The sequence below is a fragment of the Strix uralensis genome, chromosome 32 (assembly GCF_047716275.1).
Source record: "Strix uralensis isolate ZFMK-TIS-50842 chromosome 32, bStrUra1, whole genome shotgun sequence".
NCBI classification, from domain to species: Eukaryota; Metazoa; Chordata; class Aves; order Strigiformes; family Strigidae; genus Strix; species Strix uralensis.
In genome coordinates, this window is record NC_134003.1 from 74,527 (window position 1) to 135,474 (window position 60,948).

Sequence of the window (60,948 nt, forward strand, 5' to 3'; positions counted from 1 at the left end):
TCTGCCAGTCCAAAGGAAATATGCTCCATTTTAGGATAAATAGAATCAGTCTCTAAAACAGAACAGAAAAGATAGAGGCCAAAACTATGACAACAAAAGGCTCTTGAGAACAACGTCTGGCAACAACAGTTGCTGAATTTTAATCTATTGTCAAAGGTTCTTCATAACTAATCTATCTTTTTAAAATAATAATGTATCCCTTCCAAAAAAATTTTTAAAAAGGAGCTGAACATTTAATAGTTTAGTAACAGTCCAATAATTGACCAATCGTAACTCAGCTGCATCAAATAAGAGAAGCTGGAGCTCAGAAGAAGCAGCAGCTCTCAAGAAACACACTGAGTCAAAAGGGGTGTTTATCAGCCATCCTAACGACGCACTTCGGAGTAATACAGTGAAAAAGTCAAGAAACATGAGAAACAATGTCTAAAACATCATTTGTACAGCTCTGCAAGTTCAGGAGTCTTCTAAAAAACACCTACAAGGATGACAAACGACTCCTTTTTTTTTTTTTTTCTGAGCAGAACTTGTCACATATGATCTTAGAAAGGCAGAAGGACAGAATCTCGCTCCTTCCCTCTGTAACTTCTCCATGACATCTGTCTCTAAACAGCAGGTGGTGAGGAGTACAGGGCACAGACATCAGTGATGGGCAAGAGTCCTCAGAGACGTGAGGATTCAAAAGAGCTCTCCCAGCTGCTGGTGTAACCAGCCCTGGGTCCTGCACCACAGTAACAAGAGTTACCTTCCAACCAGAAGGCCCTCGAGATCTGCAGCACCAGCCTCTGGCTCCACCCTAGATGGCAGTGTCCTACTCACAACGTCTGCATGGAACAGCCAAACTACTTGATAAGGACAGATCTATGTTCAAATGCATAGAACAAGAAACCAAAACCAGAGAGAAACTTCAGTTTCAGTTTCAGTAAACGTCTGCAGGGTTTAATTATTACTCAGCTCAGAGCCAAGCTGCCTTGCTTTGGACTTCACACAGGAATGTGCAAGGGGGCATAAACCTGAGCCCGAGGCCCAGGAGATGTTTGCTAGTTTTAGCTGTCAGGAAAACAACATTAAAATCATAGTATACTTTTTTTCATTTTGCTCAAGATTCCTTCATTTTCTGCCTGTGGAAGGTGAAAACATTTGAAAAGCACACAGGATGCCATAAATCCTCGTGGAATGATTACCACCTTTATAATTACAGACATTATATAACGTCCTGCCTAGGGCTTCCTCCCCGCCCTTACCTGGCCTCTGCCAGCTGCTCTGACAGGCCTTGTCTGTCCCGCTGCAGGGCTGCCAGTCGCACCTCTAGGGCAGCCTTCTCATGCTCCAGGAACTCCTTCTCTTTGGACACCGTGGCCAGTGCATGTCCCTGGCGAGAGGACTCCTGGCGCAGCTGCTCCAGACCGCTGCGAGCTGACTCTTGCTGGCGGTAAACCTGAAAGCAGGACAAAAGACAGTTAGAGCCCTTTCTCTGGAGTTCTGTGCAGAGCCAGCCAGTGCCACTTCTGCCTCGGCTGGAGGAGAAAGAGCTCCTGTACTGCGGGCTGGAAGTTTAAGAGCATCTGCTCCATACCACGCTAATACCCTGGGCTGCCAAAAGGCACTGGGACTGTTAACTTGAAAGGGATGAGTAAGGCCACGCTGGGCTGCCTGGGACCACACAGCCCCTTCACAGCAAACATAAATACACCAGACTACGTGTTTGCATGCAAAAATACGGCGTCTTCCAGAACTGCCACCTTGCAAACTGGAGTTCTATCAGAATCTATCCCAGTGCTGGAAATTTTCAGAAAAGTTTGAGCAAAAGCAACTTTGCTCGCTGAAGAAAGTGAAAATACACGTGGTTTCTCCTTCTGGAAAAAAAGAAAAAGATCAAAGTGCATTGGCTGCAATGAGGTGATGCTGGGCAGGGAAACAGCCCTTGGGGTGAGTTATCAAAGTCTGGCTGATGCGGCCAAAGAGATGGTAGACTCTATTCCTACAGCGGTTCATGTCAACACCACTGTTTGCTTGTTTCACACAAAGAAGTTGTCTAATATACCTTGCTGCTATTCAAACTTGAAGACTAACCATGATTTTTAGCTTTTTTCTTCAATATAACACCTCTGCTGGCTATTTGCCAAACATACCGTGGACTCCAAGACTGACTATCTAACAGAGAACAGACCCTCAGAAACAAACAATTCTCTCAAAGTTATCCCATAATATCCAAGACTGTACATTATGAAACTGACATTTAAATGATGACAAACTCCATGGTCTCCTTCAGTGACATGATTCTCTCAAGCTCTTTTTCCAGGGTATCAAAATCAGTTAGTCCAGAGTGAAGAGTCTTGTGTGATCACCTATTTCTCATCTTCCTCAAAGCCTCAAGAGGCTCTAACAGCTCACAGAATCATAGAACCATTTAGGTTGGAAAAGACCTCTAAGATCAGCAAGTCCAACTGTTAACCCAACACTGCCAAGCCACCACTAAGCCATGTCCCTAAGCACCACATCCACATGGCTTTTAAATACCTCCAGGGATGGTGACTCAACCGCTTCCCTGGGCAGCCTGTTCCAAGGCCTGACAACCCCTTCCGTGAAGAAATTTTTCCTAATATCCAACCTAAACCTCCCCTGGTGCAACTTGAGTCCTTTTCCTCTCGTCCTATCACTTGTTACTTGGGAAAAGAGACCGACACCCAACTCGCTACAACCTCTTGGGTAGTTGTAGAGGGCCAGGAGGTCTCCCCTCAGCCTCCTCTTCTCCAGACTAAACCCCCCCAGTTCCCTCAGCCGCTCCCCATCAGACCTGTGCTCCAGACCCTGCATCTGCTTCGTTGCCCTTCTCTGGACACGCTCCACCATCTCAAACTTTTTCTTGCAGTGAGGGGCTCAAACTGAACACAGTCAACTAGGTGCGGCCTCACCAGTGCCAAGTACAGGGGTAAGATCACTTCCCTAGTCCTGCTGGCCACACTAGTTCTGACACAAGCCAGGATGCCAGTGCCCTTCTTGGCCACCTGGGCACACTGCCAGCTCATAATCAGCCAGCTGCTGACCAGCACCCCCAGGTCCTTTTTCCCCAGGCAATTTTCCAGCCACAAAGTTGCATGTATGTCTTAAAATACCATTTCAACAATTTCAGGATCTCATTCCCGTTCTTAGCAGTACAAGACAGCAGACATTGACTTGCAGCTTTGTCCCGCTCTCCAGGCTCGAACAAATGAAAGTTGCAGATTCACAACAAAAAGCATAAATAGAACAGAAAACCGGGGGGGCAGCAGCTGTGGGAGCAAGGCGTGGGTTGGAAACCCACGTGAATTATAAATAAATAAATAAGTTATCCTGCTGGCTAGAACTCTCTCTGTAATAAACAAATCCATGAAAATAAATTAAAAACAAAAACTGGAAAAAAAGTAACAACTGCACATCAAACTTCGCTCCTTTATAAATAATATATATTTACAGCTCTGTTGGTTTGCATTGTTTGTGCATTCGTGAGGGCACCGGGAAGCAAAGAAACCCAGAAAATCCAGGCGAGGTGGAGGCACGGGAGGTGAGGGATCGCCTGCTTGGCTCCCAGGTGTCTTCTGACCTGTTTTCTTTTTGAAAGGGGAAAAGGAAGTCTATACCCAGGCGAGTCTTGGAAAAGCAGCAGTGTAGGAAAATTCAAGTATTTCCTCCAGCACAGCCCAGATCTCAGCTGAAGGCACTCGAGCACGGTGACAGCGGAGGCGGCAGCCATTCGGCCACTGTTTTTCCCCCGTTGAAGCGTCTCTTGCAATAAGGTCTCTGATCCTCTCGCCGTCCTGAATTCAGGTGGTCAGGAAGACGTTTGGGAGCCACCAAAACCAGATGGTTTGCAATAAGGTCTCCTCTCTCCACCAATAACAGAACCAAAACCAAAAAAAAAAAAATTACTGGCAAGACCAGCAAATGAGACAGGGTCATTCAGATGGAGCCCAGGACAGCTGGGTTGGATGGTGGCCACCAGCACTTGGAAGATCAGGTCTCCAGCCCAGCTTCGGGACAGGATGTGCGTGTTCCCGATGATCCCTGCTCAGTGCTACGGTGGTGAGGAAGCCTGGTCTTCTTTGCTTCTTATGGCCAGGAGATGCCTGGAGCTGTTATGTGCCAGGGTCCCGGGCCAATCCGTGCAGGTGGGGGGTCTCTGCCATCTCCTAGGGCAGGTGAGTGCCTTGCAGCCAGGGGTGGTTGAAAATGTCCTCCAGAGATGGTCTGTCTGAAGGCCACGAGGACAAACACCACTCGATGAGATCCTGGCACTCTGGGGAGAGAAACCAGACACCGCCGGTCAGAGGAGGCTCCTGTCCACCTTCCACCACCGTCCGCAGTGCCCAGGACATGATGGGTGTGCTCAGAACCACCCCCAAACCTCCCGGTCCAGGAGCTGTTTTGGAGGAGAGCAGGATGGCAGGACACGTGCCACCTCCCCCAGCTAACCCCGGGAGATCACCCTGCTCACGTGCCACCTCCCCCAGCTAACCACGGGAGATCACCCTCCTCCACAGCCGTAAGAGCGGGGATACTCGTGCACCCGGTGCCATCTCCCAAACCCATTGCCCGCCACGAAGCCGGGGACCCACCGAGGGAGATCGGCTGGTAGAAGAAGAGCTGGCCCCTGATGATGTCCTGATCCTGGTCGAAGGGGACATCCCCGCAGACCATGTCATAGAGCAGGATGCCCAGGGACCAGACTGTCGCTGAACGCCCATGGTAGCGGTGGTAGAGGACCCACTCCGGCGGGCTGTATGCTCGTGTTCCTACGGGAGACAGGCGGAGCTCGTCAGGCGGATGCTGCCCGCTCCCGGATCCTCACCCGAGCGTCCTTGGGGACACGGCGGCTGCACCGGTGGCGGGGGGGGGACGACACACAGTGTGACCCGCCACCCCCTCGCCAACACGGGACTCTTGTTTACAAACTTTGGGTTGTAAAAAAAAGCCGCCGGTGCCGGAAGAGGGCAGCATGGGCCTGGGGAAGGCCCGACCGATACGTGCAGGGGAAAAAAAAAAAAGGAGAAAAAAAGGAAAAAAAACCCACAGGTGGGAAAAAAACACGCCTTTCCCCCCCTGCCTTAGCCAAAAAAAAATATTTAAAAAAAGCCAAGGCAAACAAGGGGAGTGGAGCAGCCCAAGCCCTTCCACGCCTGCAATCCAAACCGGCCAGCATACGGGTTTTGCAAACCCTCCCCGCCCCGCTACCCCCACGGGTGTTTGTTTCTGTCAGGCTGGATCCCCCCACCCCAGCCCCGGGCAGGTGGGTGGCAGCGGCTGGGAGCCGGCTCCCGTTTCACAACATCCGCCCCGCGCCAAAAACAACTTGGCAGCCGGCTGAGTAATTAATTCCCCCCCCTCCAAAGGGGGAACCGGTGCCCGGTCAGCCTGGGCCGTGCAGTGCCGGGAGCAGCCCCCCGGCTGTGGGCTCACCGGCAAATGTCGTGTAGACCGTGTCCTGGAGGAAGGTGCCACAGCCGAAGTCGATGAGCTTGAGCTCACCGCTGGCGAGGTCGATGATGATGTTCTCCGCCTTGATGTCCCGGTGCAGGACACCGCAGGCGTTGCAGTGCCGCACGGCCTCCAGCACCTGCCGGAACAGCCCCCGCGCCACCTCCTCCGACAAGGATCCCCTCTCGGTGATGAAATCGAAGAGATCCTGCACGAGCTCCGGACGCTCCAGCACCAGCACGAAGCCGTCCGGCAGCTCGAACCAGTCGAGGAGGCGGATGACGCCGCGGAAGCCGGAGGAGCCCACCGCGTTCAGCAACACGATCTCCATCGGCGCTCGAGTGCCGCTGGGCTGCGGGGGGACCACCCGGGATGCTCCAGTGCCCCCCTGCCCGACCCCACCAGTGCCCGGGCATCCCCCCTGCCCAGGGGATGCCCCAGTGCCCCCCGTTGCTAGGGAACCGCTGCTCGGGTGCGCCCCTACTCAGCCCCAACGGTTCTGTGCACCCCCCCCACCCGGGATGCTCCGCTGCCCCTTCTCCGGCCCCACCGGTGCCCAGGGATCCCCCCTGCCAAGGGGATGCTCCTGTGCCCCCCCACCCGGCCCCCCCGGTACTGGACAGCCCCTCACCCGGGATGCTCCGCGTCCCCCAGTGACTCCACGCCCGCTCCCCCTGCGGTGTCCCGGTTTCCACCCTCTCAGGCCTCGTCTTATCCCCCACCCCGTGACGCCCCAGTTTCTCCCGGTAGCCCCGGTCACTCACCAGCTCACCCCACGCTGTGACATGCTCCCGGGCCACGTGTTTGATGGCCACCTGCAAGCCAAGGGGAGCGACAGGCTGAGCCTCCTCCTCCTCCTTCTCCTCCCCTCTGCCCCGCCACTGTCCCCACCACTTACCGGGGTGCCATCAGAGAGGCGGATGCCCGAGTACACCGAGCCGTAGCCGCCGCTCCCCAGTAGCTGGCCCACCTGGTACAGCTCCTCCAGCCGCCCCTTCTCCTTCCCTGCGGGCCAGACAGGGCCGTCACCGCCCCGCCCCGGCCGCCCCCCCGCCCCCTGCCGAACCGGGCCCAGCCAAACCGGCCCGTCCCGCTCTGACCTGGCGCTGGTTTGGCTGCGTGTAGCTCCGTGCCGCTCCCGGGATGTCGATGGGCCGGCGAGGGGATCTTCGGGAGCGGCACCCCGGCCCCCTCGCCCGATTCCGGGGACGGGCTCGGCACTTCCCGAACCGGACCGGGCACCGGTGGCTCAGCGCCGGCGCTCGGGCTGCCGAGCGGCTGCGGGCGGGCGGGGGAGCCTGGGGAGAAGGAGGAGGAGGAGACAGAGCCGGCGGCGGGGCGGAGCAGGGAGGGAGCGGCCTCGGCACAGCAGCCCCCCACCAGCCCTGGGGGCAGCGGGGGCCGGGGCCGGGCCGGGCAGAGCCGGGGGGCGGCGCTGCCACGCCAGGCCCAGCCGCGCCGGCCCATCCAGCGGCGCCACTGCCAATAGGGTGAGAACCGCTGGGCGGGGACGAGGCAGCGGGAAGGGGAAGGGGCCAGAGGCGTGCGGGGGGGGTCGGGGGCGAGAAACGCCGGGAGAGCCAAATCGCTGCTGCCGGCCATCGCTCGTCCACTGCCCGACTGCCCGGCTGTGGCCCCGTTGCCCGGGGAGCCCCGACACATTCCGCGGTTGCCACGGCTCGCACAATGCAAACCGGGCGGGGGGGAGAGGGGGAGCCCCGACACATTCCGCGGTTGCCACGGCTCGCACAATGCAAACCGGGCGGGGGGGGAGAGGGGGAGCCCCGACACATTCCGCGGTTGCCACGGCTCGCACAATGCAAACCGGGCGGGGGGGAGAGGGGGCGGGGGGTACGGGCAGGGGGCACTGGCAGGGGGTACAGGCGGGGGATACGGGCAGGGGGTACAGGCAGGGGGCACTGGCAGGGGGCACGGGCAGGCTCAGCCTGACCCGGCCCTGCCGCCAGGCCGGGATCGAGCCCACGATCAGCCCCGACCGGCTGCTCTCTCTGCTGGGCCAGCAGAACCGGCCGGCTGGCAGCCACGGAGCTCCTCTTCCTCCCACATCCGCGCCAAAATCCCCATGTTTTATTGGCTTCTTCTTCACTTTATTGTGTTTTTCCTGCGATCTCACAACTTCCACCCGTCCTGCCCTCCCGCCCCGCGCTGCCGTTACTTCACCACCGGCAAACCGCTGCCTGAACTTTTCCCTCTTCTAGTAAAAGTGGTGACTCCAGCTGGGCACTCTGGACTAACAATCCTTTTAAAATTTTTTCCCCCCCCTTTTTTTTTCCTCACAAGTCACTGTCTGAGATACTTCCCTGAGTTCCAGAGATAAGATAAATAATTTCCTGGGTGGGGGTCTCTGATTACTGAGAGGAGGGTGCTCAGAGCCCCCACGGCACGGAGAAGACCGGCACATCGGGGCCAGAAAGAGGACAGGAAAAGTCAATGTGACACGCAGAGAGCTTTGGGGCACGTGCACACACACACACTGCCCGGAGACACCCGTGGGTACAAAGAGAAGGTGCGATGCACACCCGCAGCGTGCGCACACCCGCACTGCGAGACACACGTTGGAACACAGAGCGCAACGCGCGGTGTTCACACACACCCCGAGTGTGCGCACGCACACACAACACACGCACACAGGCAGAAATAAGGATCTGGATTCTAAAAATGAGGCTTTGGACCTTCAAATTCAGACTTTGGGCTTTCAGAATGATGCTCCAGACCCCTGAAATCAGTCTTTGGCCTTTAAAAGGGGGGGTTTGGAACATATAAATGAGGGTTTGTACCCAAAAAATGAGGCTTTGGGTTCCATGAGAGGGGTTTGGAGCCTAAAAATTAGGGATTTGGACACTCAAGATGCATCTTGGATCCTCAGAATGGCTGGCTGGATCCTAAAAATGCTGCTTTGGAGCCTGACAAGGAGATATCGGAGAGTCAAAATGCAGCTTTGGACTCTAGAAGGAGACTTTGCAAACTATAGTTGAGCCTTTGGACTGTAAAAACGAGGCACTCGAGCCTAAAATGAGGCTTTGGAAGCCAAAACTAAGACTTAGGAAATGAAAATTGAGGCTTTGGACATTATCAGTGGGGCTTTGGACCCTCAACTGATGCTTTCTGCCCTAAAGGTGAGGGTTTGGATGCTGAAAGTGAACCCGTGGGCCTGAAAAATGGCTCTGCTCCCAATTTTCTGTCCCTCCTCCCCACCCGTGGCGCGGGGGGGCAGGGGATGGGGGTTGGGGTCAGTTCATGGCCCCTTGTCTCTGCGGCGCCTTCCTCCTCAGGGGGAGGACTCCTCACACTCTGCTCTGCTCCAGCCGTGGGTCCCCACGGGGTCACAGCCTCTTTTGGGCATCCCCCTGCTCCAGCGTGGGGACCCCCCCAGGCTGCAGGTGGGCACCTGCCCCACCGTTCCCCTCCCTGGGTGCGGGGCACGGCTGCCTCCCCATGGGCTGCCCCACGGGCTGCAGGGGAACCTCTGCTCCGGGCCCGGAGCACCCCCTGCCCCTCCTTCTGCCCCGAACGTGGGGTCTGCAGAGCTCTTGCTCCCACACATTCTCACTCCTCTCCCCGGCTGAACTTGCCATTGTGCAGCAGCTTTTTCCGCTTCTTCAACACGTTCTCCCAGAGGCGCCACCACCGTCGCTGATGGGCTCGGCCTTGGCCAGTGGCGGGTCCCTCTTGGAGCCGCTGGCCTTGGCCTTGGCTCTGTCGGACGCGGGGAAGCTTCCAGCAGCTTCTCGCAGAAGCCACCTCTGTAGCCCCCCGCTACCAAACCCCGTACAGCACGTCAGGAGACAGCAAACAGCAGAAGAAAATGAAGGTACTCTTCCAGAGGGTCTCTGGAGATCTACTCCAAAGGACACGCACTAACGCTTTACCTTCAAGTACTGCACCACTGACACTCCCCTGCGGTGGTCCCAGGGCTGAAGGAGAACGCTGCTGCTTTCTACAGAGCTCCCTGGTCTCATCTCTTCGTTCTGCTTTGAACAATAACCCGATGCCAGAGTGTGGAGAAAAACGGACTCAAAATTAAATGCTCAAAGGGAAGATACAGCTTCTTGACAACTCCGTGCCAAGTTAATTTCTGGTTTAAATCAATAGAATTCCCTCAAGAATAAATTAAATCCGAGTAACAAAGTTAGAATCATTAAAGCTACTGTGACTAGAAGACTTACCTAAGAAACAAACGCTTTTTTTATTACACATTTTTTTACCTTGAGGAGTGCTGGGAGTTCATAGTTACGGTGTGCTTGAAGAAGAAGCTGCAATACTTGTCTGGCTATTTACTAGACCATAGCAAGCATCTGAATCTACAGTGAAAATACATTTTTGGTATAACTCCATGGAACAGATGGTCAGCGACTCCAGACAAACATCTTCCAGATACAAGTCCACACTGAGATAGCAAAAATATCCCCTCGCTTTTCATTTTTATCAGTTTTCCATCAGAATTTGGTAAGAAGTTGTGGCATTTAAATAAAGCAATTTAAAAGACCCTTAAAATTAAAATAAATTTTCTGATTAAGAAAAAAGAAATGTTGGTGTCTGATGTATCTTTATTCCCCTAAATGTTCTTAACTCAGGAAAATTTAAATAGCTATTTCTCTAATACATTCATTAGCAGTGTGATTTATTACAATCTGCTAATCTTTCAGACACCCAAACATTTTATTTGGTGTGATTCTATTTTTAACTCTGACTTGAGGTAACTGAGGAAAAGCCAAGGAACCAATTAAATTTGCAGATCTATATTAAACCTGCAATTAACAAGGTTAGGGGGTTTATTATTTGAATTGCAGAGCTATCCAGAGAGACTCATCGTCCCAGGTACTGCACAGGCACTGCTGAAAGACATTATCTTGACTCTGAAGAGTTGTCAAGTATGTTAAAAAAATCAAACAGGCCTTGTGGAATGGATATGGCTATTATTAGTTATTTGGGTGGCCAGGGAGTGACTGCAGAAAGTGCTGTCACTGAAATCCCTGGGGTCGGGTATGACAGTGGGGATCACTGCAGGGAAGTGCAGCAGGGCCAGGCTCTGCGGACAGGAGCCCACGCAAGAGCCTTCTGTCTCAACTCAGAAAAGAGAAAGAGGATCCTAACGGCACATTTTATTATTGGCTTTTGCCCTACAATTCTTCCGCACCTTTGCACAAACTGCTCTTCCATAGGCTCCCCCTCTCTGGCCAGCCCCGCCGGGCGGTGTGGGAGGCTGAGGCACACAGGAACGGCTCTGAGGCTTCTCTGCCCACGGCAGGGAGGTCAGAGCTATCAGCAAACTAGTCACGGCCAGAGGTCACCGCTGACCCCAGCCCAGGTCTCTAAAGAGTCGCCAATCTTTTTGAGGGCTGACTGCTCCTTGATGGAAAGCTGCTCAAGAAGATCAGTATTTTTAAAAACTGCAGCGCTGCTGAGCTAACAATGAGCTTGCCCTGTAGTGATGTCACAGGCTGTTGAACCAAGGGCAGGAGGCCTCTGCAGGACAAACAGCCACCTGCCTTTTACAGTCATCCTCGGTGTCCTAGCCAAGCCTGCAGCAGTCAGGCTTTTTACTATTTAGAAACAACTAAAATGCAAGTTAAGTAATAAGGGGGTCTTGGGATTGCGTCTCTAAGCCTGGCTCAGTTGAAGGACATTATCTAAACCGGTATTTCTGCGAACGCTGACGATTCAGGCTGTAGAAGGGCACCACTGACCTCTTTTCAAAGCGCACAATGAAGTTTATATTGAGCGTACACGCAGGTATGGAAATAGGCACTAAGACCACAACATCTAAAAGCACAATAAACATTTGGCTAATTGGGTTTATCACCCCCACAGACACATGCTTTACTGGTCACAGGAATAAACACCATCTGCTCTTTGCTACCTGGAAGTGACCTACCGACCTTCTTCTAACCTGCAGAGTTTGGAATGTAAAAGGAAGATCTAAAGGAGTTGTAATACACTGGGATTTCCAATATCTCACTCTTACTGAGCTGAATATGATTTCAAAGTAGGTGAAAGATTTCTCCTTGCCAGATGCTATATTTGCAAAGTTAAGTTCTAAGTCAGCAAGAACCAGGATAAGTCAGGGCTGAATACCCAGCAATAAAATTAATGCGTCTTTCCCATGTACGTCAGTGATACTGGACTAGTAAAATTATAGCATAAAACTCAAATTTCTTTTCAGTCAAGGAAAGGATAAGAACAGCTAATTTGGACCCAGTATGTTATTGAACTGATTTCACACGCATGCATATAGTATCTAATGTTGTAGACAGCATTGTATTAAATGAAAAATGGGTTATATTAATCTAATTAAAAACTCTTAGTCAGCTTGATTTTGTCTTTTGCTATTAATTATACTTACAGCAGCATTTATATATCAATTTACATATACTGAGCCCTACACAACGTTAATTTTATTCTCAAGCCACGTTCATAATCAAAGCAAAGCATTACTTTCAATTGATTGGCATATGCAAACTCACACAGCTCTGTGGAAATTAAACCAGCAAGCAAAAGCACTCAAAAACACTTTACAACATTCTGGTTCTTCCCCCTCCCACCATACATTTTCTATACTTTTATTTGTTCTTTATTACTAAGGTCAAATGCAAGAAAATACAATCTTTCTTCCTTAGACCTCATTACCTCCTACTTTTTCTACACTTAGAGAGGAAAACCAAATACCTTTCAAGATTTTTTAATGCGGGCTTGGCTGATCTGAAGTGGTAATGCAACAAAATGTTTTAAGAGGAGCAAAGCGTTCCAGAACAACACTGTCACGGTGAAAACAGTTCGTACTGTGTTAACGCGAAGACCCGGGCTGGTGCTCATTCTGCTCCCAAGGTGTGCAGACAGGACATCTGTCTGATTCACACTGAAATTTCAACTGTGTTTCAAGGGAAAATTGTACAAATTTCAGACAACAGATATTGTCCTCCACTTGTCTGTTCAATCAAATGTGGCAGCACAGAACACAAGCTCAGACAATGCAAAATAAATACTGTTGGATATATCGCCACTGCTCACCAGCTTGTTCTCAAAGCCACACACCGCAGCACTCTGTTCCAAGCGCAGACTGCACACCAACTCAACAGACCCTTTTTCTTAGCTTTTTTGCTCACTGTGAGGCGCTTATGGAAGACAAACTGACCAGCATTAACTCGGTATCTGGCACAGACGGGTTTCCATCCCAAACCCATCGGCACATAAAGATCCTCTCCCTTCACAGAACTGAACTGCCCTGGCTCGCTCGGCAGCACGAAACCAGAGGGGCTGGGGAGCCTCCTCCTCCACAGGGCACGGGGGTGACTGCAGCAGCAGCAGCCAGCACAGCAGATTCCTGAATTTAGATTTAACACTGCTGATTGCACAAACAAGCTTAACGTGTATATATAATCACTCCGTAATTGGATATAAACGTAACAGCTTTGCTAACTGAAGAATCAATCACTGGGTTAAATACTCATACGAGGAATGTGATTTTTTCCCCATTATCAGTATGTGTCAGTGGTTAGAATTTGCCAAGCTGATAGCCCATAGTACTCACTAATTGAGATTTAGAATACCTACTGAGTCTCATCACAAAACTAGAAATTGGAGAGTTTTATAACATTTGAGTGTCAAAAGCATCTAAAAACCTGAGACTGCTTCGCTGATGGCCTCCCTCTACGAGAGACATAACTGGGCTTCAGACAGTTCATGCCAGACTGAAAAAAGTACTTTCAGGGCAACACCTCGACACACTGTATGTGACAAATGAGCTGGCAAGCACGAGCTGGAAGGGCTAAGTGGCTCTGAGTAACACAGGCTGCAAGATCTAACAGCATCTAGGAAGTGTTGACATTGCAGTACAGCAACTGTGAACAAACCGTGCTAGCATGCTCCCACCTGATAAAACACTAAATGATCTGCTTTTTTCACTTGCACCCTTTTTTCTTATCCCCGCACTCCAGGCTAAGATCTGATGCTCACTTAGAAGATTATTACAGAAGTAATATTGAATTCTGCTCTAGCACAAGATTAAGAAATGCCTCAGGTATATTTAACAACTATCTAGTTTTAATAACTATCTAGTTTATCTAATATTTATTCCATTGTAATTATCCTGCTCCAGCACATCTACCGCTTCAAGAAGGATGAATGTGTTTGCAAAACATGCATTAAAGATATCAACCAATGCAAAACCAGGGCACTGAATATTTTCCATTCACGCTGACGAGCCAGTACGTCCCAGCTCCAGCTGTTGGAGGAAGCCAGGAGTTCTCTCCTGGAAGGGTTGAAGTGACACAGCCAGCCATACCAAAGTAACTCCCTTGCTATCGAGGCAGATAGTTCAGCCTTTGGAACTCACTTTCATGTCGGCATCTGACCCAGCTGGGCAGCTGGCGTCTGTGGCTAAAGGATTTCAAGCACATCACTCCATGTGATGCTCCTGTCTGCCCTGAGCCTCGGTCGCTCAGGGGAGGCTGCTGGAAATCTCCAGCTTAGCTGCCTCATTCATTAACTGCATGAGCTTTGGTATTTCCCACAGGTTTGTGAAATTCATCAATTCCAGGTCTGGAGCTGGGTGTTCAACGCCCAGATCCTGCATGGACAGAAGAGCAACATCTAGTGCTCTTGGGAACCTGTGTCTCACAGCACTTTTATGTTCCTCGAGGAAATCACGGCCTTCAAGTTCCTTCACGGAGTTATAAACGGTGAAGTGTTTTGATTTCCAGCTCTCAAGCATTTATACCATGATGGGTCCCTTACATTTGTCTCTCTGCAAATGCTGTAACCACTGAAATGAACTGAAGAAAAGCCACAACTGCCATGCCAAAAAAAAAAAAAAAAGAAAGAGTGAAACAATAAGCAAAATTCGCTTTCAATAGACACCGGGGAGAAATGCAAGTGTAACTCTACGTGGAACATTATATTCTGTGGAAATCTCAAAAGTCCTTTGAAGTTCTGAATTTAATAAACACCGTATCTGTCTTAGATCATTTAGATCATAGCAAAGTAGAGCAAACAAATGGATGCGTTCTTAAAGGTAAACACTGTGCATTTGTTCCACACACCTAAGTTCCTGGGAATGGTTTCCCACTGCAAATTTATTTACAAAACAATCCTGTTCCCCTTAAAATTTAATATATCTGTAAATAACATTGCACCAAAATAAGCACAGAGCAGTGCACTTCAACCTGCAACAATGAAATCAGTGGGCAGCTACTGCCTGATGTCATCTTCTCCATTTCCAGCGCTGCACAGTGACACGCACAGCCTAGGAAATGTGCTCTCACACCAAAGCACCATCCACAAACTCATCATTAAAACTGTGTTTGCATCATTAGATTCAGATTAAAAACTGCCTTATGAAAAGCTTATTTAAAAGCCAGCACACAACTTTAAGTCTCATTTTAAACATCTAAATTTGTAGATACTGCCTCAGATGACAACTTTCATCTTTGCCAGGTTTTTCTTATGACATGTGACATCCTGTTTTATTTATAATCACATCAGCAAATGGGTATTTCTGAACGTGTTCAATAGTATAATTTCCAGACTAAGGTTTGTCAAGTGCTTGTAGATGTAGAGTGTGGGTATTACATGCTGTTTGGTTATTCTTGGGCTTGTCCATCCCACACTGAGAATAATAGAAAGCAGCTTTCTCATTAATCTTTAGCAAACGCAGAACAAATGAGCCCCAAGTGTGCCAGCAAACACAGGTGCCCAAATCCTAGAAGAGCTTTCAGCTGCTCAGTTCCAGTTTCCCAGCTGTCAAGCCTGCTGAGCCTCAAACTTTACTGTTCTCTAAGAAATACCAGAGAATATTTATCACATGGAAGTTTCTGATTTAGTACATTCACACAGAAAAAGTACTATGAGAAGAGAAATTAAATGACAGGAAAAATGACTGTGAAAAATAACAGTGATAAATTAGGAAAAGGATTGTTCTATGGAAATCCTATTTCCAAGTCATGGAAGTATGGGGGAAGAAAAAGAAAAAAAAAAAATAACTGAAATATGCTATCTTGGATGTCAGTTTGCAGACTACAGTGGGAAAGAGGACAATTCATTACTTATTTATTATTATTTATAACCACAGAATGGTTTGGGTTGGAAGGACCTTAAAGATCACCCAGTCCAACGCCCTGCCATGGGCACAGACATCTTTCACCAGACCAGGTTGCCCAAAGCCCCATCTGACCTGGCCTTGAACCCTGCCAGGGAGGGGGCAGCCACAGCTTCTCTGGGCAACCTGTGCCAGGGTCTCACCACCCTCACTGTAAAAAACCGTACGCTCCTTCTGTCCACTCTGACCGTACTCCTTCAGTTTTAAACCGCTGCCCTCTGTTCCGGCACTACAGGCCCTGGTAAAAAGTCTCTCTCCATCTTTCTTAAAACCTCCCTTTATATACAGAAAGGCCACTCTAAGGTCTCCCCGGAGCCTTCTCTTCTCCAGCTGAACCCCCCGACTCTGGACCCAGCACTGCAGGGGGGTCTCACCAGAGTGGGGCAGAGGGGGAGAATCCCCCCCTCGCCCTGCTGGCCACGCTGAAGTGCTAAGGCTTGGACAATAAGCCCAAACCAGAGTTGACCTATAAATGAATCCTGTATGTTTTATAACTGACAAGAATTGTATCAATAGGTATTGTACTAAAATTATAACAAACCACCTGCCCTGATGTAAAAGGTGGGAATATTGAAACCTGAACAATAGGTCTTGAACCGAAATTGCTAACTCCGTATGTAGTCATTAGTGAAATATGTATAGAAAATGTATCTTAAACATCATAAAACATGTATTCTTCTCTGTGTGTGTAAACAAGGTAACAAGGCCACAATAACAGGGCCACAGAGACAATTGTCTGGCCCTGTGACCTGGTGTGTGACCTTGCTCATAAATCACCTAGATAAGCTGGGAAAACTCCCTTAGTTTTTTCCCTGAGCCCCGGCCAGGCTCTGGGAAAATCTAACGTGAGACTGACTCCAGATATTTCCTCTTAAAACAAAAGGTGCCAGCTATTCTGGCTTACTGATCTCAGGTATATAAGGCTGGGCCCGCTCACAGTGACTTTGGAAGCCTCACCTACGGGTGGACGCACCGCGTAGGATTTCCCACTTGCAGGGAAAGGTTCTCCAAATCCTCGCTGTAACCGGGGCTGCCCAGCGACTGCGGATCTGGATGATGGTAAAGTATTCAAGTGGTGATGTATTTTTGTTAATCACTATTCTCTCTCTCAGGTAGTAATGATGTGATGCATTACCCTGTATTTTCCTATTTGTTTAAGTGCACTGTTCTGTCTTTTCTTACTGTGTGCTTTCTGTATTATTCTGTTATATTATTTAGTTATTTCTAGTAAAATGCGCCTGCTCTTTTCACTCTGGTGTCTGAGTTTAATTGATATTCCTGATCAGCAAAACACACGCTTCTTGTCACACAGCCCAGGAGATGATTGTTTTCCTGGGCTGCGAGTGCACGCTGCCAGCTCACGTCCAATTTTTTGCCCACCAATATCCCAAGTCCCTCTGCACAGGGCTGCTCTCAACCCATTCCTCCCCCAGTCTGTGTTGATATTGCCTCAACCCAGGCGCAGGACCTTGCACTTGGCATAATGCCTGATGCCCATGTGGAACTATATAATTGTTTGCTAAACTGAGACAGAATTTTTATGAACACCTTCAAAAAAACAAAATAGCAAAGTAGAGATTTTGTAAAGAAACACCTAATACGGGAAGTTTTGTATTTTTGAAGTTAGACTTTGGAAGGGGGGGAAATATTTAAGGTGGCTGTAATCAAAATTCATTCAAAATAAGAATTTGTCTCAGATGACATGAATACCACAATAATATCTGTAATATATTCACATTTACTCTTGAGCTCAGGAAAGTAACAAAATACCCTCAAAGCAGAAAACCCACAACATTCAAGTGTGGCTCAAAGTACTTCCCTTGATAAAGCGTACTGTGAGCTAGCAAAGTATTTGAAAGTACAGATTAAATCTACCTTTTGTTATTCTGACTTCAAAAAGAATGAAAACTTGTATGAAAAACTGCACCATGGAAACTGGTTCAAACATTTAAATTCAAACACAAAACTGGCTTTAGCAAAGCAGGGAGAATCACTCTCAACAGTGTGACTGAAGTTTAGCATTTTGCTCTACAGCTCAATTTTTCTTAAAAAAAAACCCAAACCACAGTAACGTTAAACTCTATTCGCAGTGTCTGTGCAGCCTGAACAGGATCCCACAAAGCTGTCAGCGATGGGCAGAGCTACTTGGCACAGCGATGTCCGTACAGCAGCCGCTGAACTCCGCAGCCCTGATGCAGGTTTAGCACAGTCTGTCTTCGTGCCCAAACCCCATCGATGCTGCTAAAACACCCAGTTGTGAGCTGCTTCCTTTCGGCACTGAAGTGACATCTGACACGTCTGACACAACAGACACTTGATAACCAGCTTTTCACTGACTTTCGTTCTCGGGAATTTTAGTGGCATCTTTTAGAAAAGGTTTTTCCCATTAGTTTTACCAGACAGCTTCAGGTTTTCTTATCTGTGCCTTCTGTTCCGAGCCAAGCGACATCTGAGCTCATTTTTACTTGACATTTATTATCCTCTTAAGTAGTGTCATCCTTAATTCCACCACTCTGATAGAGCTCAGTGCTTTCTATAGTGCAAGGAGAATATCAAACAATTTCGAAGTAGGTTTTTTCCCCATAAAATATCAGTGAGGTCACAGCCCCCAAAACCCACCTTCAGAAGCTTCTGACATTTTTCATAGTTTTCATTTAACGCAAGAAAAGGAAAGAAAACACAAAGCTGCTGGAAATGATGAAGAATACTACGCTCTGGTTATATTTTTCTACACTGTTTAAAAGAAGATCTACAATGTAGAACAATGTGAATATTACCTAAAGATGAAAGCCAGGTTTTTCAACAGTAGAAAGATTAACCATCATCAGGTAAGAGAGAAACTGAAATTCGCATCTGGGGAAAGATGCTCAGAAGACTGAAGACTTAGTATGAGGTTTCAGTGAAACAGCTTGAATTTGGCACATAAAAAAATCCATCCTCTTTGGACTGTAGCTACGAGCAGGTGCTCTATGGAGAAGCCAAAGCTCACGCTGGAGGAGACCAGAGGTTAAGTAAAAACACCATGGAACTGACACACTGCAGCAAACAACCCAAAGTACAACACATCCATCAGCGTCTGCCAGGAAGATCCATTTTTATGAGGCTGAGGGCAATAAAATTTAGATAAACTACACAAATCCCCAAAGATTCGGAACATCCCTGGAAAGAGTTGGAGAGCTGGGTTAAGACTCGAGAAGCAAACGTAGGATGTTCAGGAGAAAAATTAACACCGTAAATGGAACAGAGATCAGTAAGAAAGAGACAATTAACTAAGCGGTGTGCCCCACAAGACAAATGGAAAGGTACAAAGGTGCCTTGGGACAGTGAACTGTGCAACAAAATCAGACCTCATCCAACCCTCTGGAGCAACCAGTGCTGACCCCTCCTGCCCAAAGCACACAACAGGCAAATCGAAACACGGAGTAACGAGAAAAGAAAATGTGTAGTGAAACAATCTCCATTTTCCAAGTACTCTGGAATAAACATGACCAAAGTGGCCACGCAACACCCTGGAGAATACTGAAACAGCCCACCCACAACAGGGTAAGAGCCAACGGCTTCTGTATTCCGGGTGTGATAAAAACAAAGTGTTACTGTATGTAAACAGGATTCCATAGGAGACAGAAATATCAAACTAGAAGTTCTCATGGCAATCTGGGCTAAAAGTAACCATAAATCAGTCTGGAAAGTTCTGGCACTTACAATTCTTCAGAATTTGAGGAAAAGGAGTGGTGCAAAATCGATAAAGAATGTGGTTTCACATAAAACAGGGACTCCTACTGCCAGCGTTACTGGAGAGAAGAACGCTTATCACAAGAGGGCTGGCAGAATAAATTTTCACCTGCTGTATTAAGGTAAAGCATTAATTCCAAGCACTCTGAGGACTTCAGGTAAAGCCCTTTGTACAAAAGAAAATTTTTATTCATGTTTCCAAGCGCATATTTTTTTGAGAAATTGAGATAAAAGGCATACATGAACATCACCGTGATTACATACCATGAAATATCCGTTGAAATTTATCAAACTTGTATTTGTATTGAGGAAACCACTAAGGCTTGTAGCCCATGTCAAAAATAAAGTCAAACGGAAGGAAAACACCCTGATTGCTGTCATATGAAAAATCACCACCCAGAAATGCCATGGGCAAAATTCTGATTATGTTGATTGAGGAGGGGGTGGAAGGGGCAAGAAAAAAAATCAAACCATAAAGCTGTAAGACTTTGTCAGGTTTTTTCCTCAATGACTGTTCTCCCTTTCCTGAAATAACATAATGAGAAGATGCTACTATGCATCATATGACCCTGCCTATCAATTCTATTAGTTTATGAAAGTGCTGTATCTGATATAGGATGTTCTGCAGTAAGCCACAGTCAGTGGTAACGTATAGGGAAGTATGACTTAAGATAGATCTCAAATATTCAGTATCTCCAACTTAAAAAAGTGAAAAAATATGTTAAAATAAAAATATGCCTCTTAAAATGGTTCTGAAGTTCGATTCTGATCCACGGCCAATACTGTGAAAGAGTGGTACAAATCATGAGGAAAACGTCAGCAGGGAACAATTCAACAAAACCTGCGAGCAGTAGGGCTCACACGGCAGAAACCAATGCAGGAATCTCTCCCCAGGATGGAATTTATCTCAGAAAAGTGAACAAACCCCACCATCTGGTTTGGCAGGCTAGATGGGGTCCATGTCTCAGTTCAGTCAGACTGGTTAGGCCTGTCCTTAAGGCACAGCTCTGGGCTCCACCCAGCTCAGGGCTGGGACAAGAGCACAACACGCAGCAGCACTTCTCTCCAGGCCAAATTCTTGTTTTCTTGAGACACAAACAGCAGCGTGTGAGAGGGAAGAGCACAGCGCTGTGCTCCAGCAGGCAGGCTGCCCTACACAGCCCAGGGCAACCAACCTGCGGCGCTCACACCGGCACACACCTGGCTCACAAACAAGGTGCGAGCAGCACGTGTCTACACGTGTCAGTGCCAGCAACGGGACCACAAACTTCTCACCTGAAATTGCAGTTAGGGCACGTATTTCACGTCTCTGACAGCTAGAGTAGTCCGCTAAGCAATCCGGGGGGAGAAATAATCTTATTGCACTGTATCTTTTCCTAATTTTCACTCCACTTCTGGGTTTTAAACCAGCAAATGAACCTGAATTACCCTTTAACGAGTAATATTGCAAGTGCTAAAGACAGCCAGAAAAGCCCCACCATAAATACATTGTAATATAGCCTTCCAACGGGTTATAAAATGTGCATTTATATATTTTAATTACATTTATCACGTAAGATGAGAGAAATAACGTTAACTGAAACTTAAATGACCCAATTAGAGTCACACCAATTGTTTCTTTCACTGTGCAGACCCCCAAGATGCAGGAGCTGGCACAACCACCCCACCTCAGCACTGCCAGCCGAGTCCCCTTTTTAATCCACTGCTCTATGCCATCTTTTTACTATTTGCAGTTTGAAGCCGGTTTTATCATCTCCAAAATTTTTGTTTCAGTTTATGGATAGCGCAGAAGCAGCTTTAAAGACCCAGGGCAGTGTGCTGCTGGTGCCTTGGTGCTCACACCACGGTGAAGGTCGCTGCTCTCAGCAGCGGCAGACTGAGGAATTTCTGTTCACCCCTCAGCGGTGAGGGGTAAATAGCTCCTGATTCCAGTGTGCCCCTGACACAGGTCAACCTGCAGGACGCAGACCTGCATATTAAAAACACAAGGAATTTGTTTTTAGAATAGGTTAAGTACACCAAAACACACAAACAAACAAAAAATTCAAGCAAACAACAAAAACATTAATGGGGAAAGACATCGGGTTTTACCTTTACAATTAAATCCAGTGCCACCAACTGAAACCGTGTTCCTGGAACGCCCGTCACTGTGTGCCCTTCTGCAGCTTCACACCGCAGCAGGTCTCTTCTCAACCTCAGGTTCTACCAACGGACATGGAAAACCACAGCACTGCCAACTCAGAGCAGAGGCTCCAGGCTCTCACCTCTGAAGCAAAACCCTTCACACCTACACTGACGCATTTTATACAAAGTCTACCAGCGATCCAAAAAGCTCAGTACACCCTAAAAACAACACCTGGCTGCTATTGTTACCGATGTGGCTGGTCATGGATTATAAAGAACAGAAACCCGGGGTCTGGGAGCATCGCTTCACTGTGGGTACATCCCAGAAATACACGGTCACAGAGACCCTTGCACCACCGTCCTGTGTTCCTCCTGCACCAGAAATAATTCTGCCAGTTCTGTACATTTCCTTCCTCTTTATACCCGGCACCAACCAGGGCATTAACTCTTGCTTCCTCAAGCAGTTACACTCTTACCTTGACTGAAGTGTTCTAACAGCCATCCCATGTCAGACTCCAGCCCCCATCTCCAGACAGCCTGGCAGATGGTGTTCTGGAGGGTAATGCCAGGTGTCTGCTGTGAGTCTGACATCAGCATTCCCTAGAGACAACTCCCCTGCAGCTTTTACAAATCCACTAAAATATACACGGTCCAGTTATACTGAGAAGGGACGAGAAAACTGATCCTTTATTCAATCTCACTATTCCCCAAATGCAATTTCCACATGGACTTGGCGCCTACAAACACCTATTTTATTCTCATTTTTTTTAACTTTACTTTGCACGCTTTCAATTTTGTCCTTCGTGCAGTTTCTCCCTTTCCCATGAACACGTACAGACTCTCAGTAGATACCTCCCCCCCCCGGGGAAAGATGGAACCGCAAGGTGCCAGAAACATCCTCTAAGAAATAAAGGCTTTGTTTATAGTATGTTTATTAGAAAAACAACTATAAAAAGCAGCACGGCCGCCTCTTCAGCAGCAAGGCAGCTGTGACCAAAGTGCCCCAAACATGTTGGTATTCGTACTGAACTTCCACAGCATCAAACCGAAGCATCTACCAAAACCTGGGCTCAGGATCTTCACTCACAATCCACAGAACATCTCTTAAGGATGATGACAGAGGAGGACACGGACTGCGGGCACTGGAAGTTTTAATTAGTTCTGATTTTCCATAAGACAGAACAGAACGTTGGAAATGACTCCCCACCTCTGGGTGTGAGTTTATCTGAAGTTGTGACTCTCTCAGGGCCTGACCAGACGTTGCTTTGCCTTAGTCTCGTTTAAGGGCTGGACAGGCTGTTTGGATTTGTGCATCATTTTTACCCCTTCTCTTTGACACGAGGTTCCCAGTTTCACTAGGATTTTTAAAATCACACCCCCCAGGTCCCGGATGGCACTGCTGCAAGAGCTGGAGTGCTGCCCCGCCAGGCCCCGCTCAGTGACCGCACGGAGCAGTTATGGACAGACCGAGCGGTTTATAAACTCTGTGAAGAATCTCCAGCGGAGCGAGTCCCGCCAGAGGAAGGGCAGCAGAGGCGGTTCCCGTCAGTGCCGGAGTGTTCCCGGCCGGCCGGCCAGCCGGGATCCGCGCCCAGCACCCCGCGGGGATCCCCCGCCCGCATGAACCCGTGTCCCGGACCGAGCGGCCGCCCCCGGCCCCGCCCGGCCCCGCGCGGTCCCTCCAGCAGCGCCGCACCGAGGCCCCGCGGCGGCCCCGCGCAGCGCCGAGCGCTTCAGCGCGGACACCGAGCCGCGGCGAGCGGAGCGCGCAGCCGGCAGCGGCCTCTGCGGGAACGGAGCCGCGGCCCGGGCAGCGCTGCCCGCGGCCCCGACCGAGCGCGGCGGAGGCGGCGCGTCCCCAGCGCGCAGCCGCGGGCGGGCGCTGCCCGCAGCGGCCCCGAGGGCGGGCGCGGGCCCCGCTCAGACGGGCCCCCTCGGCGCGGAGCCCGGCGCCGGCTCCGGGGGAAGCGGCGGGGCCGCGCGAGCCCCGCGAGCTGCCGCCGCCCGGCGCCGGCGCCGGCCCCGCGCGTCGCTCCGCGCCCCCCCGCGCCCGCGCACGGACCAGCCGCCCCCCCCGCGGCGGGCGCGAGCGCAGCCTGACCGTGGGGCGGGAGGTGCCGGGGGAGCCCCGGAGCGACCCGGGCTGTCCCTGTCTGCCGCCAGCTCGGGCGGGGCCGGCCGCTGCTCCCCCGCCTCGGGGCCGCGGCGCCGGGACCCACCGGGACGGGCTGCGCGGGCGGGGCCGGCTCCCCCCGCGCAGGCGCCGGCTCCCCCCGCGCAGGCGCCCGCCCCCCCCCGCCCCGCGGCCGGCAGCTGCCCCGCCCCGCCCCGCGCCGGCCGCCCCTCCCGCGGGCGTGTGTGTCCGCGTGTCGGGGGGCGGGAGCACGCGCGGTCCGGGTGTCCGTGCGCGGGTGTGACTGTGTCAGGGGGTCGCTGGGTGTCCGCGTGGGACTGTGCCTGCGCGTGGGGGGGCTGTGAGAGCGCGGACGGGGGCTGCGGCGGGTGAGAAAGTGCGTGTGCGACGGCGCGAGTGGGGTGTGGGGTCTGTGGGGGTGTCAGCGTCGGGGTTCGGGTGTTGCCGCGCCCACGAGAGCGCGCACGGGGGTCGCGCCCCTGTGCCTGCGTGCGCGCGCTTGTCTCAGTGTGCGCCTGCGCGGGTGCGTGCGCACGCGCTGTCTCTGCGCGGGGCTCTGCGCCCGCCCGGCCCCGGTGCCCGTGTGCCCCCGCCCCTGCGCGCCTGTGCCGCTGCGCCTGCGGCGGGGGGTGGCGGCTGCGTCTCCCGGGGCCGGTCGCGCGTGGCCGTGGCCGTGTCTCGGCTCCGGGCGGGGCCGGGACTCCGCGGGCGGGGGCGCGTCCGCGGACGGTCCCCGCGCCCCTGCCGCCGGGCGCTCTCCAGGGTGCTGAAGCGGCGCTGCCCGCGCTGCCCGTCCCTGCTCTAATTGATTGATTTAAATTAGAACTTAGCTCTAAGTACACACATCCTAGAGGTGATATTTATCCAGGATTTCCCCCAACAGACAATTTCGCAGCCCGCTTTGATTTGGAGAGTAAACAAAAGATGCTTCACTCACCTTCAGCCGTTAAAACTTCATTTGTGGGACCTCAAGAGCAAACACTCTAACACAGAACACAGCGCGTTGTGCTCAGTCACGCTGTGAAATTCCTTCTTAGTACTCACCACTGAGACTACTAACTGAGTGTTTATCTCATGACAGAGTTGCTGCAGTAACATCTGTAAATCGCCTGCTACAGTTCATCTCCATTCCTGAGCCGTCCCTACCCTGCATCTCTGCCGTGCTGCCTGTCTCCATCCCTGCCCCCGCTGAGAGGTGAGGGTCGTCGCTTGTGGGAGGCATCGGCCTGTCAGCCCTGCGCAGCCCCTGAGGAGCAGCGAGGATTTGATGAGAAACAGGCCTGGGGAGAAAGATCAGAAACTGCCGAGTTGTGCCGAGGTGGCAGGGAAAAACAACGGCCAGCTGCAACCCTGAGCTGTGGGAAAGTGCTGAGCTGTGAGAAGTTACCGCCGCGTGAACAGCGCGTGAACGAGAGGGTGATTGGTCTGCACAGCGCGTGTTAGAGGGGTCTGATGCTGGTAGGAGAAAAGGTTGATAGCTGTCTAATTGCTGATTTGCTAATTATGAAGTAAGAGCTTTACCGACAGCATCCGAGAGCATAAGTATGTACCGTTGTAACAACAACCTCTCTCTTTCCTTCTGCACTTCACAGAGAGTCCGTGCCTCAGTTGCCACACATGGTGCCCCGTGTAGCGGGCGATAAGTGTGACCAGCTTGGATCACTGCGGTGGCAAACCCCTCAGAACTTAAGAGCTGCTGTGAGGAAGCAGGAGCCGGCATCAATCACCGCTGCAGGGTGAGCAAGGTGAGCTGTGGGGAACGATGGGGAGTTTAATATCCTCGGAAGAAAATTCAGTGTTTTCAGAACATTTCAGAAAATTTCAGTGTTTTCTTTACTCATTACTGAGGCCCAACTAGCAGGAGCACACCTGTTCCTCAAGGACAAAAACATGATATTTTGCTGAACACGGCAGTTCTTGGTAGATTTTCACAGGAAACTGCTTTGTTTTGATGGACGCAGTAGTCCTTGGTAAAATTCCACAGAACAGTCTGGGCAAGCAGGATTCTTAGCGATATTAAAAAATGCTATAAGTAATACTATAACTTGCTAGAAGTAAGGAAATAAGTTGCTAAGCAGTTTTCTGTAAGTAACTAAGTAACTAAGTCTTAAAACAAGTAATCCTTTCTCTGTATCACAGGCCATGCCCACAGGAGCCTCAGGGCTCAGGGCAGCCCCAGCACCACGACCCGGGGGTCCTGGTTGCCACATGGTCCCCTGAGGCCGCCAGGACCCTCAGGCAGGGCTCTCGCAGCAGCCCCCAGCCCTGTCCAGCCACCCCCACAGCCCAGCAGCTGCAGCTTTTGACAGTGGACAGCCCCACTGTGTCACCGAAATCGGGAATAAACCTCTCAGCACCAGTGTAGCGTTAAGAACAGGCATTTCTTTATTCGGCGCTGGGTGCATGGGGGATCATGCACACACTAAAACAAAAGGTCATCCTTTATGTACCTTAAAGACATGAATATTCATACATTTTTCGAGAAGTCTCCGCCTTTCCTCCTATCTACTACATTTCCGTAATGCTGGTGTTGCAAAACTACACTACGCATGCGGGGAGCTCGGGTGGTCGTTTGGGGAGTTACCCCCTACTCCTTTTTCCCTTTTATGGTCACGAGTCTTTTGAGGACAGTTTTTTCTCCTTGGATGTTTTCCAACTCTGTAGTCTGGCCACGCTGTTCTTTGTTATCCACCTTGTTTCAGCAGTTCTGCCAGGATGTGTCTCTTCTCAAGGTTAGGATATCTTCTCTGTGCACTTTAATCACTCAGGCCTTGTTCCATACAAAGGTCAACATTGTTTGGCAACACAATTTCTCAACAACTGCAACCCTTTGGGAAAGAACTCCTGAAAACCTTACCTGTGCTGGAGAGCTGCAGGAGCGTGGGGAACAAGCTGCACAGCTCACAGCCGACAGCCGCGGTGCAGCAGCCCTCCATCACGCTTGTCGCCTGTTGCCCTCAGCTCAGAAAAAGAGATGCTCTTCACAGAGCGTCTCCTCTCCAACGTGCCCTGCCCCAGGGCCGTGGCTGCGGGGGAGAGGCCGCACTGTGAGGTCACAGAGCCCTGCGGTGCCACGCCGGGGTGTGCAGTGCTGTTGCCGGGCACCACATCAGATGCGCCGGCAGCAGCAGCGGCAGCAGCAGCAGCATGGTGCAGGTGCAGGGGACCATGGCCCCCACCCTCGTGCTCATCCTCCTTCTGGTGGCCCTGCGAGCCCAGGGTGCCGGGGCTGCTCCGTGGCGAGCGCGGGGATTAGGTAGGTGGGCAGGTGAGGGCCAGCGCCCAGCCCTGGCAGCGTGGGGCAGCACCCACTGCACCTCGGGCTGACAGCGGGGCTGGGGTCGTGGTGGGGCAGGGCCGGGAGAGCCACGGGGCCGGGCTGGGCCGGGCGAGCTGTGTCCAGCTCCGCGGGCAGCGGGAGGCAGATGTACGGGGGCGCAGGGGGCTGCGTCTGCTGCGGGGGCCTGTTCCAGGTGGACGGTGGGACTGGGAGCAGCCGTGAGAAAGTGTCCCTGGAGCCGGCCCTGTGCCACCTGCCCCGGGCAGCCTTGCCCCGGTCTGTGTGTCAGGGCCCGGCAGCACGGCAGCAGCCGGGCAATAGCCCGCGGGAGCACTTCTTCCCCGGGCCGGGCACAGCCACGTCCAGCAGGTTTGTGGCTCTGCCGCTCCCCAGCTGGACCCCAGCTTTCAGCCTCGGGGACGTCTGTCCTGGGGAGATGTCCACTGGGGAAAACAGGAGCATTCCTGCTCCAGCCCTGCAACTCTCTCCCCAGGCGAGCCCAGGTCGCCATGGGACACACAGCCCCAGCCCACAGCCCAGGGCAGCCTCTCCCTGGCCACTGGGCTCTTCTCCAACAGATACGTGAACAATAATGTTTTCACGTGGGCGCCTTTTCCGCCCAGAAAACGTGTCCCAGGAAGAAATCCCCAGGGGCCATATGTTTGTCCATCTGGTCCTTGAGGGCTGTTGCACAGGGCCTGGAAACAGTATTTTGAAAGCCTCCAGGTGCAGCTAACAGGTCACCCCGGCCCCTCTGCACCTCTGGAAATCTCCACCCACGTCTGGGTCCCATGGCATTACCTGCCCCCCTCCAGTCACTGCAGGTCACTGGGAAAGGAGCTCACAACCTCTAATGGGAACGTGCTTGATTACAGCTGTGCCCGAAGCCAACAGCCACCCAACTGCTCAGCCGGATCTTCTCCGGGGTCCTCAGGGTGATCCCACAGGTATGTCCCTTGAATGAGTGAGCACTTAGGTTTTCATATTCCGTTCGTGTGAAATTTCACTTAACTCTCTCTTGGCCCACACTCAGCCGTGCAGAAGAGGAGCAGGGAGGGAGTGGGTGCTGTGAGCACTCTGCCTTCCGAAGGTGTCTGTGCCAGCCTCTCTGGCCCTGCGCTGCTTCTAGTGCCTGCTGCAAGGCCAGCGGTGGGCTTGTTGGGGTTGAGTTTAGAGCTGGTGTGAGCTCCAGGGACTCCTTTCTCCCAACACCTCCGTGCATGTTTTGTTTTCGATCCGCCTGGTCCAGGCACCCAGTACCTGTCTGCACAACGCTCCTGATGGAGGGGGGAGCTGAGTGCCACGGAGCACTCCCGTGTTGGAACTGCCTTCACGGCCGTTCAGACCTGCAGAGGTGTATTGAAATAGTTCATGGGAGCTTCTCTGTTCTGTCTGTTCACAGACGTGGCTGGAGGCGATGGCTCTGCAGCTTCCCAGCTGGGTTCCAGGGCGGACGCTCAGGGAGATCGCACGGGTACGTCACGGCTTTTGACTTCCTTTGAGAGCCGCCGGCTCAAAGCCCAGATGTGAGCGAGGCGTCTCTCGCGGCTGTGAGAACGTGGACCTGCACTGTGTGTGCAGCGTCATTGCGTGATCCGCTCGTATGTTCTGCTGCTCAGTCCTGGCGGTGTGTATCACCGTGCGTGATGGAAATTCTCGTGGGTGTTTGGTTGCAGATGTGGGTACAGGGAGGACTTTTCCAGATTCTCAGCTGGATCCTGCGCTGGAGCTTCCCTGGCGTCGCTGGGGTGAGGAGTCAGTCTTGACTGACTTCACAGACGAAGCACTCGTTTTCAGTATTGTATTTGTGACAAATTTAACTTTGGACTTTCCGTTCAGGTCCTCAAAGAGCAAAGTATAACGCTGAAATGGGAAAATCCTCCCAGTGGGCCTCAGAAGTCGTCCAGGGAATTCTGAAGGAGCTGGACAGGACCATGCCAGCCCAGGGTGAGTGTCTGTCCCTGTTAAGCAGAAGCCTTGTCAAGCTGAGGTTTTAGATGTGTGGATGGACAAGCCGTAGCCTGCACAGTAGGAAGGGGCGGCTCAGAGCCTCACTGCAGTGACGCTCAGTTTCAGGCCTTGTGGGCGCTGGCGAGCTGCAGAGATGGTCGAGCCTCTGCTGGCAGTTGCGGTTCCAGCTGAACCCCAGGAACAGCTGCTGCCCCAGTTACAGCCTTACTGGGGCCAGAGCTGATCTGGGCAGACGGTGGTGTCTAGCTGTCAGGAGCTGGTGGGACTCACGCCTTGAGTGCGTGAGGGACTTGCCGAGGAGCTGATGGCTGCTCAGTGCTGAGAGGGCAGCACCCTGCCAGTCGCCGGAGGGGAGAGCGCAGAGGATGCGCAGGCAGCTGGGGGCCGCTGAGACCAGCAGGCACTGCCGGGGCTGCAGGCCTGCCCTGGCCAGCATCGGAGCAGCCCCAGCTTCAGAGCCTGGTCCAGCCCCGTTGTTCTCCTTGATGTCTGAGGCCTCTCGGTGACGCCTCGGTGTCAGGGACGGGTGAAAGCTGGACACCCAGCATGAGGCCGGACACCTGACTTGAAGGCAGCGAAAAGGAAGGGCTGTGAATTCAGTCTTGGGTGGTTTAGCTCTCTGCTTCTAGTTGTGCTTTAGAAAACTGGCTGGTGGTTTTCCTCTTGTTTTGGGGGACTGTGGGAAGTGCTGCTCGGAAAAGCTCTTTCCCCAGCTCAACTGGCTACAGCATCTTCCTGTCCTCTCTGAAGGACGTAACCTGCCATCACCTTGCAGTTTGCCAAAATGCACTAAGTGGAACGTGAACAAGACCACGTGCAGTCTGCTAGTCTCTGGGCAGGTCAGGATTTGCTGTCTGCTGGTAAACTGGAAAGGGTGTAGCGCTGAAAGTTTTCTCCATGACTGACACCTTGTTTGGACTAGTGACTAGGTGCACCCCCAAACGTCCAGGCCTTGTTTCTGAGCATTGTGAATGTATTTGGAGAAGTACTGCCCTCTGAAGGCATCATTATGCTGATGAGGAACAGTTACTTCTACTTAATCTGACCTTCTTTCTTTCTAAAGGGATGGACCGTGAGTCTATGGAGAAGGAGGTGTTTGGGGAAGGAGGCAGCCAGGCGGTGCCCGCCTCTGCTGAAAGAACAGGGGCAATGCAATCAGCGGGCGTGCAAGGTAATTGCTGTCCTTGGGTCACCCAGTGTCATACATCAAAACCTCTCCCTGTCTGCAGGCTCTTCCCCCAGTGCCCGCTACTGCACACCCTGTCAGCAGCACAGCCCACAACTGTTAGTGCAGAGCAAGTGTTTTAAAAGCTCTGAGGAGGACTGTCACCTCTGGGGTGTGGAGTTTTTTGGTTTCAGACAGACGCTCACCTCCCAGCACAGCCCATCACAGGAATTTCAGGACTTTGCCAGTTTGGGAACAAGAGCATCTCAGCCACGCTCAGCAGACAATGGGAAATGTGACTCTTAATCGAATGGGCCTCCCGCAACACCTGCATCCCAGAGCTTGCTGTGGGTGCCTGGAGGCCCCAGGCACAGCAGAGGGGGATCCCTCCTGTGACCTGAGGGCCGAAGGGGTGCACTGAGAGATCGGGCACAGGCTTAGAGGGAACCTGCACCATCCTTCCGCACCCTCTGTGCCTGAGCCGTGACCTTTCTCTGAGGCATTTCCTTTCTCTGACTCTTGGCAGTGCTGTTCAGCCCCGGGGAAGCCCACCACGACAGGGTCTACAAATTTCTTCGAAACGATCCAGGTACTGAGCAGTCTTGCAGGGGGCCGTAAGTGGGAGACGAGTCCTGAAAACTGGAGGCACACGAGCAGTGCCCACGCTGGGGAAAAGGCGAAGAGGGAGAGCGAGGTTCAGGCGTCTGCCGAGAGGGCCCGAGTCTGTCCCCTCGGGGTGTGGGTGCTGGGCTGGGGAGGGAGAGCTGGGGGGGCACTCCCTGATGCAGGGATGTTTTCTGTCCCTCTCGCTCAAAGGGGCGATTGCTGTGCTCCCCCACGCGCTCTCCATCTGGCCCGATGACTTCAGTTCAGAGGGACGACTTGTCCCAAAGGGTCAGAGGGGGCCTCCGTGCAGCAGCACTAGCAAGCCTCGGAGACTGATGGTGGGAAGTGCCAAAGGAATTGTGCGCAGATGGGAAGGGTGGCCAAGAAAGGAGAGCAAACCCCTGACACTGGGAGACTCGATTATGGCCCCCCCAGAGTGTAAGCAAAGCTGAGAGGAGAAAGGGACGCTCCAGAGTGCACTGATGTGCAATGGCTTTGGGAGTTGCCTTTCTTCTGCTGAAACCGAGGAAACATTGCAGCCCCAGGACAGTCACTGGCTCAGAGTTGCTGACAAAGTGAGAAGGAACTGGCCCTGGCCGTGTCAGACCTCCTGTGAGATGACCAGTCGTGTGCAGGACACTAACGCACAGAATTGTTCCTCCAGGAACGGACGGCAAGGGAAGAGCAAATGCCGCGGATCCTATGAATTTCCGCAAGTACTGCGTGGAAGGGGCCTTGGCAGTCCTGGGCTCCATGCTGCTTGGGATGGTCTTCTGCTGTGTGATCTGTGTGTGGAGGAAGAGAAAACGGTGAGTGTTGCCAAACTTCTGTCTCCGATGGCTGTTGTATTAGCCATGAAGCATGTAGAGGTGGGGTATTCTGGAGTGCCGAGTTAGTCGCTGGCCAAACTCTACTGAGATTTCTGCTGCAAGAAGTTGGAGCTGCCCTCTCAATTCATGGGCACTCTTTTCTGAAACCCCTTCTTCCTGTTGCAAGTGTTACTTAAAGCGACCCTGCCCCACCAAGAGCAGACCCAGTGACAGAGGTAGGCCGGGCAAGGTCAGGAAGAAGAGCAGTGAGGAAGGGCGTTGCCATGGAAAGGGAGCAGCGCAATAGTGACATCTCCCTGCCAGTGAACCTCCCGGCGGAAATCACCCTGTTAGGTGATGCCATAAACCACACGTGTTCCCCTCGGCCAAGGTGTCCCGGCAGCTCCGACCGTGATGATGAACCTTCCCAGCTCTCAGCCTGGCTTTGGAGCAGGAGGGTCGTTCTGTCCCACCTGCACCCAAACGCTGCCAGCGTGCGTGTTCTCGGCACAGGCCCCCGGGGGTTTTGTCTGTGCAGAGGTCTGCATCTCTTTGGATAAGTGTTCTGAAGAGAGGATGGAGGGCCCCTCCCCTCCCCGAGAGCCGAGGCTGCCCCTTGTCTGGGCAGGGACGGGCAGGGGAGCCGAGTGCTGGTCTCTGGCAGCACCAGGAGCCAGGAGAACAGGAGGCTCTCCTGGCCGCGCAGGGCCGTGCCCAGCTCTGGTCCCCTCGCTCTGCTGGGGTCAGGTCTCCTTCCCGGCACGTGCAGAGCAGGCAGGTCAGGATGGTGAGGGCCGAGAGGAGACGAGCCCAGGGGAGGCCAGCAGAGCCCCAGCCGAGGGGTGAGGGGCACCCCATTTTCTGCACAGAGCTCTCTGTACCCACGGCTCCCACGTGCAGCCGGGGGCCCACACTTCACGGGGTGCCCGGCGCTGCCCCACACCCTCGCACTCAGCCTCAGGGGGCCCTCATCAGTCTCCTCTCTCTGCAGGCGCCTCGACGAAGCTTGGAGATCCTAGCCCGACAGCAGCAGCTGTGGGTGTGCATGCTGGTTTACTGAACTTTCTGCCCACACTGACAATGGAAAAGTACATCCAGCACTCGGGTCAGAAGATTAACGACATCTGAAAACAAGAAATAGTTACAAGAAGGCCAGAAGAAAAGAATGTGCTCGTTAAGGAAGAAACTGATAAAGAAGGGACCTTTTGGAATTGCAAAAGCAGGAACTTATCTACTGGCTACGTGCGGGTAGCAGTGTTTGTGGAAAGTACCGAGGGGAGCTACTTTAGAAATAAGCATTCACAACAGTCTGTAAGGGCTTGCTGCTATTTTTAGAAGGCACAGCGGTCTATAAGGGCTTGCTTGCTAATAAAAGTTTGAGCTTGACTTCCAATCATATTGATTGTCTGTGGTCTTGTCTGCCGTGACCTGCACGGGAATCCGTCCCCACACGGGAAAGCCCAATCGGCCGTAGGTGGCTGAGGTGAGGCAAGTGCCACGTGTGGGAGATGCGGCAGCAGCGAGTGTGGGTCAGAGGGCAGCGCGTGGGGAGGAAGGGAGCGGAGGCTCGGGCCGTTCGGGGTAATCTGTGATGTAAACGTTCCTGGCCCGGCTGGCGTGCCGTTAGCTCACAGCACCGGGACTGTGTCTCTGCGGGGTGTTTCTGCCTGCTCTGGGACAGGAGCAAATCGTGACCAACGCAGAAAACGCAGGAAAGCAGAGCAAATTCTGGAGGGGGTTAATTCGAGGTGTGGGGGAAATGGTAAACCGAAACGTTGCTGCCTGGTAAAACAAAGACTTTAATCTGTTTATTGAATGTGGTACCGTGGCAAGGTTTCAGATCTCACAGGTGCCAGCACTGGTTTCACAGCCAGTGTTACCCCAAAAAGGAGCACCAGGATCTCTCCCTCTGCGAGCTGGAGGCGGGTGGGGTGATCCACGGGCCAGAGTCTGGAAATGCAGAAAGCAGGGTGTTAAAGCCAGGCTTTAACTGTTTCTCAAAGCTTGGCATAACCTGGCAAATCCAATAATCCTTTTCAAATCCACCATTTTTTAGAAAGTATTCCTCTCTACTTGGTGCTAAACCCTCTTACAAACAGCTCTGAAACTGCCACATGGGCCATCACAGCTTCCCCTGAAGCCCCGACTCGTCAGAGTCGATTTCTCACAGGTTTTTCAGGAGATTTTACTATTCCAGCTATTGCCATCTCAAGTCTTACTTCCAACGTGTCTCCCAGCTTATCAAATGGAGGAATTCCAGGCAAACAGAATTTTCCATTGTGCTGCCATTTAAATTTAACTGAAGCTGTATGTGATGACCAGGGAAAGGAACGCGGAGAAACCCTTTCTGGGCGTCAGTTCCCTGTAACGAGCAACTCTCCACAAATCTCTGACAGTGAGAACTGTGTTTCTGCCATAACCAGGGCATTTTCTGTGCAAACTGTGCCTCTGCTTTCGAGCCTCCTCACATGGATTACTGACGGCTTCTTCTCATCTGCCGCGCTTCAGCTGTGTCTTCTCTAGACCACTTGTGCTTGCAATGGAGCAGGTACAAGCCATAGAAGAGTGGCTCGTTTCTACGTCCAAGGAATAAGGGAACGGTTACATTTTCCATCTGCACAAGTGCCAGTGCCAGCCAGGCCCCGACACGGGCAAGCGCCATGGAGACAGGCGGCCCACTGCCACGTCACTGTGCGGTGGGCTGTGACGTCAGCGAGCGATGGAATGTGACCTCACGTCCCTCCCTGCAGGCTCTGCCTGCGCCCGGCCCAGTCTGGCTCCTGCCTGGACTCCTGCCGAGCGTGTCTGCGAGGTCTGGAGGGTCGAGCGAGGCTGCTCCGGGTGCTGGGTGGTGCTCTGGGGGCTGCTGTCGGCAGGTCTCGGTGCCCATCCCGGAGCCATCCCCTGTGTTTCCCCGGCCCTGCCTGGGTCAGGCAGCCGGGCACCGCCGGGCGCGCTCGCGGCAGCGGAGGTGAGCTGTGCGGGGGAGCGTCCCCCCGGGGCGGGCGAAGGGGCTCGGGGAGCCGGAGGGTGTCCTTCGCCAGGGGCCTGGGCATTTCTTCCTCCCCTCCCTTCGCTGGGACAGCCAGTGACCGGGGCCACTCTCACTTTTGCAGCAGGGACACCCTTTCGCGTCACCGGCGCCAGCGAGCGGGAGCAGCTTGTCGTCCTCAGCGCTCCCCACCCTGCTGCAGCGCGTGAACGTGGCCATGGAGTCAGAGCAGATCTGCCCCATCTGCCGCGACGAGCGAGATGACGCCGCTTATGTGATGCCCTGTTGCCACCGGTTCTGCCTGGGCTGCATCCTGCGGTGGGCAGATGTGAAGGCAGAGTGCCCGCTCTGCAGGGGACCGGTGGAGTCGGTGCGGTTCGCTGTGCCGGGAGGCAATGGCTATCGAGAGTGTGCCATCACGCTCCTCCAAGGGTCGCCCGAAGCCAGCAGCCAGGCAGACACAGCTCCCAGCCACCCGGCCGAAAACAGCCCCCATCGCCCCGTGGCTTCCCCTCCATCCTCTCCGCAGGGGACACTGTCCCCAGATGAGCAGGGGGCTGCAGAACCAGAGGCCGTGGGTGGCATCCTGCCTGAGGGCTGGGCAAGTTTTTTCCAAACTCAAGAGTATTTCCTCGATCCCATGCTGTTCTGGCTGCGCCGGGAGCTGGAGGCGATCTATGGGTCCCAGTGGTGGCAGGTACAGTGTGCAGAGGGCAACATCCTGCACGCCCTGTGCGTCTGCGGCCCGGCTGCGGAGGCCATGGTCCGGGAGCTGCAGCCTGTCCTCGGGGAACACGCAGCCCCTCTGGTCCGTGGCATCATCGACGCCATCGAGAGCTGCAGCGAGGAGCTCTGGACCCTGCCGTGCTCCCCGGCTGTGGGGGAGGAGGACGACAGCTCTGAGGACAGCTCCAGCCCCACCAACTCCGGCTGCAGCAGCTCCCGGTGCGGGACTGCCAACACCTACGCGACCTCCCCCAGCAGCCCTGAGAGATCTGACAGGGAGGAGGAAGGCGGCACGTCAGAGGCCGCCCTCCACGGGGGTCCCAGCTGCCCCCCATCTGCGCCCGTCCCGGCAGAGCAGGAGCAGCCCCAGGAGGAGCCGGGGGAGGCGGCGGCGGCAGGTCCCTCCGCTCCCGGCCGGGGCAGGGACCGCTCCAGTGGGAGGCCCAGGCGCCCCCCGAAGAGGAGGGCCCCCGGCCCCCAGGACTCTCCCCAGCCCTGCAAGAGGCCGCCCCGCCGGCAGCACTAGCAGGGCTGCAGCAGGGCTTTATTCAAGTCCAAGAAAATAAATTCCTATTTCCCTGACCCCGTCTCTGGGTGCGGCTTTCTCCCCCTTCTCCTGGTACATCTTTTGCTTTATGGTAATACTTACATGTAGTGTGTAAACTGACAACTTTAGGATTATTGTGGAATTAATAATTTGAACTAATGGAATTAAGCTGGAATTAACAGAGCACCAGAATATTAATAATATTAATTTTTAATCCCGTTTTACAGACTTTACCTTGTCATCAGGCAGCATCCTCTGATGCAAAGTCAGCTGCCCAGCACAAAAACATAATTTTGCCTTGTGCCTTGTGCCTCCTTCACAAGCAGGGATAAGACAGGAGATTGGCTTATGGATTCCTTTAATCCAAGAGCAGTTGATGCCTTTGGGCAGATTTTCAACCCAGGAACATCCCCTTTGTTGCAGTCAAGGATGTCCATGGCGGGATCGCCTCATTGGGAAGGTCCTGTGAGCCCCCTGGGAACGCTGCGAGATTACCAATGAGCTTTACACGACTAGAGAGGGAGTCTGTACTGAATACTAGCTGGTATTTCAGAGGGGGTGTGGGATCCACCCGATGCATTCACTGGTCCTTCAGCTGACGTCGTACTGAATTCACCGATCAGGCTCAGAGAGTCTTTCCTGCCATTGCAGCTGAAAGTAAGAAACAAGGGAATCACACTCAGGACAGAGGATTATGCCCCACGCTCTGCCCCTGCCCCCCAGGTGACCACCTTCAGCCCCTCCCCGGTGCCCACGGCCACCACTGTCCCCAGTGTCCAGCCTGTGGTCAAACTGGTGTCAGCAGTGCCCACGGTCCCCAGTGCCACTGTCACCGGCAGCGTCCAGAAGTACATCATGGTGTCCCTGCCCCCACCAGTGACACCAAGGGGACACTGGGACCCCCATGGGTGTCCCCACCCCAGGACCCAAACTGTTCCCCTCTGCCACCACCTCCCCCACTGTCCCCCCCAGATCAGAGCCTGGGACAGTCCACAGCCACCCCCCTCCTCCGTTGGGAAAGTCAACAGGACCACCAGGTGGTGGCACAGTGCCCCCAGTCTGCACAGTGACCCCACTGGGACCCTGATGCTGGGGACAGGGGGTGACCTGGTGGCCCCCCACTTTCCCCGTGTCACCCCCCAGTGTCCTGGGACCTCCCTATGGGGACAGGGGGTGACCTGGGGGTCCACCGCTGTCCCCGTGTCCCCCCTGCAGTGTTCCCAAGTGTCCCAGGACCAATCTGTGGGGATGTGGGAGTGCTTGGGGGTCCCCCAGTGTCACCCCCAGTGTCTCCCAGTGTCCTGGGACCACCTCTGTGGGGACAGGGGGTGCCCTGGGGGCCCACCAGTGTCCTCATGTCCCCCCCCCTGCAGTGTCCCCATGTGACTTAGAGGTCCCCATGTGTTCTTGGGACCATTGGAATCTTGGGAATAATGGGGGACCAGTAGGATCTGGGTGGGGGCTAAGGGGGTTTTGGAGGGACTTGGAGGGGGGGAAATGGGGTTTGGAGGTGTCACAGGGGTGATTTGGGGTCTCTGGGGGTCCCAGGGGGACCTGACCCCCCCTCCATGTGTCCCCCCTCAGAGGGTGCTGCTGCCCCAGGGGTACCCCGAGAGCATCAGCCCCAACTACCTCCAGTACCAGTGCTGGGAGGCACTCCAGGTGCTACTGGGAGGGGACTGGAGATCACCAGAAGGGGTGCTGGGAGGGGACTGGAGGGCTCTGGGAGGCATGTGGGGGCTACTAGGAAAGATCTGGGGGGACTGGGAGGTAACTGTGAGGGAGGCAGTGTGGGCATGGGGTACTGGGAGGTAACTGGATGGTAACTGGGAGTACTGGGATGGATTGGGGGGGTACTGGGAGGTAATTGGAAGGCAGCTGAGGGCTACTGGGAGGGGACTCGGAGGCACTGGGATGAACTGGGGGCATGGGAGAGGACTGGAGAAACTGGAAGGTGGTTGGGGGCTACTGGGAGGAGCCAGGGGGGCACTGGGAGAGACTGGGAGGTAAGTGGGAGGGAGGCGGTGTAGATGGTGGTAACTGGGTGGTAACTGGGAGCACTGAGATGGGCTGGGGGTCACTGGTAATTGAATATGGTGGGGGACTACTGGGAGGTGTCTGGGGGTTAAGGAGAAGGACTGGGAAGTAGCTGGGAGGGAGGTGGGGCAGGTGGGGATTACTGGGAGGTAATAACTGGGGGTGACTGGGAGCACTGGGCAGGTGCTGTGCAGACTCTGATGGGTTCCCTGGCCACCCCGGGGGGTGCTCCAGGCCCATGGGGTTGGGGGATGGTGCTGCCACCATCACTGGGGCCACCCTCACCCGAATGCTGTGGGGTGAGACCCCCAAAGCCCCTTTTCACCCCAAAATCGTCCATGGCCCCAGAATCCCTGCTTCACCACCAAATCCCCCAATTTTACCACAAAATTCCCACGTTTGACCCTCAAATCTCCCATTTTTGACTCCCAAATCTCCCACTTTGATCCCAGAATTTCCCAGTTTGACACCAAATCAGCCTCAGCACCCCCAAACCCCCTATTTTTCATCCCAAAATCTATCTTGAATCTCAAAATCTCCCAGTTTTACCCACAAATCTCCTACTTTTACCCCCAAATCTGCACCAGCACCCCCAAAAGTCTCACAGTTTCACCCCAAAATTCTCTTTGGACCCCAGAATCCCCCAGTTTGACCCCAAAATGTCCTAGCAACTAACCAGTGCCCAGTCAAAACCAGCCCAGCTCCCCAGTACAAGAGAGGATTTTGGTGCTGGGACAAATGGCGACGTGCCAGCTTGGCGCACGGGTGCGTTTCCGTGCCCTGAGATGTCTCGGGAGGGGTGGGATGGGCTAAAGGTTCCCTCCTCCTCCTCCTCCTCTCCGGGCTTTGTGGTCTCGTGGGATAACCTGGGTCCGGGTGTGCGGTCCCGGGGGCAGCGGCAGAGGCCGGGGTGGACCCTGCTCAGCACACTCAGGGTGGTCCCCTGGGAAGGACACTATGGAGTGAGTCCCAGCAGCTTGTGGCTCCAGCTTTATTTAAAAAAAAATTATTCCAGTACAGCCTTTTTCGTCTCTCCGAGGCTCAGCAGAGCCAGCAGCACAGCGACCGCAGGCTCCATCTTGGTAACGGGCTATGCTCTGCTGTCAGGACGGAGATGGTCTCGGCTGCCAGGGAACTGATGTAGAGTTCAGAGTCTTTCCTCAAGGGCAGGAGCGCTGCGAGAGAAGGGAACAGAGCAGACGTGAACCCCCACTGCCCACAGAGACCCCCAGGACCCCCGTCCAGCCCATGCCAGCCCCATCCATCTCCTTCCCTGGCCGGGAGGAGCTGGTGAGACAACCAGAGCGGCTGAAGCTGCTGCTCAGGAATGACCCGTGTGCCCCCGACACACAAGAGAGCTCAGGACTGGGCCAGGCCACAGAGTCTTTCTTTCGTTTGCCGTACGAGCTAGTCTAGAGTTGTGTGCGGCCTCAACGAGCCCGTGTATTGATCTGAGCATTACAATGTGGAGTCTGGACATCATCAGCCTCCTGGCAAGGGGCAGGACAGAGACGGCTGTTCTTTCCCCACAAATTCCCTTCCTTTCTGGTGACAAAACAAAATTCCTCCAGTTTCAAGACCTTACTAGAAGAGATATGCTAACCTATGTGTCAAGACACAAACAACTTTCTGAAACTGCTCTTGAAAAAAACCTCCTGAAACTGCTCGTCTGCCCCCGGAGCGTTTTCCTGGAGCGGATCCGGGCACAGCAGCACCTGCCCGGGCTCTGTCCCCTACTCACCGTCGCAGACCTGTGACAGCTTCTCCCGCCTGAGGGTCCTCCGGCCCCGCACAGCAAGCCCTGGGGCACAGAGCTAATGTCAGAGCCCTGCTACCCCTCGGCAGGGCTGTCCCCCGGCAAGGACAGCTCCCGAGGGCGGTGGGACTCAGCAAGACCCCCAGCGAGCCCCACCAGTGGGGACTGGGGCTGGGTGGCCAGAAATGGGTCCCTGGGGACTCACCAATGAAAGTGATGGCCACCTCTCGCAGGGTGGCTTGACGGTCCTTCAGGTAGGGAAGGCTCTGGAGCAGATACTCATCCACCCTGCTCCTGTCGTGTGTTATCTGAGGGAGAACAAGGGCACGGGGCTGGTACGGACCCTCCGCGGCCGTCCGGACCAGTCCCTCCTGCCCGCACCCCCGTTCCCTCCCGGTGATTCCCATCTCCCAGCCAGGAGGGCCAGAGAGAGCCGTGGGCAGAGGGGGCTGGGGGTGCTGAGACCCCTCCGTCCCGCTGCCAGGGCCCAGATGGGCTGGGTCTCCTGGAGAAGAGCCCTTGGGGGCTGCGTGCTGGAGGGCAGGGAAGGAGGATGCAGCTGGAGCAGCCGGGCTGGAGCAGGGCAGCGATGCAGAGCGGCACAGCCCTCCCCAGGGGTGGCCCCTGTCCCAGGCACGCAGCCCACGTCCAGCCCGGCCCTGGGGTTTGGGGGTTGTCCTCACCAAGCACTCTCCGATCCGGTGTGTCTGCCATGTCTCGGCCAGGAAGCTGAGCTTCCTCCAGCCCAGGAACTCTCCACAGGCGCTGAGGGTGTCCCGGGAAGCCTGCGGAGAAGCAGAGGCTGGGAGATGGCACCAGAGCCCAGGGAAGGAGACCTGGCATCCTCCTCCTCTGGGCCTGGCTTTGAGATGGGGGGGGCAGGCAGGGGACAGGCAGGGACATGGGGCAGCACTCCCTCAGGCAGAACAGAGATCCCCCCGAGGTGCTGCCTGCGATGGGGACAGGCACAGGGGGTGTGGGGCAGCGAGGGAGGCAGGACGGAGCCGGCAGCCCATCCCATGGGCACCCCCGGGAGCGGGACCCTTGGCTCTCCAGCAGGGGCTGCCCCAGCTCCTTCCCACCCAGGCTCCAGGCAAGCAGAGCTTTGATCCCGGGATGCAGGGCCAGGCCCCTTCATCTCCTGCGCATCTATGGGCACAGCCCTGGGCGACAGGAATTGGGGCTCAAAGCACAAAACCCGTGGGGACTCGTGTGGCCACGGGCCGCTGCTGAGCAGGGAAATGTCCGTGCCAGGTTCTCTGGCCCTGCTTGTGCTGGGGCTGCAGGGACCCTTCCTCTGGGCTGGGGGGGACCCCACCTCCCCAGCCACCTCTGCAGCGGTGGGACCAGTGCAGCGGGACCCTGCGGTGACACACATTCCCATTGTCCCTCATGGCCAGGCCACCCCCGTGGTGCCAGCACACCCTTCCCCGCGACACCAGTCGCTGGTCACTGCACCTTGGCCACGTTCTCGACCACGTCGCTCATATGGAAGAACAGTGGGAGCAGGGCACTCCGCACTTTCTTCACCATTTTTTTCTTGTTTCTCCCCACCGCAGTCTTTATCACATCTTTGAAGAGGCGGATGGAGACCTCCCGCAGCCGGTTGGACTCCTGGCAGGGAAGAGGACAGAGGGAGCTCAGCACCCTGCAGGGGCCTTAGCGCAGCTGATGGGAGAGGAGCTGCTCCGGGGTCAGATCCTGAATGCAGGAGCCGTCGGCCAGATCTGCAGCTGCAGTTCAATGGCCCCAGAGCCCTGGAAGGCCGCGGAAGAGGAGCGGGGAGGGGAAGAGTCCTGGAAGGCCATGGAAGAGGAGTGGGGAGGGGAAGAGCCCTGGAAGGCTATGCAAGAGCAGCAAGGGGGGGGATCCCTGCCCAAATGCTTCCCGCATGGCCGCACTGAAGGGCAGCCATCTTGCAGCCACTGCCTCGGCTCAGGCTCCCATGGCAGCCTTACATCATCGAAGAGGGGCAGCAGCTTCTCCGCCAGCCTCAGGGAGATGAGGTTGGCCTCTTCCCTCTTCATGTGACCCATCATGTTGATGAACAACACCAGAGCCTTGGTCTTGACATCGGCGTTGGCATCCGTCAGGGTCTCCAGCACGTCAGGCAGCAGCACCGTCAGTTTTCTGGCCTGTACGAAACACACCGTTGCCTGTTTGTGAAGCAGTGAAAGACCCCCCCACCGCCCCAGCCCCCGGCTGCCAATGTGGCTCCCCTTGCCCACCCCCGCTCACCGTTTCAGGTGTTTTTGAGAGGGTGACAAGGCCCGTGAGCACCAGCGAGAGCATCACCGGGCTGGGACGCCTCAGGTACCTCTGGGCTTTGTACAGGGCAGCAAACGCCTCCGCGTCAATGTCAGCATAGGCCAGGAGCTAAAATGGAGACAGTGGTGAGAGACCAGCAGAGCTGCAGGGCTCCCTCCCCCACACCAGCACGGTCCACGGCAAGTGTCTCCTCTCCCCTTGAAGCCACCTGAGTCCCCATGTCTCTGACCTGGTACCAGTAACTGCCTTGACTCTGGTTTCTGCCCCTTTCCGGGGTCTCCAGGCTGCAGAGCTGGGCAGGGGGATGCAGGCAGGGGGGAGGGCAGAGTGCTGCCTGTGCCGGGACAGGCTTAGTGGGACCACACCAACATGGGGTGGGCCCGAGCGTGTGGCACAGGGGTCTGGCTGGTGCTGAGCAGGGGGAGGAGGAGGAGGAGGAGGAGAAGGAGGAGGAGGAGGAGGAGGAGGAGGAGGAGGAGGCGGAGGAGGGCAGAGCGCTGGGGCTGAGCGTGGGTCACTCACAGACAATGGGTAGATGCAGGCGTCCTCCGTGACAGAGCTGAACACCTTGCGCACCCGGCAGTCCTGCAGCACGTCGAACAGCTCCATCAAGACGTTCCCCAAAGTCCAGGGCACGGAGATCATCACCTCCCACATGGCCATGGCAGCCCTGCGAGCCAGAGCAAACTTGGTCAGCAGAGCTGCCTCGGCTCCTCCGGACCCCAGCCCTGCCCATCCCCCTCATTTTGGGGTGCCCGGGGAGGCAGAGGGGGGTGAGGTTCTGTTCCCCATGGGGCAGGGGCTCCGCTTTGGCCAGCTCTGGCTGAAGGGGGAAGCGTGGTGGGATGGAGAGCCCTGCTCCTCAGGGATAGATATCCTGCAGTTTTCCGTGGGTCTGGCAGTCTCTGGGCCACTCTCCCTGTGGGGAACGAGCCCTCAAAGCTGTCGAGGCCGATACCTGTCACATGTAGGAGATATCCTCAAAAGGCTCCTGACCACCTCCCTGGGGCTCCACTTGGTCAGCTCCAGCAGCAGTGAGTCCAGTCTTTTCTGGGCTGACTTCCTGCGGATGTGCTCCACATTTTTGTGGATGTATCTCATGATTTTTGGCACCTGGAGGGGACATGGGTAAGAATGGTGCTGCCGTTCCCATCCCTTCCTGCTTCCTTGAAATGGTTTTGGGTGCCTGAGCGAGCCGGGTTAGGGCAGGAGGGAAGAACAAGACTTGACACGTCTTGACATGGAAGGACAGTCCAGCCACGGGTCACTTACATCCAACAGCCAGGATGCAGGGGCTCTCACAGCCATGTCCACGATGTCTCTGCCCATCTGCCTGACGTCGACATCGTCTGCCATCATGGCCTCGATGGCCACGAGGAGAACGTCCATCCTCTGAGAAGGCTGGAGGTATTCGCCAAACACCTACAGGAGGAGGGATGGGGGGAGGAAGATGTGTCACGCTGAGCTTGGCTGAGCAGCTCAACCATCCCTGGGTCCCTTCGCTCGCACCAGCCGATGCCACGGACAAGGGTCCCTGTGAGGGGGGAGCTCGTTACCATTGTTGTGTCGCTGCTGTCAAGCGAAGAAAGCAACAAAGAGCTCTCAGAATCCCGTCCTAGTTGGAGCTCTGAGTGCTCTGAATTCTCCTCTGGCAGTGTCTCGCCTACATGGAAACAAGGAAGCGTCAGTAGGACACGCCATCTTCGCCAACAAGCCTCCCAGAAGGCGAAGAGAACTTTAAATGTCACCATGCTGAGGAAACGGGGTCCTGGCATGGAGCCAGCCCCGGGGAGCCCTCTACTCACCGATCTGCAGTGGCTGGGCTGTGGACACCTCGCAGGGCTCTGGTGGAGAGCTGCTCTCCTGGGGAGCACCCACCTCCTCCCAAACCATCGTGGCGCAGCTGGGGTGTCTCTCTGCCATCCTCAAAAATGGAGAAAAGTGGTTGAGGGACGGTGGGGGGGTTGAGCTTTTAAGGGAAACGCCAGGGGCGGCGGGGAAAGATGTGGGCTGTGCTCAGGAGTGTCCTCGCTGCGCTCCTGCCCTGTCCCTTCCCCGTCTTGTCAGACACTGCGGGGCTGCGCTGCTTTATATACGGTGCCGTGGGGTGACACGGAGGCGTGTCACAAAGGGGGTCACATTGTGACCCGTCACCCAGGCCGGGTGGGGCAGGGTTCCGCTGCGGGGGGTAGGGACCCAGATCGCCATTGGGCCATGGCTCCTCTTGGGGTGTCCCCTCAGGACATTCCTGTACCCTCAGGCTCATCCCAGAGGGTTCACACACCCCGGCATGGCCCCTGGACATTCTGCTCTGATCCCGACAGACACTCCAGACTGCCCCATCTCTCCTTTGCGGTCACCTGAGGTGTTTGCTCGCCTGTGCCCAGTTCTCTCCCACACTCACAGAGTATGTTTAATCTGCTACAACAGTGCCCTGGTTTCAGCTGGGATAGAGTTAATTTTCTTGAGCTGGGAGCGGGTACAGCCGGAGTGCCAGGCCCAGACTGGCCATTGGAGTGTTCCATATCCCGTGACGTTATGCTCAGGATATAAAGCAGGTGCGTTCTCTCTCGCTTCCAGTTTTGTGACGACAGGATCTTCGTTCTGTCGGGATCGCTGGGCGGGAGCGGGCTGGGTGTCGGTCGGTGGGTGGTGAGCAATCACATTGTGCATTACCCACTTGTACTTTCTACTATTGTTATTGTTTTGTTTTATTACAATCACTAAACTGGTGGTTTTTATCTCAACCTACGAGTTTTCCTTGTGTCCTTCCACTCTCTTCCCCCACTCCCTGGATGGGGGGAGGGTGAGCGAGCGGCTGCGTGGAGTTTGGCTCCGACCACGTTCAAATCGTGACCAACGCAGAAATCGCAGGAAAGCAGTGCAAATTCTGTAGGAGGTTAATTCTAGGTGTGGGGGAAATGTGGGAGGCATTGGCCTGGCAGACTTGCACAGCCTGTGAGAAAGTGCTAGGCTTTGATGAAAAACAGGCCTTGGAAAAAAGATAAGAGGCTGTTGACTTATGCCAAGGTGGCAGGGAAAAACAACGGCCAGCTGCAACACTAAATTGTGGAAAAGTACTGAACTGCCAGGAGATGCTACCGCGAGAACAGCGTGTGAACGAGAGGGTGATTGGTCTGCACATCGCGTGTTAGAGTGGTCTGATGCTGGTAGGAGAAAAGGTTGATAGCTGTCTAATTGCTGATTTGCTAATTATGAAGTAAGAGCTTTACCAACAGCATCCGAGAGCATAAGTATGTACCGTTGTAACAATAAACTCTCTTTTTCTCTCTGGATTTCATAGGGAGTCTGTGCCTCAGTTGCCACAATAAGCCAAAACGTTGCTGCCTGGTAAAACAAAGGCTGTTTATGGAATGTGGTACCGTGGCAAGGTTTCAGATCTCACAGGTGCCAGCACTGGTTTCACAGCCAGTGTTACCCCAAAAAGGAGCACCAGGATCTCTCCCTCTGCGAGCTGGAGGCGGGTGGGGTGATCCACGGGCCAGAGTCTGGAAATGCAGAAAGCAGGGTGTTAAAGCCAGGCTTTAACTGTTTCTCAAAGCTTGGCATAACCTGGCAAATCCAATAATCCTTTTCAAATCCACCATTTTTTAGAAAGTATTCCTCTCTACTTGGTGCTAAACCCTCTTACAAACAGCTCTGAAACTGCCACATGGGCCATCACAGCTTCCCCTGAAGCCCCGACTCGTCAGAGTCGATTTCTCACAGGTTTTTCAGGAGATTTTACTATTCCAGCTGTTGCCATCTCAAGTCTTACTTCCAACGTGTCTCCCAGCTTATCAAATGGAGGAATTCCAGGCAAACAGAATTTTCCATTGTGCTGCCATTTAAATTTAACTGAAGCTGTATGTGATGACCAGGGAAAGGAACACGGAGAAACCCTTTCTGGGCGTCAGTTCCCTGTAACGAGCAACTCTCCACAAATCTCTGACAGTGAGAACTGTGTTTCTGCCATAACCAGGGCATTTTCTGTGCAAACTGTGCCTCTGCTTTCGAGCCTCCTCACATGGATTACTGACGGCTTCTTCTCATCTGCCGCGCTTCAGCTGTGTCTTCTCTAGACCACTTGTGCTTGCAATGGAGCAGGTACAAGCCATAGAAGAGTGGCTCGTTTCTACGTCCAAGGAATAAGGGAACGGTTACATTTTCCATCTGCACAAGTGCCAGTGCCAGCCAGGCCCCGACACGGGCAAGCGCCATGGAGACAGGCGGCCCACTGCCACGTCACTGTGCGGTGGGCTGTGACGTCAGCGAGCGATGGAATGTGACCTCACGTCCCTCCCTGCAGGCTCTGCCTGCGCCCGGCCCAGTCTGGCTCCTGCCTGGACTCCTGCCGAGCGTGTCTGCGAGGTCTGGAGGGTCGAGCGAGGCTGCTCCGGGTGCTGGGTGGTGCTCTGGGGGCTGCTGTCGGCAGGTCTCGGTGCCCATCCCGGAGCCATCCCCTGTGTTTCCCCGGCCCTGCCTGGGTCAGGCAGCCGGGCACCGCCGGGCGCGCTCGCGGCAGCGGAGGTGAGCTGTGCGGGGGAGCGTCCCCCCGGGGCGGGCGAAGGGGCTCGGGGAGCCGGAGGGTGTCCTTCGCCAGGGGCCTGGACATTTCTTCCTCCCCTCCCATCGCCGGGACAGTAAGTGACCGGGACCTGTCTCCATTTTGCAGCGTGTGACGCCAGCGAGCGGGAGCAGCTCCTCTTCCTCAGCTCTCCCCTGCCTGCCGCAACAAGCCAACATGGCTGAAGAGAGCGATTGGAGCTGCCCCATCTGCAACAAGACCCAAGACTGCGTCTCTCATGTGACCCCTGTCTGCACCAGTTCTGCCTGGGCTGCATTGTGTGGTGGGTCAAGAGGAAAGCATCATGCTCCCCTTTGCAGGCAGACTGTCAAGTCCATCATCTACTCTGTGCGGTCAGAGGAAGATTTTCTGGAGATGACTATCCGGCGGCGCCCCTCCCGTCCATCGGTTGCCGGCCACCAGGACGAGCAGCGGGCTGCGGACCCAGTGCCCGTGGGTGGCTTTCTGCCCCATGTCTGGGTGGGCCTTTTCAGGCACTGCAGGGAGATCCTGGAGCCCCTGATGCCCTGGCTGAGGCAGCAGCTCCTGGAGATGTACAGGGAGTACTGCTGGGCGGTGGATGTGGCACAGGCCACCATTGTCACCCATCTGTGCCGCTACGGCTTGGACAGGGTGGCCTTGGTGCGGAAGCTGCAGCCCTTCCTGCAGCACCAGACAGTGACGTTTGTGCGCCGGCTGGTCGCCGTCGTGGCAGAGCGGTGCAGGGAGCGCTTCAAACGGCAGCTGGAGCCCCTGGGAGAGCACAGCCCCACAGCCACCCCTGGCCCCGCGGCAGCCCCGGGGGACACTCCTGCCCCCGACCCCAGAGGGCAGGAGGTGGCAGGTCCCTCCGCTGCTGGCCAGGGCAGGGACTACTCACCTGGGGGGCCCCAGTGCCGCCCCAAGAGGAAGGCCAGCTGCTCCCAGGACTCTTCAGCCCACAAGCGGCTATGCTGCCAGTGACACTAGGGTGGCCAGGAGCCGGCGAAACCAGGGCCGGGCCAGCAGCTGGGGTGTGTGCCAGCCCCCAAGGGGACTTGGAGGCACTTGTTAGTAGCCTCATCATGAAAGAAGGAAAATAAAATGATGAAAACTGCATGAGAAGTCTCAGTCTCTCCTTACACGCAGTGCGGCTGGCATTGCTGTCATCGCCCCCCATGATGCTTTCTCCTCCTCCTCCTGGTGCTGTGCTCACCTTCCCCTTCATGAGGCTGCTGCAACTTCCACAGTGTCTACCACAGCTTGTCCTGAAGCCCTGATTCATCCGTCAGAGGGTGTATTTCTCAGAGGCTTTTCCGGAGATTAGACTGGTTTATCTGTTGCCATCTCAGGTCTTACTTCCAACGGGTCTCAGGTTATTATCAAATCAATGAGTTCCAGGCCAACAGAATTTTCCATTTCTCTGCCATTTAAATTGAACTTCAGCTGTATTTTATTATCTTCTGTGATCCACTAACAATCATCAAAGAAGACTAGTTATGGCATTTAAGTATCTTTTCAAATTTAGCCTAAGACTCTTCCCCTTTTGGAATTCTTCCCCTCAGGAGTTTGTATATGCATCCCGTGGGTGTACAGACTTAATTCTTTCTATAGAGAGATTAACATATTGCTAGTCCTCCAGAAACAGGTCTTTAGCATTTTTCAATCATAAGAAATAGCGGTAGGATATTTGAAATGGAGCTTTTGTTCAACAAGCCAGCAATAATCCTGGAAATAAACGGTCCTGAGCCTTGGTTGCCTACTCGCGGACAGACCAAAGGCGGGCGGCCGCTCTCTGCCTTGGCTGGAGGACTGTTTCCCTGAAGCACCACCCCTCCGTCCTGTTCCCAGCTTGCCTCGCCTGCAGTTCGGATGTGCAGAGGGACGGGGTGTGTTGCAGCAGGGCAGCTGGGGCACAGCCTGAGCTGGGGCTGGGTGCTGGGCCTGGAAACAGGCCCAGGGGGTCGGTCTTCCAGAAACCTGCTCCACAGGCAAAGATCGGCTGCTTGTGGACAAACACCAATACGGCATTACCGCCTTTTCCCATGGGACCTCTTCCCTGCCCCGGGGGTCACGCAGTGTGGCCACCTCTTCCCGACAAACAGCCAAGCCATCGCCCTGGGCTGGGGGTCACTGTGTGCCTGCAGAGCTTGACGACGGGGTGGCTGCTGAAGAGATCCAGCTTCAGCTTACAACGTCTGCTCAAACCGAGGGCAGAATTCCCCGCGCTTCGGCAGTGCAGGACTGCGCCTGTGCTCTGTGGGTTTACAACAGAATCGCTCTCTCGGACAAAGCCAAGCATGCAGAGGTGTTCACAGCTCCCCAGAACTGAATTTAAACATACACACATAGAATTTCCACAGTAACTCTCCGTTTCATTTCTGTTCCTTATTTTTTCCCACAGGTTTCACATGTGGACCTTTACTACTCTTTCTGGTAAGTAAAAGCTGCAGCATCATTCCCAGTTGTTTTGTTTGCACTACTGAGAATTACTTCAGGAATTTTCTCAATCACATCTGCATAAAAGGCTTTACTTTTTTGAAAATCTTTTTCTTTAATAAATACATTCTGCACTAACGTACTTAAATGACGGTGAGAGCAGAGCACTTGTACTAAAACTGCATTTCTTTATAAATTCCCATTGCCCCTTCTAGATGCTTTGAACATCTGCTTGGAGTTTTATTATTTATATTTATGCTTTCCCCACATCAACTTCTGGGAAGTCAAGACTCATTGATGTGTTTCACTATGAAAAAGTGGTATCAGTTATTTTTTATTAGGTTCTTATCATCAAAGATCTTTCTGTTTCTGTTTAGAAAAAAAAGCATCCTCCTTAAAGTGATAACGTAGGTGAAGTACTGTTTGTGACAGTAACTTGATTAGATTACACGTCTGATTCCTTTTTCAATATTTATCCTCTTTTACCATCTCAAGATTTGGACTAAAACTGACCTTTTAACTGGCAGTTACAGAGAAACATATTTCCCACAAAAAAGAGGAGTTTGGAAACTCCGAACATTTGTGACGAATATGAAATTGAATGATATATTCATCTTTTCTTCAAAACTGGCTGTTTCAGAAAGGTTTTTTCCAGTCTTGTGCAGTGTTTACAATCAAACGTGAGTTCTTTCCTTTCACAGCCTCTCAATTTAAAGTTCACAGGCAAGTTCACTCCCTAGTTCCTATTTCCCGATGCAAATTGAATATATTCAGATGCGTATGATGTCTGGGGAGTGTCTGAAATTAACAAACACATCCTATAAAACAGTGGTTTTAAGCATCATGGTAAAACATACTTATTTCCAGCTTTGCAGAATCACATTTTGCAAAAAATACCACAAATTTTGAAGATGTACTACATGAAAATGCAAACATCATTGCATATATAATGCAGCAACCATGAGATAAATTTGGAAAATTCTTCCTGATTCTTTAGAAAGCAGAAGAAAAGTATTTCCCCTGCATTCTGAATAATGCTTTTATTTTCCCTGTCTTACAGGAGGGAGAAATGAGGATGCTGCAGTCCAGGCACGCAGCAAGGAGGAAGTAGAGACATGACCAGACTAGACAGGTGTTTCCTGTGTGGTTCTTGCTGAGGCCATATTGCTGGGGTCTCTGCAAACCAAAGATTAAAGGCTCTTTGTCATTCCACCAGATAATTTGGAGGGAAAAAAAGTCCATTCCATTTTTTCTTGTCAGCTGAAACTATCCAGAAAATTCAAATGGAATCCAGGAAATCCTCAGGATTGGCTGAAACGGAATGTTTTCTCTGAAATAATTTACTGACTCCTCATCTCCTTCAAAATTTGTCACGCAAGCCACGTGCACTTGGGTGTTCTTCAGCAGGAATTCACTGGTAATCAGAACAACGGCGGGGAGAAGGGGAACAAGCTGTCACGGTTATTTGCAGATTCCAAAGCTTCTGGCAAAGTCCACCACAAAAGGCTGTTTAACGACATACAGTTACAGATGAGATGCAAAGTGCTTTTATAGATTCAAAGAGACGTGAAACGAGGCAGGAAGACAAATGCCTTCTTTTTAAATTGGTAACACTCCCCCCACCCCACCCCCACCCCGAACAACACGCAACAAAAAGCAGCAATCAGTGAGATGGGAACTTCTGTACGTTCTTTAGGTGGTCCAGGGCAAGACAAAGCCAAGACAGAGTTCATAGTATGGTCCCTGGACAACTCCATTACCGGCTTAATCCAGCACTGGTGAACTTAGTGCAATGTAATATGCACTAAAATGAGACGTTCAGTGACGAATAGTAGAAAGAAATATAATCACATCAAGAAAGCTGTGGATAGCACTCAAGGCCGGGTGGTAAAAACCTTTGTTCAATGCAAAGTAGTGGCTGACTAACGAGGAAAAATTGTAAGTGGAATAGACTACAGTGGCAAACAGTACGGTAAATATTGCTTAGATACTGGATTCATTTAACATTTGGGGCTTTTTTTTAAATGGGTGTGGCAAAAATGTGAGAAAGATGCTGGAAACAGTGATAGAAATTAGGAGGAGAAAGAAGCTTCTAAGAGAAAAAAGAAGACTGAAAAAAGCAGGAGAGGAATGGGAGGGTGTGACAGAAATATACAGAATATCGGATGGCTTTTTTTCAGTATTTCAGGAAAAAGGGAGTGTTGCAAATTGCCCTCCCTTGCAGAAGACGGAATTACCTACATGCCGCTGTACAAAGTGACTCACTGACCACTTGGGAGGCTTCAGGAGTGCCCAGCTTCCTCCCCAGGGACAAGAGGGGCTCCTTCTCCTCGGGGGCGGGTGGCCTTTGGTGGCTGCTGCCCCAGCACAGGTCCGCAGCGCAATCTGCAGTAGTTCCTCCTTTGCACTCTGTCCCTTCTCCCACCCCTGTGTGCTGCATGTTTGCGCTGCAGTTCTGCCACGATGTCCCTTTTAGCCAAGTCCTAACAGACCTGCTTGTCTGCCTTCCAGGCAGGCTGGACCCTTCTTCTGCCTGGAGGATGCTCTCCTTAATGGTCTGCCAGCTCTCCTCAGCTCCTGCACCTTCCAGAGCGGCCTGCCATGGATCCCTCCTGCCTGCTCCCCCTGCCTAAGTCCAACCCTGCTCACCTGAAGTCTAGTGACTTGCGGAAACAGACTCTACAACTTGAATAGAGTTATACAGCAGGTATGTTTTACTCCGGCCGGGGTGCAAGGGGATTTCTCCACAAAGCTTGCACACCCACTGCACATTTTACCAGAAACTTATCGAGTGTGGATATACATATTCATTGGATTACAGAACACAAACATACATATGCATGAGTGAGGCTGGGTTAGTTCTAGAGGCTGGTGTCAGCAGTTTATGTCCTCTTTGCACCTGCGCATTGCCTCCTGGGGGGCGTCTTCGGGGGTCTTTGGGAGGAAGGCTCATAGTCTTTCTCACCTTGTTCTTTCCCCGGAGCATGCGCAGATTCTTTTAGCCAATTTCTTGAACAACAAAAATGTTTTTCAGCTGGTTTGCTCATCCTATCTTCAAAGGGAACCAATGAAACTTCTACCATCCGTACATGGCTATCTTTACTCATTACTGAGGCCCAACTAGCAGGAGCACACCTGTTCCTCAAGGACAAAAACATGATATTTTGCTGAACACGGCAGTTCTTGGTAGATTTTCACAGGAAACTGCTTTGTTTTGATGGACGCAGTAGTCCTTGGTAAAATTCCACAGAACACTCTGGGCAAGCAGGATTCTTAGCGATATTAAAAAACGCTATAAGTAATACTATAACTTGCTAGAAGTAAGGAAATAAGTTGCTAAGCAGTTTTCTATGAGTAAATAAGTAAATAAGTCTTAAAACAAGTAATCCTTTCTCTGTATCAATTCCCCCCCTTTTCTTTTCCCTAAGCAAATTCTTTTGCAGTCAAAAGGGTTTCATTATATTTTATTACTGTCAGTAAGGTCCATATTTGTTTTGTTAGGTTCTTCAATTTACACCAAAAGATAAGATTTACTGTCGTTAACATTGTCGTGATTATTAGTAATATCAGTATTGGGTGAGTCAGTATATTTAAGACTTTGGTAGCTGATGGGGAATAGCCTGTAAACACATCCCACCAGTAGTGTTCTCCGTCTGACTTCACTCGTTTCATGATTTGGTGTATTCTCTCTGTATCATGCTGGACAGTAATTAAAGTCTTTTGTCTACTTTCTTGGACCTGTTTCATCCATCTTTTTAAATTTTCATGATGCATAAGTCTTCTTACTAGGGTCAGATCCATTCCAATAGGGTGGGCTTCCAATCTCGAACTAATTTATAATTGGATCATAACAATTGATAAGTTGTGACACACACCCTGTAAGACTAACGAAATTGCAGATACAGATGTTCGAATGATTACTTGTATCTATTATAAGATCATCTACTTGTACAAAGTTACACAGGGTTCTTAAACAAACGCATCCCACACCCATGTAAATTATAACAGTCTCTGGAGTTTCATTAGGGTGAATCTCGAATTGGCAGATGTTTTGTTCAGTGTCCAGATAAATGTCATGAGCTTTGATGGTGTTATCTTCACAAATGGATCTTTGCTGGTCTTGCACAGCACAAGCCTCAACATTAATAGTTTGCCATTTCTTCTTATTTTTTATAGCCCATACCCTGTGCTCTAAGGGATAAATCACAGTTCCATGATGATTCAATCCTAATGCAACAATCAGATATATTTTATATACCCCAGCTCGATATATCATTAATACAAAAGCTGTGGCTGTGTTCTTAAGGGGGTCAAAGGTAAAATTAACTAAGTGCCACCATGATTGAAATCTTCTTTCAAATTCTGTTGTATTATCCTATATTACCTTTCGGAATTCTCTTGGCAGGATTCCGTCCTCACCTTCCCTGATGATTGAGGCTGCTGTTGATTGTATCCATAATTGAGCTTGGACACAACTAAGGGCTGTAGAAACGTTAGTTTAATGCATCCACAATTATCTTATTATCCTTTTCTTTTAGGTTCTCCCATTGTGGAAATGCACTTGCCATAAGCCACTGATTGTTCCCCAAAGCTAGGAGGGAGGATTTTAGAGGATATTGTATTTTGTACTGCTTGGTCCCCTAGTTTGGTTCCTCCTAAACAAATAATGGATACTGGTTGGATTGCAGTAAATACATACCAACAAACCTCAGCCACACAATGGGTTTGGCCTATTTGGGATCCCATTCTCCCATTGGAAATTTTCTTGATAGTAATTTGTGTCAGGGGAAGCGGATCTTTTACATCACTCGCATTGAAGATTCTACAACCGATCTGTACCTCTTTTCCTCCTTTAACTGTCCAGGTATGGATCAAATTCGTCTTTTCCCATTTGTCTGGTTGAAATGTTGTCATATATTATAACGGTTGCAAAGTTCATCCCAAATAAATTCTTTCCCATAACATCCAAAGTAAGCATCTGTCCAAGGCCATTCCCAAGCACGTGTTAAATTACAGTTCAGCAAAATTATAAGCACCCATACCCATATCACCATTTTTGGATGCGAAGCTTTAGCAGTCCCACAGCTGTCGACTCCCATTTTGGCTTAGGAGCTTTCTTCACCCTGGTGTGGTGTTTCCACGATGTCTGTTCCATAATCTTGATTGCTGTATGGGAAGTTGACACCTGACACGGACCTTCCCATTTTGGTTCCAGAGGTGAATCTGAAAAAGATCTGATATATACATAATCACCCGGTTTAATGTCGTGTACAGGCTCGTCCAGACCTCGAGCCCTGGTCCCCAGGACCAATTTCTCTACTTCTCACAGCTGCTTTTGTAGACTTATAACATAATCGGTTAGTATTTCATCTCCAACCTGGGTTGATGTTCCTGCTTGTATCATATATGGTTTCCCATATACTATTTCAAAAGGACTTAATCCCTCCTTAGTTCTGGGTTTGGTTCTGATTCTTAGAAGGCCTAAGGGCAATGCTTGGGGCCAGGACAATCCAGCTTCCTGGCCTAGTTTTACTATTTGTTGTTTAATTAAATTATTCATTTTTTCTACTCGACCACTGGCTTGTGGATTATACAGCATATGTAATTATGTAATTGGCAGTCTATTCCTAAAAGTTTACTAACCTGTTGGACAATTTTTGCCACAAAATGTGATCCCCGATCTGAGGATATTGTTGCTGGAACCCCAAACCTTGGTATTATTTCTCGTAACAATACCTTAGTTACTTCTCTGGCTTTATTAGTTCAGCAAGGGAATGCTCCTGGCCACCCGGAAAAGGTATCTGACAAGACTAAAAGGTACCAAACCCCCCTTTTCTTGGGAGTTCAGAAAAATCAATTTGTATTTTGCCGTCTGGAACCAAAGACTGCACTTCTACTTTACCTTCTTTAGCCACTCTTTTGGCCTCATGATCTGCCATAGTGTTGCCAAGTTCATGGGTGGAACTTCCTCTCTGGTGAGCCTTACAATGCATTATAGCCACCTTTTCAGGTAGTTGCACTGCTTCCAGGAGTTTGAGGAGTTCTTTGGCATGCTTTATATGTATTCCCTGTACAGACAGGAGTCCTCTCTCTTTCCACACTGCCCCATGAGCATGGACCACTTTGAAAGTGTATTTAGAGTCCATCCATTTATTAATTTTCATACCCTTGGCCATCTCCAGTGCCCATGTTAGAGCTATTATTTCTGCCTTTTGTGCTGAGGTATTTGGAGGAAGAGCTTTAGATTCTATTACCTGATCTTCGGTGGTCACCGCGTATCCTGCCTTGCAGATACCTTGTCGGACAAAACTGCTCCCGTCCGTATACCAGGATTCATCAGCGACCTCTGATGGTTCCTCCTTGAGGTCTGGCTGGCTGGAATAAACTGCTTCAATCATTTCCAGGTAGTCGTGTGTCACTGGTTCTCCTGTGTTTCCACTGAGAAAAGAAGCTGGGTTGACAATATTAGTACCTCTATTTTTATATCATCCTGTTCCACTAGGAGGGCTTGGTATTTCAGGTACCTTTGAGGTGAAAGCCAGTGTCCTCCCTTCATGTTGAGTACTGCAGACACCGTGTGGGATACTAGTACTGTGATTTTTTTTTTTTTTTTGGCCCAATGTGAATTTTCGTGTTTCCTGGATATTTAGAACTACCACTGCTACTGCCCTCAGGCAATTAGGCCATCCCTTGCTTACTTCATCAAGTTATTTAGAGAAGTATGCCACTGCCCTCCTATCTGGTCCCAAATTTTGGGCCAGGGCCCCTAGGGCTATTCCCTGTTTCTCGTGGGAGAATAACCAGAAAGGCTTAGTGATGTCTGGTAAACCCAAGGCAGGGGCATCCACCAGCTTCCTTTTTTTAGCTGACAGAATGATCTGTTCGCCTCTCCATTCTAAGTGAGGGTTTTCGGATTTGATTTGAATAGTTCATAAAGGGGTTTTACCATGAGTCCATAGTTATATATTCACAGGCGACACCATCTGGTCATTCTTAGGAGTGGAGCTCTTCAACTGTCTGTGGCCGAGGGGTCTGACAGATGGCTTCCTCCTTTCTTCCAGTTCTACAGTCCGTTGACCAGCTGTGACCTCGTATCCAAGGTGGGTTACTTGCTGCTGAGCTACTTGAGCTTTCTGTGGAGAGACTCGATAACCATTAAGTCCCAAAAAATTTAATAAACTAATAGTCCATGTTATGCACATTTCTTTAGTCTCTGTGGTTATTAATAAATCATCTACATACTGTAGGACTTCCCCAATTCCATGCAGTTGCTCCCATTGCTCCAGATCTTTAGCTAGTTGGTTTCCAAAAAGGGTGGGGCTATTTTTAAACCCCTGGGGTAGCACAGTCCATGTTAATTGCATCTTCCTTCTGGATTCCGTGTTCTCTCATTCAAATGCAAACAATAACTGAGTTTCAGAGCTCAAAGGCAAGTAAAAGAAGGTGTCTTTTAGGTCCAATATGGTAAACCGAGCTAATTCTGGTACTAATCTAATTAATAATGTACTTGGGTTTGCTACAACAGGATGCAGATCTCCTCCTCTCTTATTGCTATATGCTCTCTATGCGCTGTCCAACAAGGTCTCCAAATTCCTACTCTCTGACATTTTCAGCTTTTGCAACTTCTTTTGAATGTCACATGCTGATTGCCCTATAAATAATGACACTAACTGTTGTATTCCCACCTCTGATCCTGATCTAAGGGTGTGTCGCCTCACGGTATCCCGGAGCTTCTCCAGGAATTCTGATGGAGTATCTTTAGGTCCCTGTGTATAGAGCCGCACAGTTAATTGCTTTCAGTATAGCCCACTCCATGCCCCTTACAATCCAATCTCTATGTGCATTTAGCCATCTCATATGGGCTCCTCTGTTGGGGTCCCAGCGCGGGTGTTTTATTAGAAAGTGAAGATGCTTGGTCACCCCAACAGAGTCGCTTCGATACCTCTTTGCTGCACTTTTCCAAGTTGCAAGATCGAAGGAAGTGAACGGGACTTTTAGTCTGACTGGGCCCCCCCATCTGGCCCTACGGCCTCTCTGAGAGCGGCCAGCACCACCGCTCGCTTCTCCCATCCCTGTCTCTGATACGGGGCTGTGAGGCGGGGAGCCTGGCTCTGGCTCCTCCAAACTTTCACTCTCCTCCTGCCAGATTCCTACCAGTGGTTTATAGTATTCTGGTAAATCCTTTATTTCGGCCCTTTTCTCTTTCCCTTCCTTCTTATTTACTTTTTCCGGTGCCAGCACTAGTGGATCTCATGGGGGTGCCAGGCCACAGTCTGTTTGATATTCAGGATGGTCTTGGAGAGTGAAAAACATGTCTGCATAGGAGACTTCATCCCAATTCCTTCCCTCCTTAAAACAGCATCACTTGTAGCAGGGTGTTATAATTCGAGGACCCATTAAGGGGCCATTTTTCCCCTCATCCAATTTATATAGGGGCCACCACTGGTTGCAATATGTTATTAGTGTCTTTTTGTTCACACTTGCACCTGGAGCTCCCCCTATCTTCTTCCAGCATTTAAAAATACAGCCGAGGGGAAACTTTTTGACTATTCCCCCACTCTGGCCACTTCCCATCTCGTCTACTTTACCTTAACACGCTACCCGATTAAGCTGACAATAACCCCGCAGGCAGATGGTACAAGGGTGCACTCTCCCCGCAGAGTACGCACCTAAATTCAAGACAACAATGAACACAGAGTTACTGCCTCCCGCTAGAGGAGATATTCCACCTGTGACACTTCAAACCCTGAGCCCGATAGATGGTCCTTGTCTGCCCCTGCCAAGATTGGGAGAGCGAGGGAGGTTCTCTGAGAAAGAAATCTCGGGGCGTGACTAGAACATCCCCCTCTCAGCCGGTCCTGCAGCCGGACAGAGAGGGTCCCATCTGGGTCCCAACTGACTTGCGGAAACAGACTCTACAACTCACAAGGGGAATAAATTTACACCCACATTTTTCCCCCCTTCCAATTGCTAAGCAGTTTTCGATAAGTAAGTAAGTCTTAAAACAAGTAATCATTTCTCTGTATCACTGCACAGGGTTAAAGCTCCACTTTCCGGTGCTGGGGGGAGATTGCCAACAGAACCTGTGCGTGCCCACAAAGGAAAAGGGGTGCCGTGCTTGGCACGACAGTCAGGATTACTGCTGGGGAGCTGCAGAGGGTTGGGGTTGATACAGAGAAATGATTACTTGTTTTAAGACTTATTTACTTATTTACTTATAGAAAACTGCTTAGCACTTATTTCCTTACTTCTAGCAAGTTATAGTATTACTTATAGCATTTTTTAATATCGCTAAGAATCCTGCTTGCCCAGACTGTTCTGTGGAATTTTACCAAGGACTACTGCGTCCATCAAAACAAAGCAGTTTCCTGTGAAAATCTACCAAGAACTGCCGTGTTCAGCAAAATATCATGTTTTTGTCCTTGAGGAACAGGTGTGCTCCTGCTAGTTGGGCCTCGGTAATGAGTAAAGATAGCCATGTACGGATGGTAGAAGTTTCATTGGTTCCCTTTGAAGATAGGATGAGCAAACCAGCTGAAAAACATTTTTGTTGTTCAAGAAATTGGCTAAAAGAATCTGCGCATGCTCCGGGGAAAGAACAAGGTGAGAAAGACTATGAGCCTTCCTCCCAAAGACCCCCGAAGACGCCCCCCAGGAGGCAATGCGCAGGTGCAAAGAGGACATAAACTGCTGACACCAGCCTCTAGAACTAACCCAGCCTCACTCATGCATATGTATGTTTGTGTTCTGTAATCCAATGAATATGTATATCCACACTCGATAAGTTTCTGGTAAAATGTGCAGTGGGTGTGCAAGCTTTGTGGAGAAATCCCCTTGCACCCCGGCCGGAGTAAAACATACCTGCTGTATAACTCTATTTCGAGTTGTAGAGTCTTTTTTCCGTGAATCACCTCTTCCCCTCGTGAGGGGGCCATCCAGGGCCAGCTTCCCCTGGGAGCTGGTACCCCTTGGGGTTCTGGCTCTGGGATGAAAAGGGGTCCTGCGTCCCGGGGGCTGGGCACCTACAGCTCCAGCCCCAGCTCCCACAGGGCTCTCTCTCCTGAGCTGGCTGGAAATGCCCCTGCTGTAAATCAGCCCGTTACCTTGAACCAGTCCCCTTTGGGAGAACCTCTGTTCCTTCCCACAGGATCCTCTTGTGGCACCAGGCTGGCAGATCATGTCCTGGGCTCGGGGGTGCCATCCCTTTCCAGGGGTTAGACGGCCAGAGCCCTGGTCCTGGGCCCTTCTCACAGCCCCGTTTCTGTTCAGCCCTGTCCCAGGAGCAGCGTAAGGCTGGCAGTCATAAACTGGGGCACAGCCCAGCTCCGCAGCCACGGTGGTGTTTGTCTGCGCTGGTTTTCAACACCCGCATCTGGCACCCCCTGGGCAAAGAGCTGGCCGACAGGCTGTGAGCTGGTTGGCCTGCAGCCCGACACCTCTTTCCTCCCCTTGCTTCCCAGAGGTTGTGGCTATCTGGGATGTGTGTCTGCAGACATCCTGGGACAGCTGAAACTGGACAAGGTGGGCTGGTGTCTTGGTCCCCCTTTGCCCTGCAGATCCCGGGCCCTGGTGAGCGATCCCTCCCTGAGCATTGTGGCAGCACACCGAGGCAACCCCGTGTGCCCACAGCTGCTTCTCGGTCAACCCGGAGAGAAACCAAGTCCAGATCTAGTCTGAGAAAGCATTCGGCACACGATGGGGCTTCCTTCTTTCCTGTGATCAGAGTGAAGAGTGAGCTGAGGCGAGGCCTGTGTTCTGCTGGAGTGATCGGGCACGGCGAGTGTTTCTCATGCCCAGCCTGACGTCGTTCACATCAGACAGAACCAGCTGCGCAGGGTTAAAGCTCCACTTTCCGGTGCTGGGGGGAGATTGCCAACAGAACCTGTGCGTGCCCACAAAGGGAAAGGGATGCCGTGCCTGGCACGACAGTCAGGATTAGTGCTGGGGAGCTGCAGAGGGTGGGGGTCACCCTTCTCCAGGCCTGTGGCAGCATTTGCTTTCCAGGTTTCAGTTCATTGTTAGCAGCGGAGCAGTGGCCAAGGATTTCTCCGCCCGGCACAAGAAGTCTGCAGAAAAGCACAGGCCCAGAAGAAGTGCAGGAACGGGTCCGTGCTGTCCAGGGGTGACCACAGCCCGGTTAAAATGCCCTCCCCATGGGGCTGCTCCAAAGAGCTTCCTCCCAGGTGCAGACGGGTGTCCTGGCAAGCTGCTGCAGAGACGGGTGAAGCTTTCCCGGCCCCACAGACCGGCCTCCCTGATGTCTCTAGGAAATTTGCTTCTCTGCTCATTCTGAACTTGTAAAGAGAAGAATGACAGGGGCAGTTTCTGGTTTAAGGCTGTTGCCCTGAAAAGAAGGAACCAGGAGATAAGGGAGTGAGTTACTCCAACTTTGCATAAACAATGGGTGCCTTGCTAACAACTATACCTTTGAAGAGCAGCTAAAAGAGTGATAAGAGAGGAACATCCTATCCCAGAAGGCGCCCGATGCTTGGATGATTGTCTGAGAAGCATGAATTCAGCAAGAATCAGCAATAACTGGGGAAAGGTAAAGGTGTTGGGGGGAGGGGGGGTTCGACCATGACCACTGACTCAACTCAAGACCAGAAAGACTTGGCCCCCCACACCTGTAAGCAGCATGCGTGCTAATTTACACAGCAAGTGAGGGTAATTTAACTATAACTAACCAATAGGAGATGGAATAGTAATTACGGACCCATGAGTGTAATCTTAGAGAGGTTTTTACTAATCATGTAACAAGATAAATACGCTGCAGTCCCTTTGTGTAGCATGCTAGCTTTGTGGAATTAAACCTAGCCTCCATCTTTGCACAAATGCAGATTAATCTGCTCTCTCAGCTCTGTGTGTAAGATTGGCTTTTTGGCACCCAGGGTAATGAACCCTGTTTGAAGGACAACACAAGCCCTGTGAGAGCTAACAAAACCACACTACTCCTATTACTGTAGTAACTCAACATGCTGGGGGGGCTCCCGGGGGCTCTGGGATTAGGGCTGCCCCGTGCCTGTGCCCAGGGGGGGCTGTCTCCTTCCCCCTTCCCCCCCAGCTCTCACGTTACTCCTGGGCCTGCGCTGGCCGGGCCGGGCTCCAGCTGACCAGGAGCGCCCCCCCCCACCGCCAGGCATCCAGCGGGCAGGAGAAACCCCGACACCTGCCCAAGGGCCTCTCTCCTCACGGGTGACCCCAGTACTGACCTCAGCCGGGCCGCAGCTGGAGCAGAGGCTGCACCTCCCGAG

General features: G+C 52.5%; 3 protein-coding genes and 1 pseudogene across 4 annotated transcripts; 1 reads left to right on the forward strand and 3 right to left on the reverse strand.

Moving 5' to 3' along the window:
• Positions 1 to 4,112: 4,112 nt before the first annotated feature.
• Positions 4,113 to 6,918, reverse strand: LOC141936141 (serine/threonine-protein kinase pim-1-like; annotated as a pseudogene).
• A 20,738-nt stretch (positions 6,919 to 27,656) lies between these two features.
• LOC141936417 (uncharacterized) lies at positions 27,657 to 32,779 on the forward strand. Its single transcript, XM_074853338.1, has 7 exons — positions 27,657 to 27,782; positions 28,238 to 28,309; positions 28,675 to 28,782; positions 29,870 to 29,977; positions 30,498 to 30,560; positions 31,242 to 31,386; positions 32,378 to 32,779. Exons 1-7 carry the CDS (start codon positions 27,689 to 27,691, stop codon positions 32,403 to 32,405), a joined length of 618 nt encoding a protein of 205 aa, XP_074709439.1. The 5' UTR covers positions 27,657 to 27,688; the 3' UTR covers positions 32,406 to 32,779.
• Positions 32,780 to 38,677: 5,898 nt separating this feature from the next.
• LOC141936142 (maestro heat-like repeat-containing protein family member 7) lies at positions 38,678 to 43,271 on the reverse strand. The gene is made up of 11 exons (XM_074852863.1): positions 43,197 to 43,271; positions 42,985 to 43,134; positions 42,671 to 42,825; positions 42,235 to 42,382; positions 41,683 to 41,820; positions 41,403 to 41,579; positions 40,903 to 41,058; positions 40,128 to 40,229; positions 39,650 to 39,752; positions 39,430 to 39,489; positions 38,678 to 38,863 (listed from the first exon to the last, which is right to left on the reverse strand). The coding sequence occupies exons 1-11, from the start codon at positions 43,269 to 43,271 to the stop codon at positions 38,730 to 38,732; spliced, it is 1,398 nt and encodes a 465-aa protein (XP_074708964.1). The 3' UTR covers positions 38,678 to 38,729.
• A 10,372-nt stretch (positions 43,272 to 53,643) lies between these two features.
• LOC141936449 (uncharacterized) lies at positions 53,644 to 57,778 on the reverse strand. 2 transcript variants are annotated; one of them, XM_074853404.1, is made up of 3 exons: positions 55,644 to 57,778; positions 54,952 to 55,135; positions 53,644 to 53,920 (listed from the first exon to the last, which is right to left on the reverse strand). In XM_074853404.1, the coding sequence occupies exons 1-3, from the start codon at positions 55,652 to 55,654 to the stop codon at positions 53,816 to 53,818; spliced, it is 300 nt and encodes a 99-aa protein (XP_074709505.1). In that variant the 5' UTR covers positions 55,655 to 57,778; the 3' UTR covers positions 53,644 to 53,815. The 2 variants fall into 2 exon arrangements, with proteins under 2 accessions (XP_074709505.1, XP_074709504.1); XM_074853403.1 differs by having other exon boundaries at positions 53,644 to 53,931.
• Between the last annotated feature and the right edge of the window lie 3,170 nt (positions 57,779 to 60,948).

Coding starts and splice junctions, on each gene's coding strand:
- LOC141936417 (XM_074853338.1), top strand. CDS start 27,689: ATGGGAACGTGCTTGATTACAGCTGTGCCCGAAGCCAACAGCCACCCA. Junction 27,783..28,237: donor TCCTCAGGGTGATCCCACAG/GTATGTCCCTTG, acceptor GTCTGTTCACAG/ACGTGGCTGGAGGCGATGGC. Junction 29,978..30,497: donor GCAATCAGCGGGCGTGCAAG/GTAATTGCTGTC, acceptor GACTCTTGGCAG/TGCTGTTCAGCCCCGGGGAA.
- LOC141936142 (XM_074852863.1), bottom strand. CDS start 43,271: ATGGTAACGAGCTCCCCCCTCACAGGGACCCTTGTCCGTGGCATCGGC. Junction 41,821..42,234: donor CCTGCATCTACCCATTGTCT/GTGAGTGACCCA, acceptor TCTCCATTTTAG/CTCCTGGCCTATGCTGACAT. Junction 39,753..40,127: donor ACCGGATCGGAGAGTGCTTG/GTGAGGACAACC, acceptor GTTCTCCCTCAG/ATAACACACGACAGGAGCAG.
- LOC141936449 (XM_074853403.1), bottom strand. Junction 53,932..54,951: donor CGGTGACCACCGAAGATCAG/GTAATAGAATCT, acceptor TGTATATATCAG/ATCTTTTTCAGATTCACCTC.